Consider the following 72,089-nt stretch of genomic DNA (forward strand, 5'->3'; position numbering starts at 1 on the left):
CTGCCCTATAAGAAATGATGAACTCAATGATCTATATACTTGCATGAAATAATGAGCAAGAGAATATTGTATACAGTAATAGCAGTATTGTTTTAAGAAGAATTCTGAACAAATAGGTCATTTCAACAATTATAAATACAAATTAAGTACAAAGAACCTATGAAGGAAGATGCTATTTGCATTCAAAGAAAGAACTGAAAAATAGAACTATGTATACAATAATTATATATATATATGTTTATGTGTGTATACATACATACACATATTATGTCTGATGGTAGTCATCTCCATGATGGGGGTAGAAGAAAAATGTTATATAACTTTATTTTATATTTAAAAAGAAAGGCAAGTAGATTTGCAATTTCATGTGCAATTATCTTTTTTCTAAAAAATTCTACTATGTTATGGAAATGCTTGGTTTATTTCTTAAGTTCAGAATAAAATAAATACAATTTAAAAAAATCATGAAGCATCTTGGGGGAGCATAGTAACATTGTTAGATTTCATCTCAGCTTTGCATTGTCCCTTTAATGTTCATATCTCCTGGTCAGAGTCAGAGGTTAGGTCCTTTTTTTTTTTTTTTTTTTTTTTTTTTTTTGGTTGGTATTCTTTTTTGATACAAAATTCTTTCTCCCTCTGAGGAGCTCTAACATGGAATCTGGAACCCTTGGTTTCTCAAGCTTCCAAAGCCAACTCCAAGTCTATTCACATCCATCTCAAGGACTATGTTTAGTCACTTACACTCAAGAAAGAAAAAACACAGGTAGTTAGGATTTTGAGAACTGGACTCAAGTTCATATAGGTAGATGTCTTTTAGCTGCTAAATCCTCACAGTTTGGGGGTGGCCAAAGTGGGGCAAAAGGAGAAATCTTCCTAATCTAATTTTCTTTTTTTTTTTTTTTTCTGAGGCTGGGGTTAAGTGACTTGCCCAGGGTCACACAGCTAGGAAGTGTTAAGTGTCTGAGATCAGATTTGAAGTTGGGTCCTCCTGAATTCAGGGGTGGTGCACTGCGCCACCTAGTTGCCCCCTTAATCTAATTTTCTGAGGAAGCTTCTGAGCTACATAAAGCTGCTTGTAAGGCCAAAGGAAAAGAGTGATAGGGGTAGAATCTCTCTCTTTTTTAAAGTGCACAACTCCTGCTCAGTGACTAATAAAAGGATTTCTCTTACATTCCTCAAAGTGCCTAGAAAAGGAATCAGGCAGAGCCAATTGCAAACACTCAAACTTCAGTTAAACATATTTTTTCTCCTATCTCTTATTATTAAGTTATTTCATGTTATTATTTATAATCATATATACAATAGATTAAAATTATTATTAAATAACAATAAGGAAAAGACAGAATTTCATTCTCAAAAATGTTGAAGAGAGACCAATAGGAATTTATCAAGATTTAATGATGGATATGTGGAGAAAGAGGAGTTAAGGATGACTCCAGAGTTTTAAGCCTAAGGGACCTGGAAGACTAGGTATATGTTGACAAAAATGAAAAAAAAAAATGGGAAGGGTTGACCATTTAGTGGGGAAAAAAGATCAGCTTAAGATGAGCTGTTTATAAAATAAGTTATATGTAAATGTATGTGTTAATATATAAATATTAGTAATTATTATGTAAAGTTTCAAGTGGCAGTCAGATGTTTAAGTAGAGATATGCTGTAGGAACTTAAAATTAAAATGAACTTTGAAGATCATTCAGTTCAATTTTCATTTAATCAATTAGAGAAATGAGAAACTTTGTGATTTAATCAAGATGACCTAGCTAGTTAGAAGTAGAATCTAAACTAGAAATTGGATCTCAACTACTAGATCAATATATATTTTTCCCACACTAGCATGATGCTTTTGCATGAACCTGAGAACATGAAAATAAAAATAGAATGAAACATATGTCCTAAATAAGCATATTTGAGAATTATCAGAATATATGCAGAATAAATAGTTAATGTCAAAATCAAAAATGTCACCAAAACAGAGAAAATAGTAACAAAGATTTCACAATGAAACTACTGTAAATCATTGGAGAATACTAGATATTTGAATTGGTTCCAAATCTTGATACTTTATCTTCTATTTACAAAGTAAATGAAAATAGTTAATATTTAAGCATTTTCTGGTTTGTATCTTTCTTTTTAACAGAGAGAGGCCATTTTGATTGCTCTTGTGAGAATCCGTCATCATGATTTCTCCTGTGTTAGCCCTGTTAGTGAGCTTTCTTTGCCATTGTGTGATTGCAGGACGGAGTAAGTATTTCTTTTTTTCATTTGCAAAATAATTAATACATACAACCATTTAGTACTTGCAAAGGTTCAAGAAAATTGATAAGTCCCTTTATAATACTGGTATTAGGAGATATATCTAGTATTCATGTCATAGAATTCCATGCAACATTAGGATTTTATAATATATAGCTATAAATATAATTTGAGAATTGTTATATACAGATTTATATAATAACAAGCATGTTTTCTAGTGGAAATTCACTATGTTAATGACTTAATGAGCCCTTAAAACACTATAATTTTTAAGAAAATATTTACAGACATGCTAGAATTTAAAACTAATGATAATTTAAATCCAGTCTCAGAAAATTATTGGTTGCATGATCCTGGGCAAGTTTTTTAACTTCTCTTTGCCTCAGTTTTCTCATTTGCAAAATGAGGGTGATAACAGCATTTGCCCTTCCAAGGTTGTTGTGAGTATAAAATGAGATAATATTTGTAAAATGAAAACTTTAAAAGCACTGTACAAATGTTTTATTGTTATTATTACTCTTAGTGATTGTATTCCAAATCCGTCCTCTCTGATGAAGGCTTTCTTTTGGTAATACAAACTTAGGACCTTACTTTCCTTTACTTCATCAATAATTCCTCATTTTTAGGAAGGTGGCTTCTAGTATTAAAGAAGATATTCTTACCTCTATAAAATTCATAGGATCATAATTTTAGAGCTGGAAATGTACTTAGAGGCTATCTAGTCCAATATCCTCCTTTTACAAATAAGGAAAACTAGATAGGTTGTTATTTGTTAAAGTTAACAAAGGTAAATGTCAAGACTAAAAATTTGGACTGAGCTCTTCTGGTAAAGAATAGCTGAGTTCAAATATGACCTCAGGCAGTTACTGTGTGATCCTGGATAAGTCACTTAATCTCTTGTTTGTCTCAGCTCCTCATCTATAAAATGGGGACACACTGGAGAAAGAAATGACAAATCACTCCACTATCTTTGCCAAGAACATATCATGGACAAAGTACATAGGGTCATGCAAAGGCAGAGATTACTGAACAACAACAACCTCTGATGTCCAAATCAGCTTTCTTTCATTAGATTGTCTTCTATTGATATTATTGTAAAAGTATTAGAGAGATTGATAAAAGACCTAATGGTAAAGCTGGCCTGTTGTTGTTGTTATTTGCCTTTCATTCTTGAAAAGGACCATGATATCAGGGGAGATGATGATGCCCTGACAATCAAGTAAATTGGATTTAAGTGAGGAACTTTCAAGATCACCTGCCTCACTTTCTCCTCCAAAGTCATCTGGGTCAAGTGCCAGATAAAGATCAAAAGTCCTAGAAATGGCCTTGGATACAGTGAAAGATGTTTATTTTTTAAAGTTGCAGTCTTCAACAGATCTCAGTTTGGTCTAAGGCAAGATCTATTCAGTGATTAAGACTAGATAAGAAAGAAATGAAGCAAAGAATGGACCTTTTGTACCTAGTTTTAAAAAAAAAATCAATCTGAGAAGGAAGGACTCTCAGAGTTTCTGGCCAAAACAGAAACAATGTCTATTTACATTCACTCTAAGCCAATCAGGACCCAAAAAATGACCAAGTTGGGCTTGGCCTGGGACTGTTTGCTGGCCAATAGATAAGAACTGAATGATTTGAGTTTAAGGCATGGTCTTTAAGAAAGAAATCTAGACTATAAATCCCAAGATATCTTAGAAAGTTTCAGAAATCAAAATTTACATTCCTTTGGGCAGAGGATTTGCAGAAAGAGAAAGGAGAAAGGGGAGGAGAGGAGAGAAGAGGGAGAGAAGGGAATGGAGATAGAAGAAGGAGAGAGGGAAGAAGGGAGGGAGGAAGTTTTGTTTCTTGTCAATGATAAATTTCATACTCAAGAAGTTGTTGTTTGTCCTTTGTTCTTCAAGAGGACCACGTGATGCCATGATATGTAAATAAATTGGATATAAGTTGCCCTAGGCAATGCTATAATGATAGAGAACAGATTTTAGGTTCTTCTCTCATTTTCTGCTCTGACTTAGTTCCCTTGTTCTTTCCCTTTAGGTCCTGTGTCATTCCTGTGTCACTTAGCTTGTCCCCTCTTTTCAATAACTACTTATTGTAGATCCTTGTTTCCTTCTTTGTCTCCAGTCAACATTTATTCCATCCTTTTAAGGTTTTCCTCTCCCTCATGAATAATTAATTCAAGCTGCAGTACTTATGGTTGATAAAGGAATTGTATGGGACACTTCCAAGATATGCATATATTTTTATGAGGGATTATTTTGGGAACATGCCCTCAAACTAAAGCAATGAATTCTTCGGGAATTTCAGGCTCCTGTGATATAGTAAGATGAAGAGGATAGTTTTGGAGGTGTGTGGGATGATGGGTTTCCTGATCACTGGTGCCAATTTCACATTTCTTGTTCCTACTTCCCCCTTTAGATTTCTGAGATTTCCTAAACACCAGATAACCAATAAGAAGAGGAGCACAGAGGAGCATCCTTGGTGCCTTGCCCTCACCTCATAATAGAATACTATTCTATTATAGTATTCTCTTGCTCCCTTATAATAGAATAGTAACTTTAAAAATATTTCAAGGAAGATGTAAAATCAGTATAAGACATGCATAAGGGAAAGGTTATCAATAACAGATAGAAAAGTACCATAAGTCAGCTAACTTTTGAATATTTTGAGTTGAATTCTCACTTTTGTCCCTTACTATCTGACTCTAGGCAAATCATTTTGATGTGGCTTGGATAGCAATACCTAGTTTGAAATGAACATGTGATAAATTCACAATGACCATTCTCTCTCTTTTTTAAAAATTAATTTATTTATATTTTTAATAGTTTTTATTTACCAAATATATGCATGGGTAATTTTACAGCATTGACAATTGCCAAATCTTTTGTTCTAATTTTTCCCCTCCTTCCCCCTCCCCCCCATGGCATGTTGACCAATACATGTTAAATATGTTAAAGTATAAGTTAAATACAATATGTGTATACATGTCCAAACAGTTATTTTGCTGTACAAAAAGAATCAGACTTTGAAATAGTGTACAATTAGCCTGTGAAGGAAATAAAAAATGCAGGAGGACAAAATTAGAGGGATTGGGACTTCTATGTAGTGGTTCATAGTCATCTCCCAGAGTTCTTTCGCTGGGTGTAGCTGGTTCAGTTTATTACTGCTCTATTGGAACTGATTTGGTTCATCTCATTGTTGGAGAGGGCCTCATCATCAGAAATGATCATCATATGGTATTGTTGTTGAAGTATACAACGATCTTCTGGTTCTGCTCATTTCACTCAACATCAGTTCATGTAAGTCTCTCCAGGCCTTTCTGAAATCATCCTGCTGGTCATTTCTTACAGAACAATAATATTCCATAATATTCATATACCACAATTTATTCAGCCATTCTCCAATTAATGGGCAGCCACATAGTTTCCAGTTTCTGGCCACTACAAAGAGGGCTGCCACAAACATTCTTGCACATACAGGTCCCTTTCCCTTCTTTAAGATCTCTTTGAGATATAAGTCCAGTAGTAACAGTGCTGGGTCAAAGGGTATGCACAGTTTGATAACTTTTTGAGCATAGTTCTAAATTGCTCTCCAGAATGGCCAGATGAATTCACAATTCCACCAACAATGTGTCAGTGTCCCTGTTTTCCCACATCCCCTCCAACATTGCGCATTATCTTTTCCTGAAATTCTAGCCAATCTGACAGGTGTGTAGTGGTATTTCAGAGTTGTCTTAATTTGCATTTCTCTGATTAATAATGATTTGGAGCATCTTTTCATATGGCTAGAAAAAGTTTCAATTTCTACATCTGAGAATTATTGTCTGTTCATATCCTTTGACCATTTATCAATTAGAGAATGGCTTGATTTCTTATAAATTAGAATCAATTCTCTATATATTTTGGAAATGAGGCCTTTATCAGAACCTTTGATTGTAAAAATGTTTTCCCAGCTTATTGTTTCCCTTCTAATTTTATCTGCATTAGTTTTGTTTGTACAAAAACTTTTCAATTTGATATAATCAAAAATTTTGTGATCAATAATGTGATCAAATATTTGTGATCATTGTGATCAATAATGATCTCTAGTTCTTCTTTGGATATAAATTTATTCCTCTTCCACAGGTCTGAGAGGTAAACTATCCTATGTTCCTCTAATTTATTTATATTCTCATTCTTTATGCCTAGGCCATGAACCCATTTTCACCTGATTTTGGTGTATAGTGTTAAGTGTGGGTCAATGCCTAGTTTCTGACAATGGTAGATTTCTTGACAAAAGGTAGATTTATTTAAGGGAAGGGGTTATAAACAAAATTAAGGCATACAATAGACACCAGGAATGGTAAATAAGAAATAGAAAACATATAGTTAGACTAAAGGAAAAGACAAGTTCCTCTGAGGAAATCACAATTAACTAAGAGAAAAGAAATATTTCATGAAATGGGAGAAAGCCATTGTCTGGCAAGTTAGATTGGACAGCATTAGCTAGGGTAAGAGGACTTTTACAACCACTGACAGACAGATTGCCAGAATAATAGCACTTCAAGGTTAAGGGGTGGGGAGTGGGAATAGGCCTTGGATCACAGATTCCAAAGCCATCTTTGACAGATTGTTAGAACAGAAGCACTCTAAGGTCAGGGGAAACTCCCTAGTGCTATCTCCCCTACTAACTACACTCCTTCAAACTCACAAAGTTGATATAGGAAAAGTCCTTTGTAAATTTTAACACTCTGTAAAAATGAGTAAATATTCTTTATTTGGATTTCCTCCTGTTTAACTTTTGCCTGATTTTAACTGATGACTATGAATTCTAGCCACTGTGAATGTGGCTGGCCATGGCTGTTTTGCTTTGATCCTCTGAAATCTACTTACCACAGGATTTAGAGTTGTCAGGGTTTTTTTGTTGTTGTTGTTTTTGTTTTTTTCTTTTTTTTCTTTTTTTTTTTTTCTATTCTACCACAGTGAGCTCTGAATTATGGGGTATTCGAGGCTAGGATTTAGGCAAGACCTTTAAAGTATAACCCTGAATAACCTTCCTAACCTTATATACCTAGTGGCATTTAAATTTCATAATGGATTGGGCTGAGAGTCAGAAAGACTTGAATTCAAGTTCTTCTTCAGAAAATTGTCTGTCTTTTGTTCTCGAAGAGGACTATGACATCATGAAGGTGATGCCATTGATGAAGTCATGCCTGGTCAGAGAACCAAGTGATGTCAGTGGCAGTGCAGAGAGTAGCCACAACCCTTCTTTGGTCGGCGCAGGATCAATGTGAAAGAATTCACAAACCCAAAATATTAGACTGGCAAAAAGAAGTTTATTGGCACTGAGAAGTCAGCTTTTGCTAGGAGACTAACTTCTTCAGTGGCAAGGTCCTGCCAGAGAGATAAGCAGAGAAATCCCAGAGAGAGATAAAGAGAGGTTAACACTGAGAAGGAAATGTCTTCACAGCAGGCAGGGTCCTGACAGGCAGCTATGCCAAAGAGAGGTCCCTTGGCATGGCATGGTCCTGCTTTGGGCCTCTGCAAAGAAATGAGCCCCAAAATTGCCCTTTAAATAGGAAATCTGAGACTGAAGTTTCAACTGAATGAAATTATTTCAATGTTGTCACTGCCCCCAGGCCTAGATTTCCAGTAGAATGAGACCACTTAAGTGGGAGCTAAGTAGGTAGTCGTCCTGGGTCAATCTTAATGAAACTACTTAACTGCCACAAAGGGTGGGTCAGGGCTCACCCCAAAAGTCAAGGACAGTTTCAGAGTTCACCCCATCACCATGATATACAAATGAATTGAAGTGAGAAAGGTCTGTGTAAGGTCATCAACCTTATTTTCTTCTCTGGAGCCATCTGGGTCCAATGGCAAAATATAGAATGACAGAAGAAAGCCCTGGATGCAGTGGGAGACCTTGGACTTTTTAAACTAAGATCTTTAACAATTCTCAGTTTGACTGAGGAAATGGCCCTTCAGTGATTAAGGATAGGTAAGAAATGAGGCAGAGAATGATCCCTTTTACCTAGTCAAAAAAAATCAATTTGGGAGGGAAAAATCTTCAGAATTTCTGGCCAAAAAAAAAAAAATTGCTATTTATATTCATTTTAGGTCAATTAGGACCCAAACAATGCTCAAGTAGGGCACTGGGACCTGCTGTTGATCAATGAAAACCAGAATGATTTAGGTTTAAGACATGGTCCTAGCCCTTAAACCCTGATATCTTTCAAGGTTTCAGTGATTAATGCTTATAATCCTTTGGGCAGGGGACCCTCAGGTAAAGGTACAATACCTTATATAGACAGAGGGAAGAGAAGGGAAAGAAGAAAGAAAAGAAAAGATAAAAAGAAAGGAAGAGAAGAAAGGAAGTAAATAAGAAGGAAATTAGAAAAGGAGAAAGGAAGGAATGGAAGGAGGGAGGGAGGGAAAAAAGAAGGGAGGGAGGAGCTATATTGCCCAACTGGCCAGTGAGGCAGCTCCTACTACTTCTCAGAAAAGCTGTTTGTCTTTCATTCTGGAAGCTGACCATGATTACTTTCTTAAGATCATGCCTTAAATTCAAATTATTCTGGCTCTCATTGTTTGGCAAGCAATAGATCCTAGACCAAGCCTACTTGGTCATTGTTTGGGCCCTGATTAGCTTGGAATGAATGTAAGTAGCCATTTTTTTCTGTTTTTGTCCAGAAATTCTGAGGGTCTTCCCTGTTAGATTGTTTGTTTGTGGTTTTTTTTTAAACTACGTAAAAGGAACCATTCTCTGCCTCATTTCTTACCTAGCCTTAATCACTGAATGGATATTGCTTCAGTCAAACTGAAATCTGTTAAAGATATTAACTTAAAAAGGCCAAGATTTCCCACTTCATTGGGGCCATTTCTAGTCATCCTGATCTATCTTGCCAGTGGACCTAAGTAGCTCCAGAAGAGAAAGTGAATGTGGAGACTTTACACAGCTCTCCCTCATTTAAATTCAATTTATTCAGATAGTTACAAGTTGTGTAAAATTGTCTGCCTCAGATTCTTGAAATGTAAAAAAAGTGATAATATTGCCTACTTTTCAGGACTGCTGTGAGGATCAAAGAAAATAATATTTTAAGATACTTAGTACAATATTGGGCATATAGCAGGAGTTTAATCATTATTTCTCCCTTTCTTTCTTCATTTTCCCTTCCCTTCTCTCCTCCTGGTTATAGGCTGAGAGATTGTCTCCTACAAACTCTCAATAAGAAAGGAATCTTCATCAGTTATTCCCCCTGGGTTTCAGGTTGGGATAGGTTGATAAATATTCAACTATTGATAGTCTGGCCAGAAAAATGCAAGCAGGATACATTTTCAAATTTAATCTGCATTATTAACATTTTCTCCATCAATTTCTTAAAGTCTTTACAATCAACAAAACAAGAAATCAAATTCTAATTGTAGCATTACTAATTTACAAGGTATAAATACTCCCACTGAAAATGTAATATTCAGCTAGCCTTCATGTCTCTTTTTTCCCTTTCTAATCTGGCTGCTTACATGTTCCAAATTTTAAAAGTCCACTTCTCTCTCATCTTTCCCTATCTCCATCACTTTGGCACTGATATTCAAAAGTAAATTCTTTTAGAGTCTTGAAGCAAATTTTATTAAATTTTGCTACCTTTTTTCCAGTTTTCTGGAAAATTTACCATCAAAAGCTAAATGAATATTGTTAAGGTGCTTCCAGTTATGTAGTTATAGAACCTTGGCTCCTACCAGGTTCCACTGAACAGAAGTTCCCAAATATCTTCTATACCTATGTGGACAAAGGGAAGGTTTTTAACAGTTCTCAGATTAATAATTGCCCTTCCTGCCTTGAACTCACACTCTAATATCCCCAGATCTCTGTTAGTAGCTAAGCTTAGTTGGCAGCATCTTTATATATCTTTAAAAGTCCCTATTTTCAAGAACAATATAGATTTAATTATCAAATATCAACTTTTCAGGGGTAGGGGAGGAAAGATAGGCCTGGATCTGTGATTTCATTGATCTAGAGAATTCCCATAGAAAAGATTGCTTCCACCAATGCAGAATAGCAACTATTTTGCAATTTACAATCTTAAATAGTTGCCTTGGTCAACTGAGATGAAGACATTTGCAATTGTCTTAAATTAACAAATCCCCAAAAAGGAAATAATTTCCTTACTGATAGCCATATTACATTATTTTTATACAGTGTCGTGTGACTTAAGTATACATTATTATTTCTCAGTTGATCGAAAGATGAAGGATTCTCTAATCATTTATCTTTCTCCTGTACTAGATTATAAGCTTCTGGAGGACAGAAACTAATTTTTCTTAGTATCCCAGGGCCTAGAACAAGACTACGTACTTGGTAAATGATAAGTTAAAATAAGTATAGTGCTTTCCAAGATATTTTTCCTAGATTAAGCTTGTTTTTCTTTCCTAAACTTATTATATTGTGAGATTTGTTTTTAGTAATCATGAATTTAGACCTTACTACAATATAAAGATGTAATTAAGAATGTTCATTTAATGTTTGAAGGATACATTCTTTATTTTTTTTCCCCAAGGGAGGTATGAATGTTTCTCAGAACTTTTAAATCTTCCCTAAAAGCTTTGTACCTATGGTGAAACCATTCCATATCTCAATTATTTAGCTGCAAACAAAAACTCATATCCCCTTTTCTTTTTTCCTCTCTAGCTTTGAGCTTTGGGTAAAAGGAAAGCTAATAGAATGACTGTGAAGCTTGGTATTTATATACTATGTTTAATTTTTAAAATTATTACTGTTGTTTTAGATTAGTCATTTCTGTATGTCATTTTCTGTATTAACCCTAGCCTAATAACAAAGAAAGAAATTTTAAAAGAACAATAATCTAACATCATGACTAGACTTTTCAATGTGTGCAATATTCTATAGGCTTTTTTGTTTAATTGTTTTCCTATGTTTTGTTTTTACATTACACTTAGAGGTTACTTTTGAGTCTTGAGAGATTTCTTGTAACAAAATAAAACAATTAAGTAAAGCTAATAATACATTGATCTTATTTGAAAGTACATTCAACACTTAACAATTGTGGTATCATCTCTCTTTTATAATTTTTTTATACATAATTCTATTTTTCTCTTCCTCTAACCCCATTTGGGAAAAACAAGATGAATTTTTGTAACAAATAATCAAGCAAAATAAATCCCTTAATGGTTGTTTACAAAAACATGTATATCTTAGTCTGTATCCTAAATTCTTCATTTCTATGTAATGGACACAATATATTTCTTTTTCAGGTCATTATGTTGATCAAACTGATTTACAGCTTGTTCAATACCATAATTGTTATTGTATAAATTTTTCTAGTTCTGCTTACTTCATTCTTCACAGTTTACAAACATCCTTAATTGTGTTCATTTTTATAATGATGTTAAAAAAGTATTCTCTTGGTTCTGCTTGCTTCATTCTGTATCAGTTCTAAATCTTTCCATATCCATTTAAAAAAATAAATCATCTATTTCTATTTCCTTATTGCTTCTAGCACACATTCAATTTCCACAGTCCTCTCTATCAAAAGAATGGAGGTGTATTTTCTCATCTCTTCTCTAGAGTCAAGATTATTCATTTGAATTACTCACGTTTTACTTTCATTTTAATGTTCCTAGTTTCCTAGGAAAATAGGGACAAGTGGGTGCTAGTGTAATAGAGTGCTGAACCTGGAGTCAGGAGAAGTCATCTTTCTGTGTCCAAATCTATATGTATATATTCATTTAGATTTATTTGGTCTAGGTGAAAGAGGAGACTCTACAGCAATTGCTACCTATCCTTGACAATATCTATTCAGCCTCAGTCAAAGGGAGATCTGTTGAAAACTTTAGTTAAAAAGACCAAGGTCTTCTATTGCATCTAGGATCGTATCCAGGCATCTTTTTTTTTAAAATTAATTTTATAATTATAGCATTTTTTTGACAGTACATATGCATAGGTAATTTTTTACATTATCCCTTGTACTCCCTTCTGTTCCGAATTTTCCCCTCCTTCCCTCGACCCCCTCCCCTAAATGGCAGGCATTCCCATACATATTAAGTATGCTATAGTATGTCCTGGATACAATATATATGTGCAGAACCAAATTTTTGTTGTTGTTGTTGTTGCAAAGGAAGAATTAGATTCAGAAGGTTAAATAACCTGGGAAGAAAAACAAAAAATGCAAACAGTTTACACTCATTTCCCAGTGTTCCTTTTCTGGGTGTAGTTGATTCTGTCCATCATTGATCAATTGGAATTGGATTAGCTCTTCTCTATGTTGAAGATATCCACTTCCATCAGAATATATCCTCATACAGTATTGTTGTTGAAGTGTATAATGATCTTCTAGTTCTACTCGTTTCACTCAGCATCAATTCATGTAAGTCTTTCCAAGCCTCTCTGTATTCATCCTGCTGCTCATTTCTTATAGAACAATAATATTCCATAACCTTCATATACCATAATTTACCCAACCATTCTCCAATTGATGGGCATCCATTCATCTTCCAGTTTCTAGACACTACAAAAAGGGCTGCCACAAACACCCTGGTACATACGGGTCCCTTTCCCTTCTTTAGTATTTCCTTGGGATATAAGCCCAATAGCAGCAATGCTGGATCAAAGAATATGCACAGTTTGATAACTTTTGGGGCATAATTCCAGATTGCTCTCCAGAATGGCTGGATGTATTCACAATTCCACCAACAATGCATCAGTGTCCCAGTTTTCCCACATTCCCTCCAACATTTGTCATAATCTTTTCCTGTCATTTTAGCCAATCTGACAGGTGTGTGGTGGTATCTCAGAGTTGTCTTAATTTGCATTTCTCTGATCAATAGTGATTTGTCTCCAAGCATCTTGATCTGTATCTGGCCACTGGATCCAGATGACACTGGAGGGGAAAGTGAGGCAGGTGACCTTGCACAGTTTCCCCCTCACTTAAACTCAATTCACTTGAATGTCATGGAATCCCCTCCCTGATATGGTCATCTTTGAGAATGAAGGACAAAAAATAATAGCAACATATATTATTTTCTTGGTTCTGTTTACTTCACTATGTATCAATTTATATGTCTTTCCATACCTGTCAAAATTGTTCCTTTCACTATATATTGCTTTTAGAGAGTACACAAAAGAATCTAAGGAAAATCCTCTTTCCTTTCTTTGTTTCAGCTTGTCCCAGGCCACAGGAGATACCATTTTCCATAGTTGTTCCATTAAAAATGAGCTATGAACCAGGGGAAACCATTGTGTATTCTTGCAAACCTGGCTATGTGGCACAAACAGGAATGAGAAGATTTACTTGCCCTCTTACTGGATATTGGCCCATCAACACCTTAAAATGTAAACGTAAGTCAACTCTTTAAGTTATATTATCTTTCCCCAACTGGAATGTAGGGGAATTTATAGGAATCATAATGGCTTCTGTAGGGATGTTAGGACACAATTAATGCTACAAATGTTGAAGGAGTGATAATGAACAAGAACTAGGTGAAAAATTTAGAAGAAACAAGGGCTTATTTGGAAACAATGGGGGTATAGTTGAATTAGAGACAAGATTTTGCTCATAAAATAACAGGAGGGGAGAACACAAATAAGAACTAAAAAAAAAATAATATCTTAAATTCAACTAAATGTCAAATGAGTAAAAGACAGAAAGTTACTGAGGCAATACTGTATTTTGCTTCTGCACTGAAATGAGATATTATATACTTGAAATAAGTCTGCAACTTTTGAATTATTGTTCATCCTTTCATCCTTATTACTTCTAAGAGCTAAAAATAATTCCTTAGGTTATCTATGTAATGCAGAATTATTAGACAGTTGAGAAAGTCCAATTTTTTTAGATAATGTGCGTAGTTAGATAATTATCTAGACTCCTATCTAGGTCAATAACTAAGAATTATCTATGATCTGATTTTTTTGTTGATCAATTGAACCTACCTTGAAATAACTTTAAAAATTACTTATATATTAGCATTGTTTTATGGGAAAATTCCATGAAAATATATTAATTTTTGTCATCTTTCAAATTACAGCCAGAATATGTCCTTTTGCTGGAATTTTAGAAAATGGAGCTGTGAGCTATACAACCTTTCAATACCCTAATTCTATCAACTTTACTTGTAATAAAGGGTAAGACTTTTTATCTAGAGAGACTTTTGGAAGGGGCATTAGAGGTTATCTTATCCAATTCTCTTATTTTAAAGTTGGGGAAACTGAGGTCAAGAAAGTGCTTTGTTCATAGATACAGAAATGGCAAGTAGCAGAGATAGTATTTGAATCCTGTGGAATTAATTAGCTAAAAAGTTCATTTCTGTATCCTTCAACTAGGGAAAAAAACATATCAAGTGTTCCAAATTAAATTTCTTCTGATTCAGTTAGTTTTGGTTAATCATCCTTTGCTGTTGGACTTCTCTTTTTGCCTTTTGTTGTTGTTGTTGTTGTTGTTTTTTTTTTTTTTTAAATAGGATAATAGTGATTACAGATTCTTTGCTGAATGCAAATAAATTGTAGTTTCTCTACTGTATTATAGAATAGAGATAGGAAGATTGGCAAAAGCTAAGAATAATTGCTCAAATTTTCCTATTTCTGATTTACTTACTACTTTCTGGAAGAGATAGAGTCAAAACCTTGAAACAACATAAGGATTTAATTCTGAAGTCTCAGTAACATTTATGCTCCATAATAAGTTATTTCAATCAACAATACAATGATTTCTTCCTTTTCAGGTTTTATCTCAATGGAACTGATTCTGTTAAGTGCATGGAAGATGGAACGTGGAGCCATCCCCTACCTATCTGCTCTCGTAAGCACTTATTTTTGGGAAAGTTCTCCCGAATTCTCCCTTCATGGCTTAGAAGAGTGTAAAACTACCCCTTTGGAGCCATCAATGAAAAAATTCTGTACATATGGATTTTTACTTAGTGTGGAATAGAGAAACTCTGTTAGAATTGGTGACTACTATGGCTGATACTTTCAATATTTCTACAATCTTTTTTTTATAGTTTCTTTTTTTATACAGGAGTTGATGCTATATAATTAGGAAAATTAGAATTTGGGGAACATCTGAAGTATTTAAGTGGTAGAGTGCAGGGATTCTCAAAGTGTGGTCCAGAGAATCCTGGGGGGGGGTGTCTCTGAAACCCTTTTAGAAAGTTTACAAAATTCAAAATTAGTTTTTATTTTTAATATGATAAATATCTATAAATATAACTGATATAAAAACTGTGGACAACTGAGGCAATTGGGGTTAAGTGATTTGTCCAGAGTCACACAGCTAGGAAGTGTTAAGTGTCTAAGGTCAGATTTGAACTCATGTCTTCCTGATTCAGGGCTGGTGCTCTATACACTGTACCACCTAACTACCCCAATAATTTTTAATAGTATAACAATGCTGAGAACAAAAATTTGAGAACTACTAGTATAGTAAATAGAGTATTACATTTGGAGTCAGAAAGACCCAATTTCCCCTGGTTCCTTAAATACTTCTTGTGTGATTCCAGAAAAAAACATCCAACTTCTTTCATTCTAAAGGTCCTCATTTGTAAAAGGATGATAATAAAAGCATCTAAGTCATAGGCTACCATGGGAAAGCAAATAACACATGTAAAGTGCTTTGCAAACCTTAAGCACTCTATAAATCCACCTTCATTACTATTATTATTATTATTCTCTGTTAGATGAGGTCTATCTCAATTAAGGGAAGTAGAAAACTGCATTAATGTCAGGAGTTTTAAAAAGTCTCCAAAACCTGATATACTAAATTCCAAACATAAAATAGATCAATTAGAGTTTTACTATTCACTTTTCAAAATGATCTGCAATTGAATTTTTGAAATGACCAACTCCCCTAAGCCAAACTGGTAAACTTTGGTCAGTTGTCAACAGGCCTGAATTTTGATTCCTGGCAAAATTTTAGAATGTATTTCTAATGGGATAATTAGTGAGAATTTAGAAAGGTAAGCTATAACTCTGAAGGATCAATACATAATGTGATAAAGAGATTGTATGAAAACATCATTTCCTTTTTGGGGGAGACAGTTGCATAAATCAGGAGATTGTCTATATCTCAATTTCAAGGAAAACATTTGACAAAGTCTCTCATTCATACATTGTCAGTTACATTAAATAACCATTCTAACCATGACCCTAGCATATAGTAGGCATTAGTATGCTTGACATGTGCCAAGCACTGTGCTAAGTGATGGGGATACAGAGAAAAGACAAAAGAGTCCCTCACTCTAGGATCTTTAATGGAGGAGAGGACATTATCTATATACAAACAAACTATATACAGGATGAATTAGAAATAAGCAACAAAAAGAAGACGATAGAATTAAGGGAGAATCAGGAAAGGCTTTCTGTAAAAGATAGGATTTAAGTGAGACTTGAAATCAAGAGGAGATAAGGAAAGAAAGTTTTAGGTAGAGGAAATGCTTTTGTTTGAAGAATAACAAGGTTTGTAACACTAAATCAAAGTGTATGTGGTGTGAGTGTTAAAAGTCCAGGAGACTGGAAAGATATGGAGGGCAAATTTTAAAGGACTTTGAACGTAAGAGATATTTTCTTATTTGATCCTGAAAGTGATAAGTAGCTATGGGAGTTGATGGAGGGGAGGGCAAGGAAGGGCGAGTGTGACTTGATCAGACTTGCACTTTAGGAAAATCACTTTGGTAACAGAGTGAAGAATGGATTTGGGGCAGAGAGACTAATTAGAAGGCTTTGCAGTATTCCAGATGTGGGATGATGAGAGACTGCAGCAGAATGGTGGCAGTGGCAGAGAGATGGGGATGGATTTGAAAGATATTATAAAGGTGAAATTGACACTTGGTAACAGATTGGCCATGATGAGTAAGAGAGTGAGGAGTTGAAGATGACATCTAGGTTTTGAGCCTGGGTGACTCAGGAGGGTGGTATCCTCAAAGATAGTAAGAACATTAGGAAGAGAGGAAAGTTTCAGGGAAAAATAATGAATTCAGTTTTAGACATATTAAGTTTAAAATATCTATAGGACATCCAGGTAGACATATGTAATAAGCAGGTAGAAAGGTGAGAATGAAGATTTAACAGAGAGGTTATTTGAGAATCATCAGAAATGATAACTGATTCCATGCGAGCTTATGAGATCACCAAATGAAATAGTATAGAGGGAAATGAAAAGAGGATTCAGGATTCAGGACACCACATTTAATGGACATGATTTGGTTGAAGATACAATAAAAGAAATTAAGAAGGGGCAGTCGTATAGTTAGGTGGAGAAGTAGGAAATATCAGTGTTCCTAGCATGTAGCTAGGTGATGCAGAGGATACTCAGGAGGACCTGAGTTCAAATTTGGCCTCAGACACTTATTAGCTCTGTGACCCTGAGGAAATCACTAAACCCGATTTACCTCAGTTTCTTCATCTGTAAAATGAATAGAGAAGGAAATGACAAACCACTACAGTATTTTTTGCCAGGAAAACCCCAAATGACAATTGAAAAATGATTGAACAACAGCAAAGCATCCTCCCAAACCTAAAGAGAATATCAGAGAGAAGAAGGTGATCATCCATGTTAAAAGATGGAGAGGTCAAGAAGAATGAGAACTGAGAAAAGGCCATCTGATTTGGCAATTAAGAGATCATTAATTTTGGAGAGAAAAGTTTCATTTAAATGTTGAAATCAGCAGCCAAATCAGCAACTGAAGAATAGAGGGAGAAAAGAACTGAAAGTTTCTGTTGAACATAGCTTTTTCAAGGATTTTACTCATATTAATCTTTGTGAGTAAGATGGAGATAGATGGACTATGCAATAATGCACTTAACATGAATTGGGAATTGGTTAAATGACTAGACCCTTAAGACATAGTGAATTCATGTCTTCTTGGAGGAAATCTTATACAATGTCCTGGGATTATTCCTTGACTTTGTAGTACTCAACATTTTTATTACTGACTTTGTTGAAAGAATAGATGGTATTCTTATAAAGTTTTGTAGATGGCATGAGGTTGGAGGGATAGGTAAAATATTAGATGATAGAATTTCATCCAACTCTTAGATTTTATGATTTTGAAATAATGTGATTTGAAGAAAACATGTTTTGGAAATTGTATAAAGTGAAATATACATATTTAGATTTTTAAGGAGGAAAAAGCTTTTTCAGCTTTAACATAAATACATTAAACTAACATGCTTTTTCTCTTAAAGTATCTAAGTGATGTCCTCAATTTTTTTTTTCATTTTGTAAATGTTGCTATATTGAGTCCACTAAAACCCATGACAGACAGGTCTCATTTATTTGGTGGTTTCAATTACGTCTGATTCTTCCTAACTCCATTTGGGGTTTTCTTGGCAAAGCTGCTAAAGTAGCTTGCCATTTCTTTCTCCAGCTCACTTTACAGATGAGGAAACTAAGACAACAGGGTTGTTGTCCAGTGGACACTATTAAACCTAGTTTGTATTTTTAAAATTTCTCTTAATGAATCTTAAAACTTGTATAGTACTTTAAAAACCAATTTTAGCTTACAGTTTGAACTTTTTTTCTCTCAACATCAACATGTTACTTTTTTCACATTATTTCTAGTTTTGCTTTTTTGAAAGGATCAGGGTTTTAAGATTCAATTAGTCATTTAAAATTATTATACTTTCTTTTTTCAGCTATAACTTGTCCTCCACCATCTCTACCTAATTTTGCAACACTTAGACTGTATAAGTCATCAGTTGAAAACAGTTCCTTCTATCAAGACACAGCAGTTTTTGACTGTTTGCCCCATCATGCAATGTTTGGGAATGACACAATCAGATGCACAGAACATGGGAATTGGACTGAACTACCAGAATGCCGAGGTAAGTGCAACAATTAATTTTAACACAATTAAATTGATTAAAATATTTAAAATTGTAATATTTTAGGGCATTATATATCATATATAAAATGTACATCATACATTTTAAGAGAATTAGTTGTCAACATTCACCAACAACTACCTGAACAGTTGCAAGAGACGTATATGATGGTAGCAACTGCAAAGATTTGGCAAAGATTTGTACATTTGTACATGTATAGTGACAGAAATTGAGGAATCCAGGATAATCCAGAGTTATGAATTTGAGTTCCTAGAAGGATGATAATATCATCTAATGAGAGGGGTTTTCATTAGGAAAACAATGGAGTTTAAAACACTTTGAGTTTCAAATGTCTCCAGGCATTCTTTTGAAATGTCCAATATACAATTGATAGGACTGAAGCTGAGGAGAGAGATTGAGGCAGGATATATAGATTTGGAAGTAATTTGCATAGAGTAATTTGTAGATTTGGAAGCAATTTGCATATATATTTTTTGCTGAGGCAGTTGAGGTTAAGTGACTTGCCAGGGTCACACAGCCAGGAAGTATTAAGTGTCTGACATCACATTTGAACTCAGATCTTCCTGACTTCAGGGCTGGTGCTCCATCCACTACACCAATTAGCTGCCCCATAGAGAGGATATTTAAAGCCATGACAACTAATGAAGTGGCTGAGATAGAGTAAAGAGGAAGAAGAAAAAGGAGCTCAAGACAAAAACTTTGAGTAATGCAGTTAGAAATGAGAAAGGAAGACTGAAAAAGAATAATCAATTAGGTAAGAGGCAAACCAGAAGAATGTAGAATCAGAAAAACTCAGAGAGAAAATAATAGTGTAAAGGGAAAAATGTGTTTAACAATATGGCAGATAGGTAGTGAAAGAGGAAGGAGGAAGACTAATAATTAATAATCATTGATAACTTTGAAGAGAGCAGTTTCAATTGAGTTGATGAGTTTGGAAACCAGATGCAAGGAGTTGAAAAGTAGGAGAGAAAATGGAGGCAGGGAATATAGTTGGCTTCATTTAGGAAAGTTTGTTTTTAAACTGAAATGTTTTTGTTTTATTTTGTTCTTAATAATAAGGGATGCTTATGAAAATTTGAAAGTATTAGGGAAGTAATTAGTTGATAGGGGAATATTCAAAGCATGTGGGGATAGTTAGTAACTGAGGATACAATCTGTAGAAAAGGGAGAGGATAGAATCAAGTATAGACAGAGAGAGATTTACCTTAGAAAAGGGAAGGGCTAACTCTTAGAGAATAGAAAAAAGGAGGAAAAAATGGTAGATGATATCAAGAGCTTTGGAAGTAAGAATGGAAGATGGTGCTCATGGAAGAAAATAATTTTCTCAGTAAAGTAATAAATAAGGTTCTCATCAACTGAGAGGGTTGGGGGAAATGCCAGAAGCTTGGGGAAGGAAAAAGTTTGGAATACCTTCAATGGGAAGTGAACCATGAATCAATTTAGGAGGAATAAAGGATTATATTGCTATAGTGAGGACCAGTTGAGATTGGGTAATATGCATTTTTCCAGTCAAAACAAGGCCTGCTTCATCAGTGTTCAGCTGCTCTTGAACAGGAGTAAAGGAGACATAAAATGAGAGTAAATCCATGGTTGAAATTTAGCAAGAACAGAACAGAAAAGGACCAAAGAATTCAAAAGGAGAGCTGAAATGGCTAATTATTGGTTTTCAGTTAGAGCAAGATGGAAGTAAAGTCAAATTGGGGTAATGCCTCAGAAAATACTAAGGGGTGAAGGGATTAGATGTGTCAATTAGGGTTAAGGACAAATGGAGGAGAAGTGAAGTGGGAAAGAAGTGGAGTGAGAGGAGGTTATGATTAAGGGAATCTCAGAATTTCTAATTATGGAAGTGAAATGTTTATACAAAATGAAGAGATCTTATCTAAGTTCATTTCTATGTATGGCTGAAATGAAGTGAAGTCTTGGTGGAACTTTGAAGTACATATTTTTATGCCTAAGAAAAGTTAAACTCTTTTGTAATAATTTATTGTGGAAAAAAACCCACCTAATGATTTCAAAGCAAAAATAGCTTAGATATGAGACTTATATTTATAAGGACCAAAGCTAATAAAGACAGTAAGTGAAACCAATTGGCTAAATGCATATCAGATGTTGCTGAAGGCTAATCTTGATGGAATCAGGGCAAAAAAGGGCAATTTGTCTATGTACTTTACTGCAGGACTCTTAGAATGAGTCTAGCATCAGCCAGTTCTTGTCCTGTTATTTTTAAATTAGCTAATGAGGTTGTGGGTAGGATTGGGGGGGATATGTTTAGATCTATTTTATTTTTTATTTTCACATTCAAGAGAGGCAGGAAGTGATGATTTTCTTAAAAAAAAAAAGTGCCACAATGATTGTTAGGACCTATATATAATTTGTAAAAATTACTTGTAATTATCTCAAAGTTCAACTGGTTTGACAGATGGTTAATAATCATCACAGATTTTTAAATGTTTTTAAAATAAAATCATTAGGGGCCTTAAAGAGGAAAGAAAATAAATTATTTTTGCTTTTAAATTTGGCAGACTGAGATACTAAGAAATTAAATTACTTTTTCAGAAATGTAAAACAAAGTCAATGCTGTGTGGTCAGCACTATGCTGGAATCAGTTCATATAGGTTCATGAGAGTCAATTATAAAATTTCTAATACAAGCATTCATACTTCATAAGTCAGCAAATCAGGCTTTCATTTATTGTGTTATTGATTGGCTATTCATAAGAAAGTGATGGAAAAAATGCTAATAATGAGGATGAAATGTAAAAGTGTGACATGCTTAAATTTTTTTCTCTCACAGAGCTGATTGTTAAACATTTGCCAGAATAGTGCTGGGTATAGTAAAGAATTAAATTTAAAACTCATAATACTGATCATTCATTATAAACCACAATTGCTTTGTTATTTCTTTCTCTTTGACACATTTTTCTGGGTATATATTTTCAGAAGTAAAATGTCCATTTCCAACAAGACCAGATAATGGATTTGTAAACTATCCTGCAAGTCATGCTCTTTTTTATAAAGACAAAGCCATGTATGGCTGCCATGAAACATATGTTCTAGATGGACCGAAAGAAGTAGAATGTGGAAAATTTGGAACCTGGTCTGCATCGCCAACATGTAAAGGTATGAAAATGTATTTTGCATTTTGGAAATTCTTTGAATTTACCTGAAGGATCATCTTTACATGTCTCATTATTTCCTAATCCATACCATAGTCATGCCATAGAAGTTATTATGCTGTGCACAAGTATTCAAATTTCACATGTGTATGATAGCCTCATACTTAGGAAATTTGCTTGGAATAAGAGTTGGTAGCATAAACACAAAGTCATTAAAACAAGATTGGTAGGAACCTCAGAGCTCAACTTATTCAACATATAATTGAACAAGAAGCTTTCCCAGCAGGTGATCATCTCATTTTTGCTTAGAGAAAAAGTTTTTCCCCTTTATCAACTTGAAATTTGCCTTTTTTTCCCCAATTCATACAAATTGTTACTAAGTCTTTTCTCTCTTAAGCCAAGTAGAGCAAGACTAATCCCTATTATTTTTATATACACTTTGTTTTTATATCACAGTTATTTCCAGATGTTCCTCTCATTTACTCTCTCTTCCCTAACAGAGCCTTCCCTTAAAACAAAGAATAATAGTTACGCAAAACCAACTGCCATGGTGACTGTGTCTGATATGTTCTGTACTCATAGTCTCTACCTATTTAATGAAAAGAAGGTGGATTTTCTCATACTCTTCTTGGGACCTATATATATATATTTTTTTTTTTAAATTTTTTTTTTGCTTTTTCTATGTGTTTTTTTTAAATATCTGAACATAGTTATTTTTCCTAAAAGTCTTTCCTCCATATTAAGCATCCTCAGTACCTTTCATTGATCCATATATAGCATGAACATAAGACTCTTCTCTTTCCTGAAAGTATTGATAAGAGTTTCCTACAGTGGTCACATAACTTTTTCAATACGTTCATCTCCGTTTATATGTACTATATGGTACAGGGATAGTTAGATATCACAGTGGATAGAGTGACAAACCTGTAGTAAAACAAAAACAAAAACAAAAACAAAAACAAAAAACTAGTCTTCCTGAGTTCAAAACTAGCATCAGACACTTACTAGTTATGTGACCCTGAGAAGTCACTTAACCCTGCTTGTCTCAGTTTCCTAGTCTGTAACATGAGCTGGAAAAGGAAATGGCGGACCACTCTAATTAATATTTTTTGCCAAGAAAACCCAAAAGGATACATAATGAGTTGAAAAATGACTAAACAATAACTCTGGGTCTTGGAAGTTATGGCTTCACATAAGGGTTAAGAGGTTATTCCATGCTAAAAAAAAAAATCATCAAATATCCCTCTGACAACAAAGTCAAACTAATTATGAAGGAGAACAACACAAAGAAATTAGCTGTTTGGTAACTGATGAATTTTTGTCAGCTATCACAACCTATAAAAACAAAAATGAAAACTGGCTTTTAATTTTCTATGTCTCCACCCTTCCTCATCAGCAATAATGGTAGCAGAGTGATAGGGAAGATCCAGAAGGTATTAAGAATAAGACAGTTTTTAGATCCTCTATACATTTTAAGGGCAGATAGGTAGCAAAGTGGATAGAGCACTAGGCTTAGAATCAGCAAGATTCATTTTTGAGTCCAAATCTGGCCCCAGACACTTATTAGCTATTTGCTTCAGTTACTCTTTTGCAAAATGAATGGAAGAAGAAAAAGGCAGACCACTCTAGTATCTCTGCCAAGAAAATCCCCAAATGAGATCATGGAGAGCCAAACACTATTGAAATGACTAAAAAATAAAGTAATTTTTAATTTAAATTATTTTTACTCTAAATGTTAGATTCTTGTCAAATGGCCAGTTAATGTATATACTATTGGCAGGGATAAAATATATCAATTTTGTCATTTTTACTAAACAAAACCATAGGAAATTTATGATAGGAAATGGCCAATTAAAGTATTCTAGCCTTGTGTTCATTATGAGAAGAGAAATGAAGAAAGGGCTTGAGCATTTATTTTCACCAGAAAAAGGTGTTTATGAGTTTCAATTTAATCATTGGAGGAATCTTTCATATAGATGAATAGTTGATCCATTTAAGTATTTTATTATATATGAAACACATCCTAACTTGTGCTATCATTATTTAGTACATCTTACCTTTCTACTAAAATGTAAGTAAGCTCTTTGAATGCAGACCTTATGTCCATTTTAATTTTTGTACTTCTAGTGCTATGCCTTCCTAAAGGTTAAATTCACTGGAGGAAAATAAGAATATTACTGAAAATTCTTAATGACACTGAATTCAATACTTTCTCCAATGTACTTCATGGATTCAGTTATAATGTATGACCTCCTTAAGGGAAATTTTCACCAAATTTTCTTTAATTTGACTGAGGATTATTCACAAATATTTCTTCCAGCATCTTGTAAAATTCCTGTGAAAAAAGCTACTGTGTTATACAAAGGAGAGAAGGTGACCATCCAAGAGAAACTTAAGGATGGAATTCTGCATGGTGAAGTCATTAGTTTCTTCTGTAAAGATAAAGAAAGGAAATGCAGTTACACTGAGGATGCTCAGTGCCTAGATGGGAATATTGAAATTCCCAAGTGCTTCAAAGGTGAGTTCAAAAATTTAAGCTTTAAGGAAGAAATCACAAATTATCCAGTGTTCATTTCTTCTTTTCCCTACCCATAGTACATTAGTGATAACTTATTATTTCTTTGTTTTGGACTCTTAATGGCATTTTTTTTTTTTTTGGCAGTGAATAATTCTACCCCTCTTTCCTTAATTTTCATTGTAATCCAGTGTTTGGGATAAGGGAGTAAGTATGTAGGGGGGGGGGGGAAGGGCAATGATGCAAGTGCTTGGGGTCTAGGGCCTAAGGCAAGCTCATCTTCAGAAACATCTGTTTATCATTGCGTTTTCCACTACTAATTTCTAAACAACAGGTTGGACCAACAGGATCTCTAAAATACTTTGCACTTTTTGAACGTCTGTCTCAAAGATACCTTTAATTGAACTTACTCAAGAATCAGTAGCAAAAGCAATTGAATGTCTTATCTCCTATCATTTCTCTTTTATGAAATTCTTTAAAAGTAAAAAAAAGTAAAAAAGACTTTCAAAAAAGATGAATATTTGTATATTTGTGTGTATACATGAACACAAATTTGTTTGTTTGGCATGCAAGAAAAAAGATAGAGAAGGAAAATAGGAATGATTTTTAGAGTCCCAAGGAGATGTGGTTTTTACACTTGAAATATCCAGTTTTGTGTTTTGTCCTATGGGAATAAGAAGTTGTTTCAGTCATAGCACTTTGTTTATATCTTCCTGTAGGGATGGCAAGACCCTTGGCATGTTAATAGTTCTATATTCAAAATTCTAAGAAAGTGTACATAATGTGTCTGTTTATGGAAGCAAATGTAGTTTGGACTTTAGATAGGAGAATTGTTAGGTTCTTACTAAGTGCTAATGAGATAATGAGATAGTAGGTTCTTACTAAGTGCTAAGTCAGTACTTAATAATTCTCTAGTTCTGGCCTTTACTGAGAGTTTTACTTGTGAATTCCTGGGGAAGAGCTTGCATGCTTAGGAGGAGCAAGTTCATTGGTTGAAGTAATTTTTCCCAAAAGTCCTTGCATTATCCCACACCCATTCTCTGGGAGGATAAAAGACGGCAGCACTGGAGGAAAGAGAGAGTTTTGTCTGGACGGGGACTTGAGGCTGCTCTCTGCAGGAAGGGGAAGTCGGCTCTCCCTCCGAGAGATTTGAGTTGACACAGCAGATCTCCTCCCAGAGAGCAATCGGCAGCTTCTGAAGACAACAGCATATTACACTTTAGAATTCCAACAGAGAAGCAAAGGACCGAAATGTATAAAAATATTTATAACAACATTTTTTGTTGGAACATTTCTGTAAACCTAAGGTATATGTTACCACTACTACATCTCATATCTGTGAATAAGAGGAGGCTTAAATTTAAGTCCCTCTTTGGGCGCCAAATTGCAATGGTCCAGTCTAGCTCCTCTGAAGGGCTCAGAATAAGTCCTTGTCAGGTTAAGCAAAAGTCCTTGCCCCATGTTGGGCACCAATTTGTAATGTGCTGTTGTCTCCAGAAGCTGCCGATTGCTCTCTGGGAGGAGATCTGTTGTGTCAACTCAAATCTCTCGGAGGGAGAGCCGACTTCCCTTCCTGCAGAGAGCAGCCTCAAGTCTCATCCAGACAAAACTCTCTCTTTCCTCCAAAGCTGCCCTCTTTTATCCTCCCAGAGAATGGGCGTGGGATAATGCAAGGGCTTCTAGGAAAATTTACGTCAACCAATGAACTTGCTCCTCTTAAGCATGCAAGCTCTTCCCCAGGGAATTCACAAGTAAAACTCTCAGTAAAGTCCGGAACTAGAGAATTGTTAAGTACTGACTTAGCACTTAGTAAGAACCTAATATCTCATTATCTCATTAGCACTTAGTAAGAACCTAACCAGAGAATGAATTGCTGGAACCAAAGAGAATTTTAAATTTTTAATGTGAACATTCACATTTCAGAAATAGGCATATTTATTGTTTTGTTTTGTTGATTGATTTAGGCTTAAGAAAATAGTGAAGAAAATGTTAATAATCCATATTAAGCTTAAAAGTCTGTCAAAATTACATTTTTATAATTTTTTTTAAAAAAAACTTGGTTGTTAAATGTTTGCTATATGCCACTGGACTTGTAAAAAGGCAATGAGTAAGGGAGATTAGGTGATGAGAAGCAGCTGGACAGGGAAAAAGAAATGAGTGCTTCTTTCCTCTTACTTTTGCTGCTCTTGTTTACCTTGGGAAGTACAAAACAAACTTCACTTAGAACTGTCTCTGCTGTTAACCCATGCTTGTTGTTTCAAAAATGGAAAATCATAGGATCTCAAAGTTGAAAAGGATTCGAAAAGTCATCTAGTCCAAATCATACCTGAAAAAAGATTCTAAAATACCTAACAAGTGATCAGTTCCTTTTGAAGACTCCCAGTGAGGGGTAATCCATCTCCTTCCAGAGCAGCTTATTTTATTTTTAGATGGCTCTGTTACAAAGTTTTTCCTCTTGTCAAGCTTACATTTGTCTTTTTTGTAACTTTTTTTAAAGAAAAATTTTTTGTAACTTCTACTCAAAACTCCCAGTTCTTCTAAGAACAAAGATAAATTTAATCTATCCAGGACAGATTTCCATGCATGTATATCTCCTAAGTCTTCTCTTCTTTAGGTTCAATGTCCCCCTTTCCTTCGATTAAACACTACATACCCCTTTGGCAACCTTGTCTTCCTCTGGAATCTAACTTTTAAATAAATATATTTCCTAAGTTGTGACCTCTAAAACTGAATGCCATAGATCAGATGTGACCTGAATAGAGCAGAGAATAAGGAGACTATCATTTCTTAGTTCTAGACATGACTCTGTTAATGTGATTTAACCTCATACTGTGAGACTCACTTGGTGAAATGGTTGGGAAAGCTGGGCTTGGAATCAGAAGTGTCTTCATTATTTGCCTCTAAGACTCATCAGCTATAGGAATGCTCTTCACATCTTCCCTCCCCTACAAGTCATTTACCTTTTCTATTTGATGACAATACCCTTCACAAATGTAACCACAAATCTGGGGGAAAATTTGTCCCTCACATTTGCATTTTACTACCATATCATCCTATTAATTAATATTGAGTTTTCAGTGCAGTAAAATTCTCAAAGTTTTTTTTTTTCTGATTTGCTGTATCATCAGATCACCTCCATGTTCTAATAAAGAAGCCATTTTTTAAAAAGCAAGACTATACATTTATCTGTATTACATTTCACTTTATAAGTTCCAAGTTTGCTCAAAGTTACAGCCAGTCAGGATCTTTGAGATTTTGTTATTCAGGATCTCTCCCAGCTTTATGTCTTCTGGAAATTTGACAAACATACCTTTTAAAAATCATTTTTTGGGTTTTTAAAGGATTCTGTCAATTTCTTATTGTTGGAGTTCTGTACAAGAATCTGCTTTCTAGGGGTTGACATAGGGGAAGAGCTAAGAGGAAAAAGTTTTACGTAAGGACATTTTCTTGATTTTTTTTCTTGAAAGATTGACATGAGGTTGGAAGATATCTTGAACATGCTGGGAAATGTAAAAAAAAAAACAAAACAAAAAAAAAAAACACTTATCTGGGGAAAATATAAGCATGATACACTTTTAATTTTAATCTGCATTATTAGCATTTTCTCCCTTTCTTAAGTCTGGACAATCAACAATCAACTCCCTTGAAGAACTAGCTCCAGCATCATATTAACAAATAATCTATCTAGGGCCTATTTTGGAATGAACTGATACTATTCACTATATAATATGGCTTTAAGGTGGGGGTGGAATGGAGAGGGATAGTCTTTGTTATATCTAAGAATGACAAATCTAAGGCATTTAAGAGCCCAAAGAGGAAGAAGAAGAAGAAAATAAGAAATGAACAAAAATTTTAAATAATCCATAGTGCTGACATAGATGCAATTTTTCAGGCTTCTAACATAGCCTTCAGACAGATCATTATAATGATGATCATGTATCTGGATGAAAGACAACATGTTGTAGTAGATAATAGATTGCCCTTGAATCAGGAAGAAATGGGTTCAAGTCTTTCCTCTTTTATTACTACACCTGGTGTGATCACAGACACTCCTCAGAGCCCTAAGGCAACTCTGTAAGACAGTAAATTACAGAAAAATACTGAATCTACATTAGTGGATGAAGTTTATGTCCTTTGACTTCTTTATACTGATGAAATTGTAGATCTAAATTGTGGATATATAGATATATTTGTACACAAATGTTTATGTACACACAAAGTGTCCCAAAAGTCTTATGGCAAGCTACAACTTTAAACTGAACTAAGAATTTTGGGACACTATGTACATGTGTATGTGTGTACACCTGTGTATATGTGTATATTTAAGTCCTAGTTCTCAAAGTTATCTAGATCTGCTTATTTTGTATCCTGAAACTATAGACCCAGCTTCATTCAGGTATCAAAATCATTTTATATAAATCAAATATATGTAGCTATGTATTTAATAAATTTATATATGTATATTATGTATTTGTGTGATTTTGTTAGTAAGCTCTCTTAAGAACTGCACATGTCACTTAGGGTGACCACATTTTCTTCTTTTCTTTCAACAGAACACAGTTCTTGGGCTTTTTGGAAATCAGATGCAGCAAGCAAACAACCATGCTGAAGTTGTTTATAAATTCAAAATGAAATATTTGTGTCTCTTAAAATTAAAGATGAAAGAAAACTAAGTCTCCATGGCATTCTTTCAGCTTTCTCAATTTTTTCCTTCGCATAACTTAATGTCCTCCTCATGGTTAAGTGACACATACATCTGGAACACCATCATTTTCATAGTGGTAAAATATGGAGCCATTTGTCAGTTCAGTTCTTCAGCACCATTCCATCACTACACAAAGACATAGATAAATAAAGCATAAATGTCTTAGAACTTGAATTGTCTATACAATTACCTTAGTTCTCATTTTTTGGTGTGATTCTCTATGAATCTAATAAATCATAAATAGGATGGGATAGGCCTTGATTAAATCCAAATTGAATGAATTATTCTTTTCTTTTATAGAGTTTATATTTCAATTACTTAATTCTCATTAAGATATATTAACTTATAAGCAACAGACCAAGTTAGTTTGGCTTTGTTGTTACTATTTGTCTTTTGTTCTTGAAAAGGACAATGACAGTGTTTGAGTTACTTTTAATAGAATTAAATTGTATTCTTTGTTCTATTTCTCTACTCTGTCATCTTCACAGAAGACCTACTCTTTAATGAGATTGAACAAGTTTGGGGATCATTTTGTATGTAACCAGGTTGGAGATGGCTAAGTACAGAGTGGTTACTTGACAAAGAACACCATGCTGTCATTGCTAATGGTTTGTTTATAGGTTAAGTTTTCCTCCAGGTTCAAGAGCAGTCAGACATATGGCTAGGCTCAGAGATGAGTAAAATTGAAGAAATTTTCTATTTGACTCATCATCATTTCTGCCTGATCTGAGGAAAATCTCTTCTTTTTTGGGTTAGTTTTACCATTTCCAATCTCAGAGCACATATTGCCTTGGACTAAAATTATTGTTAATGCCCATGTTCTTTAAGAGTTGCTGTAACAACACAAATACAAATAAGCACTTAAAAAACAGGTTTTCACTTGCTGCTTGTGATGACTTCAGGGAGTGGGTTTGAAACTTTTTCTCTCTTCTTTGATGGGAAAAAAGTGCTTCAATAGGTAAACAGAGCTTCCAGGATATTTCCAGGAGGAGGCAAAGGTGGGGGGGGGTAGTTGGGTTTGTAAGATGCTGAAGTAAGTCCTGCACCTCTTATTAACCACCATAGTTGTGATTTGTGGTCAGCTCTTTATTTCAGCTATGGTCAACATCTGCTTCAGCCTTTCCTGATGGCTGGTTGGATCACTGTTCTCCCTCAACTTCATGCCTTGGTTACTTTGATACATGTTCCATTTTGCTAGAAGATCTGCTTTTCTTCCTTTCTCTAATTCCTGCCATGGAGGCAAGACTCAGTTTCATATTTCATGCAGATTAAAGGGAGACCAAGGCAGTGTGCAAGTCCCCTTTTTTTTTTTCTTTCAATTATCCAGCAGATTTCTCCCCAAAAAGTTCTTTCCAAGGTCAGAAAAACTTCAATACCTTGGAAGAAATCTGGATAATTTCTGCTCACCAGTATTCATTCTACAAAAATTCCATAATAACAGGGGATAATTACATTTATTTAATAAAACTATAAAATAAATGCCACCTTACTTAATGGAATTTTTTTTAAACAAATCAACATCAAAGTTAAAAAAGATAAAAAATGTAACTCCATAGAAACTCAGCTATATTCTTTGGCTGCATCCTTTTAAAATTTCAAGAAGCAAGGAAATCAAAGGGTCTCCTGACTCTTCGATCTAGTACTCCTTGTCTGAGCTGCTCCCTGATGTGCAGAATGCCAACTTCCTAGATACAGATGAAGTGGAAAGAGCAATAGGCTTGGAGTCAGAAGATCTGAATTCAAATGTGGTCTCAGATGTTGCCTCATGTAACCCCTGCACAAGTTACTTAACCTCTGTATTTTTCAGTTTTTTCAGCTGTAAAATGGGAATAATAATGGCACCTACTTTGAAGGGTGCATTGTTTAGTAGATGCTTAATAAATGCTTGTGCCATTTCCCCCTCTCTCCCTTTCCTTTCTCTCCCCTTTCCTTCCTTCCTTCCTTCCTTCCTTCCTTCCTTCCTTCCTTCCTTCCTTCCTTCCTTCCTTCCTTCCTTCCTTCCTTCCTTCCTTCCTTCCTTCCTTCTTTCCTTCCTTCCTTCCTTCCTTCCTTCCTTCCTTCCTTCCTTCCTTCCTTCCTTCCTTCCTTCCTTCCTTCCTTCCTTCCTTCCTTCCTTCCTTCCTTCCTTCCTTCCTTCTTTCCTTCCTTCCTTCCTTCCTTCCTTCCTTCCTTCCCTCCTTCTTTCCTTCCTTTCCTTTTTCCTTCCTTCCCTCCCTCCCTCCCTCCTTCCTTCTTTCCTTCCTTTCCTTTTTCCTTCCTTTCCTTTTTCCTTCCTTCCTCCCTCCCTCCCTCCCTCCCTTCCTTCCTTCCTTCCTTCCTTCCTTGCTTCCTTCCTTCCTTCCTTGCTTCCTTCCTTCCTTCCTTCCTTCCTCCCTCCCTCCCTCCCTCCCTTCCTTCCTTCCTTCCTTCCTCCCTTCCTTCCTTCCTCCCTTCCTTCCTTCCTCCCTTCCTTCCTCCCTCCCTCCCTTCCTTCCTCCCTTCCTTCCTCCCTTCCTTCCTTCCTCCCTTCCTTCCTTCCTCCCTTCCTTCCTCCCTTCCTCCCTTCCTTCCTTCCTTCCTTCCTCCCTTCCTTCCTTCCTTCCTCCCTTCCTTCCTTCCTTCCTTCCTCCCTTCCTTCCTTCCTTCCTCCCTTCCTTCCTTCCTTCCTTCCTCCCTTCCTTCCTTCCTTCCTTCCTTCCTTCCTTCCTTCCTTCCTTCCTTCCTTCCTCCCTTCCTTCCTTCCTTCCTTCCTTCCTTCCTTCCTTCCTTCCTTCCTCCCTTCCTCCCTTCCTTCCTTCCTTCCTTCCTTCCTTCCTTCCTTCCTCCCTTCCTCCCTTCCTCCCTTCCTCCCTTCCTTCCTTCCTTCCTTCCTTCCTTCCTTCCTTCCTTCCTTCCTTCCTTCCTTCCTCCCTTCCTCCCTTCCTCCCTTCCTCCCTCCCTCCCTCCCTCCCTCCCTTCCTTCCTTCCTCCCTTCCTTCCTTCCTTCCTTCCTTCCTTCCTTCCTTCCTTCCTTCCTTCCTTCCTTCCTTCCTTCCTCCCTTCCTCCCTTCCTTCCTTCCTTCCTTCCTTCCCTCCCTCCCTCCCTCCTTCCTTCTTTCCTTCCTTTCCTTTTTCCTTCCTTTCCTTTTTCCTTCCTCCCTCCCTCCCTCCCTCCCTCCCTTCCTTCCTTCCTTCCTTCCTTCCTTGCTTCCTTCCTTCCTTCCTTGCTTCCTTCCTTCCTTCCTTCCTTCCTTCCTTCCTTCCTCCCTTCCTCCCTTCCTTCCTTCCTTCCTTCCTTCCTTCCTTCCTTCCTTCCTTCCTTCCTTCCTTCCTTCCTTCCTTCCTTCCTCCCTCCCTCCCTCCCTCCCTCCCTTCCTTCCTTCCTTCCTTCCTTCCTTCCTTCCTTCCTTCCTTCCTTCCTTCCTTCCTTCCTTCCTTCCTTCCTTCCTTTCTTCCTTCCTTCTTTCCTTTTTCTTTCCTTCCCTCTTTCCTTCCTTTCCTCTTTCCCTCCTTCCCTCTCTCCTTTCCTTCCCCCTTCCCTCCTTCCCTCACTCTCTCTATCCTTTTCTTCCTTCCTTCCTTCCCTGCTTCCCTCCTTCTTTCCTTCCAAGGAGGGAAAGGGATGAAAGGGAAAAGAAAGAAGAAAAGGCTTGGCAATGGTTATAGCAACAGAGGGAATGGTATATACACTTAGGAACAAGCAGACTTCTTCTGCCCAGCATTTGCCCCTGCATCCCACTTCATGCCCACACAAAATTAGCACAATTTCTATCACAAATCACCCCTTGGTGTTAAGGTTTCTACAATTTTCTAGTGAATTACTCACTACTAAAATAATGGTAAAAACAACAGTAGAAAATGGAGGCAGCACTAAATGCAAACATAAAGAATCTTCTGCAAAATAGTGCTGAATGATAGAAAAGGGAGTTCATAAAAGTCTTCTGAAATATAAACAACAATGCTAGCCAGTAGCAGTATGAGGAACATCAGGTTCACCTCATAACAATAACCATTAAGTGTTAGTCTACTAGCCAAGACATCCCTCTCCTTAGAAACTCTATTAGGAAAGTGTTCCAAAAGTTTTGCTCTTTTAGAGACTTCTAGAAAAGTTACCCTCTTCTTTTTTGTAATTAGATGAATATTCCTGAGATGAATAAAAAACCTTACAGAGTTTCTGGGAAATTGATAGTCAATTTCTTAATCTGGCTAGTTGATAACCAATAAATTAATAGTTAGGGATTTTTCTCAGTAACCAAAGACAAAACCATGAGATAGCTAAATACTTAAATACCTTTGAAAAAGGGGGTGCCCCTGTGAAAATCAAACCTGATTGGTGAGCAATTAATGAGGGGGGTGGACTTTTAAATAAAGAGTTGGACTAAAAGAAGTAAGCTCTTTTTTTTTTTTCCTTTTGCTGAGGCAATTGGAGATTAAGTGACTTGTCCAGGGTCACACAGCTAGGAAGTGTTAAGTGTCTGAAGTCAAATTTGAACTCAGGTCCTCCTGACTTCTGGGCTGGTGCTCTCTCCACTGCATCACCTAGCTGCCTCACAGTAAGCTCTTCTTGCTAAGAACAAAGGTTGATCACGAAATTCAACTTCCACCAGCAATTTGGACAAAAGAATACATCTCTACCAAGATTACTCTGCTTTGTTTTCTCTTTCATTAATTGGGTCTTCCTAAATACCAGTAGAAGGCTATAAGTTCATGGATTTAATGTTTTGGGGCTGGAATTCACCTAAATAAAATTCTTGGGCAATATCATTTATCAATTATGTCCTTCAGAGGCGAACTGACTCATAGGGGCTGGTCCCTGAATTAGGAAACAGAGAGAGAAATTAAATTGATTAAAATTAATTAATTAAGTTAATTAAAAATGGGTTATTATATTAATAATAATTCCTCTCTCTTCCCCTCACCTTCATCCAAGGGCTCAAAATTATTTCCAAGTAAGTTAATTTGCCATAACTATTAAGAAATTTCTTTTACCTCTCTCATTATTAAAAAGCAAAATTCCTCCCAGTGGTTCTACCCATTGGTCTCTCAAATCCCTTCCAGAAAAAAAAAGTTGTCCAAACCATTCAAGAAAAGAAAAAGCATGTCGACAAAGGGGAATTATTTCTCAGGTAAGTAGGAAATCAGAAACCTTGAGGCCTGGGTAATTCCCCACAGGATGGAATCATAAAAAGGATTAGAGATGATCAGTCATTAATTTGATTAGAAAAAGGAAAGAAAAAAAAAAAGCAAATCACTTGAAAATTAAAAGGCTCTAAACATATAGGCAGGGAAATGGACAAGTGGGGCAGAAACTTTCAGGAAAGTCCTATATTTTTTAAGACAGAACTTATCACCAATGAAAAAGAAATTAAAACAGTAATTAGGAGTTTTTTGTCCAACTGTGTGGCAACAAATCTGATAATCTAACCAAAATGGATACAAAAATATAAATTGCCCAGATGAACAGAGAAGGAAATAAATTACTTAAATAGTTCCATTTTAGAAAAAGAAATTCTTTGCTACCTGTCCAAGATTACTTTAAGTCTGGTTCCTATGAATAGAGACTTCTCAAAATATAAGCCCCACAAGATCATAAGGATCCAAAGAAAGAAATGGTTAGCCAGCTCCCCTTAAAAACTTCCAAGGCTGTATAGCTTGCTTTAGTCCCTAACACTTGAAAGTGTCAGATTTGTGAGTCTGGTAAATGAGGGCCAACTAAACATCCACATTGGCAATATAAATTCTTCAAAATTTGATGAGTCAAAAAGCTTATTACAGATTACATCTGAAATCATCTGGGCTTTTCCCATCTCATGTAATCCCCAAAATTTAATTAAATGGGTTGGATACTATATTTTCTCAGAATTTATCTCTTACCCTTTGTCTCTCATATTACCTTTCGCTTAATCTGGGGCCTCTACCATCATCATCAGCTCAATAAGCATTAAACTATCAATATAACGATGAGCACTAATCCCCCAGAAAAATGGGATCTCCTTTGGGTCTCTGCCACCAAACAATGATAATATTAAAGGAAATTCAAATGACATTGAATAATGTATAGTATCTATGCCTATAATATACTCATCTTTTATCAGCCACCATAACTGAGACAAAAAAAAAAAAAAAAAAAAAAAGGAGCTTTCCTATCCACTTTTTATCTGAGCAACAGTATCCCTTTCCCAGGTGGTCTTCCTTCTCTCCCCTCCCCCAATTCTCAATAGAAATTATCCCACCCCCCCAAAAAAAATCAATGAGCCATGGAATACTAAAATGTTCACTTTCCTTATCAAGTATTCAGCCTGCCAATTTCATTGGTCAACAGTACTTTCTCTTTATTCCCATAAACCCTAAAAACAATTTTAGCCAATGGAAATTAAGGAATTGTCTTTGGTCATTATAGAAGTGTACCTCCTTCTTCTCCCCTATTCAATTTAAACACTCCCTATTTCATAAAGATTTCTTTTTCTTTTTCTTTTTTTATTTATAACATATATGCATGGGCATTTTTTTAGCATTGACATTTGCAAAACCTTTTGTTCCAATTTTTCCCCTCCTTCCCCCCACCCTCTCCCCCAGATGGCAGGTAGACCAATTCATGTTAAATATGTTAAAGTATATGTTAAATACAATAATGTATACATGTCCATACAGTTGTTTTGCTGAACAAGAAGAATCAGACTTTGAAATAATGTACAATTAACCTGTAAAGGAAATAAAAAATGCAGGTGGACAAAATAGAGGGATTGGGAATTCTATATAGTGGTTCACATTCATTTCCCAGAGTTCTTTTGCTGGGTATACTTGGTTCAGTTTATTACTGCTCTATTGGAACTGATTTAGTTCATCTCATTGTTGAAAATGGCTACATCCATCAAAAGTGATCATCACATAGTATTGTTGTTGAAGTATATAATAATTTCCTGATTCTGCTCATTTCACTCAGCATCAGTTCATTGTAAGTCTTTCCAGGACTTTCTGAAATCATCCTGCCGGCCATTTCTTATAGAACAATAATACTCTATAACATTCATATGCCACAATTTATTCAGCCATTCTCCAATTGATGGGCATCCACTCAGTTTCCAGTTTCTGGCCACTACAAAGAGGGCTGCCACAAACATTCTTGCACATACAAGTCCCTTTCCCTTTTTAAAGATTTCTTTGAGATATAAGCCTAGTAGTAACGCTGCTGGATCAAAGGATAGGCACAATTTGATAACTTTTTGAGCATAGTTCCAAATTGCTCTTCAGAATGGCTGGATGTATTCACAATTCCACCAACAATGTATCTGTGTCCCTGTTATCCTATATTCTCTCCAACATTGCGCATTATCTTTCCCTGTCATTCTAGCCAATCTGACAAGTGTGTAGTGGTGTCTCAGAGTTGTCTTAATTTGCATTTCTCTAATTAACTTGGAGCATCTTTTCATATGGCTAGAAATAGTTTCAATTTCTTCATCTGAGAATTGTCCTTTGACCACTTATCAATTGGAGAATGGCTTGATTTCTTATAAATTAGAGCCAATTCTGTATATATTTTGGAAATGAGGCCTTTATCAGAACCTTTGACTGTAAACATGTTTTCCCAGTTTATTGCTTCCCTTCTAATCTTGTCTGCATTAGTTTTGTTTGTACAAATATTTCATAAAGATTAAGCAATACTCCTCCAATCTGAAACCCTTTCCAAATTCTGAATAAAGAAAACCTTAACAGTACTTAATCATACTTTAGAAAAATTTTGCCCATATTAATTTTTTTCCCCTTATTGGAGTCTTAATTAGATTGTAAATGAAGAAGCATAGCCAATCCAGGAAGGACTATTTACTGAAGTAGAGTAAATATCAGACTAAGAGGAAAGAAAAGGTCTTTGATTAATTCAGCTAATAGAAATGTTTATTGGGTTTGCCTTTGGTCATATTGAAAGCAATACTTTTAAAAAAGGAGTCTTTTTAAAATATATATATATATATATTATTTTTTTAAAATTAATTTTATACTTATAAATTTTTTGACAGTATATATGCATGAGTAATTTTTTTTAATAACATTATCCCTTGTATTCATTTTTCCAAATTTTTCCCTCCCTCCCTCTACATCCTCCCCTAGATGACAGGCAATCATTTTACATGTGTTACAGTAAAACCTAGATACAATATATGTGTGTAAATCCAATTTTCTTGTTGCACGTTAAGTATTGGATTCCGAAGGTATAAGTAACCTGGGTAGATAGACAGTAGTGCTAATATTTTACATTCAATTCCCAGTGTTCCTTCTCTGGGTGTAGTTGTTAAAAAAAAAAAAGGAGTCTTAACCTTTCTTTCTGTATTACAGATCCCTTTGGCCATCTGTTCCCCTATGAGCTTCTTTTCAGTATAATGTTTTCAAGTTAGTAAACTAAAACACACAAGAATACAGAGGAAATAAATTATATTGAAATAGAGATTGCAAAATGTTAGAAACAAAAACAAATTCATGGACTACGGGTTAAGAATCTTTGCCTTAGAAGAAATACAGGTTATGGAGAAGATTCTCCAGGATATATTGATATGTTAAAGAGACTTTTGTTCTGTCTGATGAATAAAGATGCTAAATGAATCTTCTTGCTGTGTTTTATCTTGTTTTAGAATGTTTTGGGACTGCTATAAATTGCAACATGAAAATGATTTGATAAAAGAGAGATTTTCAAATAACAGTAATAAAATCTAGATCTAGATCAGTTCACCTGACTAGACTGGCTTCCTTTATGAGAATTCACACTAATTCAACTGAATTAAAAAGCATTTATTGAACAGTTACTTTGTGACAAATAGTATGCTAGATTTGGTGATACAGAGACAAAAATAAAATAGTCCTTGCCTTTAAGGAACTTTATTCTATCCTTAGAATCACCTTACAAAGACGTATAAGTTGTATAAGCGTGTGTTTTTATTTTTTTGGTCCCACATCTGACAGTCATCTCATATGTTAACTGTGCTGCTTTCTTCAGTATTCTTATCAGTCACTTCATCATTTTGTAGAACAATAACAGGAAGACTTGGAGTTTGGGAATTTCTTCTAGGGAATATGTATACATTTTAAATTTGGCTTTCTGGAAACAATACTTGAAACAAAAAAGCTTTGTCATCTAAATCAAAAGGATCTGACACTAATGGTGGAAATTTTAGGCCAGCTAGGAAGGAAAGCCAATAATGGTCTGGTGAGGGATATGCATTTTGAGTAGACAAAATCATATTAATATTGTTTAAATTGCAATAAGTATACAGCTACTAACTGTGCTGAAAGTAAGACACCCTGAGCAAAGGCCTATCTAAAGGGATTGAGCTAGTACACTTTTTTAGAGTGGTAGAATGATTTCTTTCCCTGTTATAGGTATTATTTACTTAGAGCTTGTAAACTTGGCTTACGTTGTTTTTTTTTTTTTAATATCTTGTTAATTGTACTTAGATATAATTTTTAAAATAATATTACGCAGGGGCAGCTAGGTGGCACAGTAGATAGACCACGAGCCCTGAAGGTAGGAAGAGCTAAGTTCAAATTTGGCCTCAGACACTTAACACTTCCTAGCTGTGTGATCCTGGGCAAGTCACTTAACTTGCCTCAGCAAAATAACTTTAAATAACTTAAATAACTTAACTTGCCTCAGCAAAAATAAAATAATATTATGTATTATACTTTATTCTGAAAATAAGTCTATAGACTTCACCAGCTCACCAAAGGAGTCCACAGTGACCTAAAAAAAAAAAAAAAAAAAAAAAAAAAAAGTTAGCCTTCTTGTACAGAAAAATACAAGAAAAATCTTATAGCTTCTTTGATTGGCTGAAATTTTCATAGTAGGTACTATTCAGAGAGGATATCTAGAGGAAGAGCTGGGATAAAAATGATGAAAGCAGGATCAGTGACCAGATGTAATCATTTCTTTAAGTAGGGCAAGGAAATTGCTTGCTTTTTTACAATAGGAAAAAATCCAGAATAGGACTGTATCCTTCTCTCTGTAATCAAAATGACAATTTGTTTATAAGGCTGAGGAAATAAAAATGTCTCCACTTTATTTCTATTTTCTCTTTATGCCATCTACTTGTGGTTGACATTTTCATTTCCTGAATACATGATAATTCATAATTTAAAGTCTTGTGGCTTATAGATTGCAAATTCTGAATAGCTTCCTATTCCACTCAAAGAATTTTAGTGGCAAAAGGATTATTCTGCTTTTTATCTCTAATGTGATTACATAACAATAATTCTTGTTATTTATAAATCACCTGAGCCCAAAGAGCTCAGAGCCATTCATCTATTTTGTTTTAATGTTACCAAGTATATTAATAATGCAAATTGGTGAACCAATAAATGAAATTTGATTATCTAGCATATCAGATTATGCATAAGTACTGAATCTAAAGCCATCACTGGCTTAGAAATAATAAATCAAAAGAAAATATTAAGACATATTACATTTGAAGAGCATTTAAGAGAGAAAATGCTCTGTTAAGATTATTTTTCAAATCTGGAAAGAAACCATTTTCCATCATAATAAGCTCTTGGATTTCTTTTTTAAACAGCAGCACTGAATCTATGTTCCTTTTACATGTGCCTTTGGAGTCTATCTTGTGCTTCTGTTTCAAAATGGTATGTCTGATATCTGTATTACTTCAAAACAAACAATAGACTTCATTACGGCAGCCCACAAAATGTTCTTGAAGAGAAAAAAATAGTTTTTTAAATAACTTTTTATTGACAGTACATATGCATGGGTAATTTTTTACAACGTTATGTCTTGCACTCACTTCTGTTCCAACTTTTCCCTTCCCTCCTTCCACCCCTCCCCTAGATGGCAGGCAGTCTTATATATGTTAAATATGTTATAGCATATCCTAGATATAATATATATGTGCAGAACCAAACAGTTCTTTTGTTGCACAGGAAGAATTGGATTCAGAAGATAAAAATAACCTGAGAAGAAAAACAAAAATGCAAACAGTTCACACACATTTCCCTTTAACAAGATATAGTTTCCTTCCTTATCTCTTTTAATTAGATCAATTTTTACTTTTGCTTGATCTGAGATGAGGATGGCTATCCCTGCTTTTTTGACTTCACCTGAAGCATAGTAGATTCTGCTCCAACCTTTTACTTTTCCTCTGTATGTATCACCCAGCTTCAAGTGTGTTTCCTGTAAACAACATATTGTCCTAGTCTGGCTTTTAATCCAGTCTGCTAATCACTTCTTCTTTATAGGGGAGTTTACCCCATTCACATTTATGGTTAAAATTAGCAATTCTGTGTTACTTGCCATCTTCTTAACCCCTGCATATGCTTTTCTCCTTTCCTTCCCCCTTATCCCTCTCCCCAGTATTAAACTTGTGAGCACCACTTGTTTCTCACAGCCCTCCCTTTTTAGTATCCCTCCCCGCTCCTTAGAGTTCCTCCTCCTATCTTACCCCCTTTCCTCACAATTTCTGTATTCTCTTCTGTTTAGTGTACTCCTTCCCTTTTCACTTTTCCCCTCCCACTTTTCAATGATGTGGGAGAAATTTCATCATAAATAGAATATATCTAATATTTTTCTCTTTAAGCTAATTCTGATGGCAGTAAGATACACAGTATGTTTATCCCCCTCCATTTTTTCTTTCAGATATAATAGGTTTCCTTTGCCTCTTCGTGAGATGTAGTACCTCCACTTACTCTTTTCCTGGTATAATTTCCTTTCCACCTCTAGTTTCTAGAACAAAATATACATGTGTTCTTTATATATCTTTATAGCAGAAATATAGTTCCCAAGATTTTTTTTACCTTTTTAGTTTTCTCTTGAGTTCTATATTTGTAGATCAAACTTTTTCTTTAGTTCTGGTTTTTTCATCAAAAATAGATAAAATTCACTTATTTGGTTGAATGTCCAAATTCTTCCCTGGGAAAAAGATACCCGTTTTGGCTAAGTTAGTTTTGGCTGCATTCCAAGTTCTTTTGCCTTTCAGAATATCTTATTCCAGGCCCTTCAATCCTTTAATGTGGACCCTGCTAGATCCTGAGTAATCCTTATTGTGGCTCCTCTATATTTTAATTGATTTTTTCTAGCAGCTTGCAGTACTTTTTCCTTCATCTGATAGTTCTGGAACTTGGCCACTATATTTCTTGGAATTTTGATTTTAGGGTCCCTTTCAGTAGGTGATTGATGAATTTTTTCAATGTCTATTTTACCCTCTGTTTCTATAACATCTGGGCTGTTCTCTTTGATAATTTTCTGGAAAATAGTGTCCAGACTCTGTTTTTCATCATATTTTTCAGGAAGTCCAATAATTCTCAGATTATCTCTCCTATATCTATTTTTTTGGTATGTTGTTTTCCCAAGAAGGTATTTGACATTTTTTCCCAATATTCCTCTTTTTTGGTTTTGTTTGACTGATTCTTGGTGTCTCCTTGAGTCATTCATTTCCATTTTTTCTATTCTGAGTTTTAATGAGTTATTTTCTTCACTCCCTTTTTTTTAATATCTTTTTCTAATTGTCCAATTGAGTTTTTAAGTGAGTTGTTTTGTTCTATGGATTTTTTTTTCCATTTCACCAATTTTATTTTTTAAAGAGCTATTTTCTTTTTCCAACTCACTAATTCTGTTTTTCAAGGATTTGATTTCTTTATCTATCTTTAAATGAGTGGGATGACTTATCCAGACTCTCTTGCCAAGCTTCCCTTTCCTTTTCCCAGTTTTCTTCTAGTTCTCTTGTGAGAGCCTTTTTAATTTCTTCTATGAGTCTTTTGTGTTGAGGATCGGATCCTATCCCCCTTTGGGAATTCATCTGGAAACAGTCTGTTTTTAGTCTCCTCATGGTTCAAAGTCTCCTCTCTATACACATAGAAGCTATCAATAGTTAGAGTCCATTTTAATTTTTTGCTTATTTTGTCAAAGAAGAATTAAAGAAAACAAACTAACAAGAAAAACAAATGCAGTTTGCTTTTTTTTGAGGGGGGAGGGGTTGGATGGTGTTACAGAGCTTTCTCTACAGACTGCAGGGGGCAGCAGTGAGGCACTAGTAGGACAGCAATGGCTGCAGTGCTTCTAAGCTCTGAGACTTTGAGAGCTTGCTGAAACACTGTAGTGGGTGTGGCAAGGTCCCAAAGAGACCCTAGCTTTTCAGGGTTATAGTCTTTACCCCCTGTGTTTTTAAGCTTCCCTTCTGGTCTCCTGGCTTGCTACCAGGGCAAAGTAGCCAACACTGTAGTAAAGCTCTCCCCACAGAAACGGCTGAAATCATACCCCTCCCCACTCTGGTCTGCTCAGCTGTGAGCTGCCTGCCTTACTCCCACTGTCTGCTGTGCTACCGTTGCCTGCCTTCAGTTTATGCCCAATCTAAACATCCCCACCCATGAGCAAAAACAGAACTTTTCTGGCGAATTTCGAGGATATCTTTTCTTGGTAATTATTTGTGGTTTTTTTCAGTCAAGCACTAATTCCGATGTTTGTCATGAAATAAATTATTCTGAGAGGAAAGACAAAGCTTAAGCAGATGTGTGTGTTCTCACCACCATCTTGGCCAGAAGTACGAAAAAAAATAGTTTTTAAGGAGAGTTGGTAATTTGTTAGTTATTAAGATGCTCACAAAAGTTAGAGGCAAATATGCTAATTGACATTGCCAAATCTCATTTTCCACTCCCTATCTTTCCCAAGTAATATTAAGTCAGGAACTTTAATATAACCATGATGACTTGAAATAAGGAGATTGAAATCATTGTTATGCCAAAATTTTGACCACCAATTTGAAGATCTTGAGTGCACTTCTCTCTACCATGTTAATTTCAGCTTTGTTAATAGCTGTTCTAATGTCTTCTTTTTACTCTGCAAATAAATAATTCATTGGCTCTTGAGTGGGGACAATTCTTGTTCAGAGATCCATTAAAATACTCATATTCAATGAAATGAATATAAATCTGTTTCATCACTGTTCTCCTATTAGCTTCATATAAAAATGTAGTTAGAATAATGTCATGCAGTGGAATTTTTCATCAAACTTTCTTTAACTTGATTTTTGCCTTTGTTTCATTGTTTTATGTGGAGATATTGTTTGTTATCTTCTGTTTGGTAGTGTTTTACAAATTAGTTTATGTTTTAACCTAGTTTATATCTCATCCTACTTGGTGAGGGGATCAAGTTATTTGCTAATTGATATGATTTCTGGATTCATGTAGTTTTTTTTTTTTTATTTTGATAACATTTAGTGAACTTTTTCAAAATAATAATAATAAAGTCGAATATCATTGCCTTTTTCTACTTTCTTTTTCTTAATAATTCTGATTTAATTTAATAGGTCAGGTTAAAGCCATGACAATTTAAGCAGTATTTTCTCATTTTCTTTCCTAATTTGATGTTAATTTTTTAAATCTTTTGTCAGTTGATGCTCTGATTATATATTGGCAGCTAATTCTGATAAGATTCCTAGATACTAAACATTTTCTATTTATTAAAATAGTCAGTTGCATTTTTATAAAATTGTCCAGTTTTCATTTAAGATCTTTCAATTCTCTCCCAAAGTGTAAAGAGATGAAACTATATTAAAATATTGGATACTAGGTATCCCAAAGAGAGGGTCATATAACTCATAAAATACTGCTTAATTTCTATGATAATATCTGTATTATCAATTCATTATAATGATCTATTTAAAATGAATGAAATCGCTTCACTGAAACTCTAGTTTCATTACATATTTAAAAATTGTCTAACATGCTATGGAACTAATTGGATCAATATTCATAGCCAGCAACAGCAATTAAAAACCACTGTTGTGTGAAGATAATTAAAATTGGGCTTGATCAGCCTAAAATTATGATTTGATCTTAGAAAAGAAGCAGGGCCATTAAATGATCATTTTAGAGAAGATTATAAATTTACTGAAATAGACATCGATTAAATGCAGATTGGACTGTGCTTTGCTTTTCAGAAATTCTAATGAGTCATTTAGAATTGTATGGACTAACCATTTAGATTAACTGCTAGAGGTCAAGATAGTGTCCAATTTAAAAATGAAATTTTCTGTATAGAGCTGAATGTCTAAATAAGAGGAAAGGAAGACAACAAGCATTTATCATGTACCTATTATATGCCAGGCATTGTGCCAATTCATTTATGAATATTATTTCATTTGATCCTTACAATAACTCTAAGAGATGTGTGCTATTATCATCCCCTTTTTATAGTTGAAGAAATTAAAAGTTTAAGTGACTTGCTCACAGTCACATAGCTTCTGAGATCAAATATGGCTTCTGGCTTTCCTGAGACCGTGCCCTGACTTTATGCATTGAATGCTTTAGCTGCCTCAACTGTTTACTAATGTTAGGAAAATAGAAGTATATATGGGTGACCCACATTTAGCAAGATTTTTATGTATTAATGCAACAGTTATTGGCAAATTTTATGAGATAGTAACACTAATTATATCATTAGAGTGCCACAAACAAAATTAAGCAATCATATTAACCTATATATTTATTATTACTGATGAGGTTTAAGTTTTGGGGTTTCCTTTTTCAGGAAACCAAATGATGAGGTCTAGATTTAGGGAACCAAAATGAGATTAGAGTTTCTGGTGGTCAGGGAGTTATAATGTCTAGTGGCAGGTTCGGGGTTCAGGGAACCAAATGGAAAGGTTTGGCTCCCCTACACCCTCTTGGGATTTGGCACAAGGGTAGTCCCTTTCAGTGGTGCAGAGATTCTCTGTAAAGGAACTTACAAACCCGAAAAGGCTGGACTGATAAAAGAAATGTATTATTGGCATTGGGAAGTCAGCCTTTACTGTGCAAGAATAGAAAGGCTGAATTCCTTAGAGGCAAAGTCTGACAGAGAAGTAAAGTCTCTAGTAGAGAGATCCTGACAGAGGGGCATAAAGTCTCGTTAAGGAAATAGGTGAGGATAAAGAAAAGTTAATACTGGAAGAGAGTATTATTCCAGTGGGCAGAGGTTTCTTTGTCATAGCATGGCATAGCCTAGCATGGCATAGCATAGCATGGCCTGGACCTTTCTGCAGCAAGTTGTTTCAAGTTGACTCTTTTTATCTACAAGCTGGGTTTCAGCTATAGCTGGAATTTGAATAGAATTGAATGAGCCTCTTATTCAATAGGGTTGGAATTCTTTTAGCTCAAGACTGAACCAACACCATTTAGATTACAGAATGGAGCTGTTTATCTTGTTTCCTCGGTGGGGCAGTGTCCCACAGACACAGGGGTCAAGGAGAATCTCTCAAGGAGTTTTAGAGAGTTTCAGGGTCCCTTCTTCATTACTAGGTATTAAATATTGTCACTATGATGATGTTATAGGAGATAAAGCAGAAAATATGTGTTTGTTCTTAAACATTTGTCATTTAATCAGAAGATCATAAGATCATAGATTTATAACTGGAAGGGACCTCAGGAGGAATCCAATTCAATTTCTTCATATAGATGAAGGAAACTAATGTCTAGACAGTGACTTGCCCAAGTTCACACAGGAAGGAAGCATCAGAGTTGGTGTTTCAATGCTATCTCCTAACTTCAGGGCAATCTTATGAATGAACACTTTCATGCTCTTTGGATAAGACTAATGACACTTTAAACAAAATGGTGCAAAATGAATAAACTAAAAAGAGTAGAGTGGGAAAAAGTGAATAAATGAAGCATGAAAGTTGTGTAATACAAACTATAAATGCTATAGTTTTGTTTTTTTTCAAAGTGGGAGAAAGGATGTCAGAAGTTTAGGATTTTGTGGGGCCACACACATATCGCATTTTGTGATGATGTGAGAAAATCAAGAAAAAAACACAAAAAATGTTGGAGTGGAAATCCAGGGAGAGAACCTCAAAGAATGGAGTAACCTCAGAACAAGTCTATATAAAGTCTTGAAGAATAAATTTAAATTAAATGAGCTTTTTTTTTTTTTTTTTTTTAAAGAATAGTTAAGGAAGAAAGAATGATAAGGAAACCTGACACTTCAGAACAGACGGTAAAAAAATCTCATATAAGAATTGTATGCTTTGAAAATCAGAATTAGCCAAACAGAAAACAATGACTTAGTAAAACAATATGATATAATATTTAGACAAAATCACAAACATTTAAAAGAGAAAAAATGGGGGCAGCTAGGTGGTGCAGTGGATAGAGCACCAGCCCTGAATTCAGGAGGACCCAAGTTCAAATCTGGTCTCAGACATTTAACACTTCCTAGCTGTGTGACCCTGGGTAAGTCACTTAACCTCAGCCTCATGGGGAAAAAAAGAGAAAAAATTTAAGAAATATAATATCCAAAATAGCTGACCTGGAAAACAGATCAAGGAGAGATAGTTAAGAATTATCAGACTATCTGAATATCATCAACACAACAAAAAACTGAATACCATAATTTTAAAAAATTATAAACAATTGGCTAGAATTCTTAGAATTGGAGACAAAATGAAAATAGAAAAAAAAAGTTCAATGGCCACTTCTTAAAAGAAACCCCCAAATGAAAACTTCCAGGAACATCAAAATCAAAATTCAGAAGTTCTAGACAAAATTAATTTAAAAAGGGAAAAAGAAGGGATTGGGTGAGGCAAGGAGAAGAAAATAGCTATAGCAGGTTAGAAACTGTATTTATGCATCATAAGTATCAGGGAAATTCCTACCTTTTTACCACTCTTTGATTTGTGTGGGAGGTGAGGGTGGTAATAATGAGCAGAAATAAAATGTACGTGTAGGGACAGAATAGACGAATATTCACAATTCACAATCATAACTATGATATAGTTATGAACAAACTCACAGAATAGTACAAACTCACTCATAAAACAGAAGAGGATAGGAGAATGGATTAGAAAACTAAATTCAACAACATGTATCTCACAAGAAACACACTTGAGATACAAAGATTCACCTGAAGTTAAAGTAAGGAGCTGGGAAAAAAATTAATTATATGTAAACTGAACTAAAAAAGTAGCTGTTTTAATCATGATTTCAAATAAAGATATAATAAATAGAAATGCTAAAAAGAGATAAGCAAGGAAATTACATTGTGATGAATTGCTATCAATGCTTATATATATGTGTGTGTCTGCATATATATATATATATGATAGTATAGCATCTAAACCAGGGGTTTTCAAACTATGGCCGCTAAGGACATTTATGCCACCAACCGGGTTATGGCAAATGGGCTGAGGGGCAGAGACAGAGTGTGAGCTTTTGTTTTTACTATCGTCCGGCCCTCCCACAGTCTCAGGGACAGTGAACTGGCCCCCTATTTAAAAAGTTTGAGGACCACTGAGGGTGGAGAAAGATAAGCCAGGTGACTCCTGGCTGAGAGAGGAAGAAGAGAGGTGTGGAGATTCCTATGTCCATTCCTCTGACTTCGACAAAGAATAAAGACCAAGGGCTTTTGCTTATCCTGAGTCCAGATGATTCTAAAGTATCTAGGGTGCTAACTTGGTCTTCACATACACACACACACACACACACACACACACACAGACACAGACATACACACACATGAATATTTATAATGGTTCTTTTCAGTGGTTGTAAAAAAAAAAAAAAAGAAAGAAAAATAGGAAATTTTGAAGTTATCCTATTGGAAACTAGCTAAACCAAACTGCAGTATAGAAATACTTTAAAATAGGACAAAATAGTCACTTTCAAGGAAAACTGTGATTTGATATTAAGAGAAATTAGTAGAACTTGAGCAACTTATGCAATGATAATAGCATTTTAGAAATAAACAACTTTGGAAAAACTTTTTGGTCCTGATCAACACATGGATTAACCATGAGTTCAAAAGAATGAAGGTGTAATGTGCCATTCATCTCCTGATATAGACATGACATATATTTTGGGACATGTACAATGTATGAGTTTGTTTTGCCGTATTATATAGCTATGTATTGAAAGCTTTTTATTTTGTTTTATTTGCTCAATGAAGAGAGGAAGTGGGAAGGAAAGAATAATAAAAAGAAAAAAAAAACAATGGATATTTATACTATGATATACCACATTATTTCAATAAAATTTATTGGGTTGTGATGCTGTTCTGACTTTAAACTCAGGCACTGAACCATACTGTCGAAGAGGAAAAATAAAAATATGCTGTCTACTAAAAAAATTTTACTTCAATGAATTGTCTTGATCAGATAGGCCTGCTATTGATAATAACATTCTTGGTAATTGTTAGGATTACAAGGTGAGAACTCAGGTTGGGCAATTCTCTAGCTCAGAATTCACACCTTTAGTTCCGGCCTTTAGGGGGAGTTTACACCTTTGAACTTCTGAGGAGGAGTTTACATATTTAAAGGAGTTTACACCTTTAAAAGGAGTTCTGAAAAGGAGTTTACACAGCCTTTAAAAGAAGCAAGTTCATTGGTTGAAGTAATTTTCTCACAAGCCCCATTGAGTTTTCACTACAATCTCTGCTAGGATAAAAGAGGAGGGCAGGAGGGCAAGGAGTTGGTCGAGTCTGGGACAGAGTTGGGACAGCAGGCTTGAAGGAGAGAGTCTGGTTGGGAGATTGAGTTGAGACAGCAGTCCCCAAGGATAACTTAGAGAAGTCCGGACCTTTACAGGTAAAAAATTGGGAATATTTATTCTTTTTTTTTTTTTTTTTCTTTTTCTGAGGCTGGGGTTAAGTGACTTGCCCAGGGTCACACAGCTAGGAAGTGTTAAGTGTCTGAGACCAGATTTGAACTCGGGTCCTCCTGAATTCAGGGCTGGTGCTCTATCTACTGTGCCACCTAGCTGCCCCAATTGGGAATATTTATTGAAAAAAATGTGTTAAGTGCAGAGGATTTAAAATGATTACTTTTTATATTTTTAAGTCATTGTATCATAGTCATATGCTATGTAATAAAATCTTTAAAATAATTAGTCTTCATGAAATATATGCTTCTAGGTTTCTGTCATTTTTTAAAAAATTACTTTAGAACTCTGAATGATACAATCATAAAACACAAGTCCAGAAGACTGCAGATGAATTAAACCATCTGCCTATCAAAGAGATGACAGTCCTAAAATCTAGAACAAGACGTGCATTTTAAAAATATGACCAATGCTTTGCTGAACTACCTTGTGAGGAGCTTGTTTTTTTGTCACTGTTTTTATTGTTCAATTTTTGAGGAGAGAGTAATAATAAATATTGTAAAAGCAATGGATAAAATCAGTTTGTGAAGGATGCAAGTTATTGTCCATTTTGTACATGAACAATCTGGTTGCTGAAAGGGGCAGAAAAAGAAATCTGGCACACATAAAAAAATTGACAAAACTAATATGTGAAGAAACAGTTTCATGGTTAATATGCGAAGAAAAGACATAAACTTTTAATTAGATTGGGTAAAGAACCATCCCTGAGATGAATGGAATGAAATAATCTTCTGAGGGAAAATAAATGATTGCATCTTCAGAGTATTATGATCCCTCATCTCATTTGGAAAAAGGGGCTAAGTGTTGATTTCATAACTGACAGTTGTATTTCATGAATTTTGTTTCGTAAGGGAAAGATGAATCTTTGACTAAGAAGCTATGGAGTTATGTTACAAAGCCAGCAGAAGAATTGGTTAACCTCAGGGCTTCACTTACTATGCTAAAAGCTTGCTGATTGGCCTAGAGAAAGGCTGTAATCTCATTAAAGAGAGCTGCCATCGGGCTCAACTGCCATTTTCAATCAGAGAGATGGAACCTCTCAAAAGTGCCTAGATTGCCTATTGCTCTCCCTGGTTTGAGATAGACAATTAAAAGTGAAGTGATAATTTTTCAATTGCTTTGCTACAAACCAAGATCTAATTAGACCATGCAAAATATTAATAAGGAATTGGTTGGACTTTTCTTCATTTCCCAGAATTCCAACTTGAAATTTGTTGTGAATTTTACTTTGCTGTTTAAACTGCTGAGAAGTTTTATTTTTGTTTTTGTTTTGTTTTTTTAATTGGACAATTCAGAGAATCCTGGTGAATGAAAAACTAGCTACTTGGATCTGAATAGACCAAGGAACCAAGATGAATATCTTTGTGGGTTTTTGTTTTTGTTTTTGTTTTTTTGTTTTGTTTTTTGGCTTATGGGGGCTACTTATCACTGTAATAGCTTAACATTTATTCTTTAGAGATATTTCTGAGCTAGATGCAGTTGTCATTGCTTCATCAGTTTAAGAACAGAAAATAAAGGAATTTGCCCAGCAAGAGTGGTAAGGATAAGAAAAGGAATATAATAATATTGTATATATTTAATACATTGTAATAATTTGTAATATGTAATAATAATTATGTAATTTGAATATAAATAATTATTGATTGATGGATATTCAAATCAAAACATAGGATTTAGAATGGAAATGAGTCTTAAAGTCTATTACCCCAATTTGCAAATGAGGATACTGGGGTCCAAAAAATTTAAGTGATTAGTTCAAGGTTACAGTGGTAACAGAGATGGGATTTGAATGTAGTTCTTCTGAGTGAGGGGAGATAACTGGCTTGGAATTTTGGTATTAAGACAGCTCTAGAGATATAAATTTGACAAACTTCAACATGGATATAATAACTAAAACCAAAAGAATAAAATAACAAAAAAATCATTTACTTCTATAATTTAAATATAATTAAAAGATTAATGAATACAAAGAATTCTTAAATTTCTGTAAAATGTGATGAATAATAACATTCACAAATTATTATGAAAAATAAAATTTATGGAGGCAGTGCTTTTTCCTTCCTTCCTTCCTTCCTTCCTTCCTTCCTTCCTTCCTTCCTTCCTTCCTTCCTTCCTTCCTTCCTTCCTTCCTTCCTTCCTTCCTTCCTTCCTTCCTTCCTTCTTTCCTTCCTTCCTTCTTCCTTCCTACATCACTCTCAGGCCACCAAGACCTTACCTAGAATATACCTAGTCTAATACTTGATTGCTGTACATGTAGGACTGAAGGGGACATTTGGTGCTACTAGGTTCATAAAATACTATATGGGTGGGTCAAAATCGAAGAGATCTTTATGGTAGTCCTCAGAAAAACTCTGACCACTAACTAGCTGTTTTTCTGTTTGTTGAATTCTGTTCTGAGATTTCCCAACAGGGCTGGAGTTGGGACAGGGGAATAATGTTGTACTTTTTTGGGAAAAAAAAAACCTTCTTCATCCCCTCTCCTCCACCATTGAGTCCCAGAATATTTCTAGTATGGTGGATATATCTGAAGGGATATTCTGCAGAGCCAGGATTGAAAGACATTCAGCAAAATTATCAGTTATGTATGATTTACACACAATTCTTTTATGTTAGGTTTTGCATCTCACTGAGATGTCTGCAGAGATGCTTAGAAGAGAATCCAGTTGTGAAATTAAATGAAAAGTAAATTTAAGTAAATGTTCTTACATTAATTTTTTTCACTGAATTCACTGTAATGCTATTATTATTGTTATTATTTTGTTTTGTTTAAGAGTCACAAAGTATGAGGGAAGGTGCCCTTTTTCACGAAGGAACTCTAGATCTGGGGTCATGTGGAATAGATTCAGTCCTGGAGGAGCCTGGCCTCTAAAGAGAGAGATCTGCCTTAGCTGTGACTCATTATGTTAATATACTGAAAACTTGGAGAAATTTCTTAAAACTCAGATTTGGCTTGTGTCTAGGATTTCACCAAAAGCAATGAGCAATTCCTTCTAGAAAGACAGTCAATGAATAAATTAGATTAAGTATAAGAAATGCATAAAACTATTAAGTATGCATTGACAAATAATTAAAATAGGTTGAAGCTTGGATATTTTGCATAAATTTATCCTCACTGGAAGAAAGAATGATTATTGGTATTTGATTTCTTCATAAGAAAGGAATTGACAAAATCCTACAAGAGGAGAAATGCTGCTTCTGGCTTTGGGAAAAAAAAAAAAAAAAAACACATACAGTTCCATGTGCTCTTTTAGAGAGTTGCCTAGCATAGAGAATAAAAACTTGGTCTGGAACCAGAAAAACCTGAGTTTATTTCCTGTCTTATACACTTACTAATGTGTGACACTGAACAAATTATTTAACTCAAAATTTCTAAAATTGGATTGTGACCCCATATGGGATTATATAACTGAATGTGGATGTCATGAAATAATGATTTATTATCAGTAAATGTTTGATCTGTATACCTATTTATTTCATATACCTGTATAAGAGGATCATGTAAAAATTTCTCAGGTAAAAAAAGGTCGCAATTAGAAAAAGTTGAAAAAGCTTTGATCTGCCTCAGTTTCTTCATCTGCTGTGAGTGGCACTAATAAAAGCATCTACCTCACATTATTATTGTTAGGATCAAATGAAATAACATGCATAAAGTATTTTGTAAATCACTTCTAGAGGGAAAGACATCAGGAAGAAACTAGCAAGTAGAGGAGATAGTACCTGGAACATATCTCTTTGTCCAGTTTGCTGCCCTGCAAACCTCTTCGGTGATATACAGAATTGTCTTTCTTTCTCAGTTGAGCTGAAATATCTCAAGTCTTAGTGGGAGATCTCATTTACTTTCCTGTATTTTTTTTTTAAATTGGGCAGCTAAGTGGTGCAGTTGATAGAATACTGGACTTACACTCATTTTCCTGAATTCAAATCTGTCCTCAATCACTCACTAACTGTGTGACCTTGAAGAAGTCGACTTTACCCTGTTTGTTTCCATTTCTTTATCTATAAAATGAACTGGAGAAAGAAATGGAAAATGACTCAAGCATCCTTACCAAGAACACTTCAAAGAATTAGAGACAACTGAAATGACTAATGTATTCTGATGTATTCTTACCTGTATCATTTCTCTGATTTCTTCTTGCTATTATCTTCAATTAATACATTTATTTATTTATTATTCAACATCTATGATAGTATTTGTGTAACTAGTATTTGGTGGGAAGAGAATTAAGCTTTCAGATATAGTTTATATTATGCCTCTATTAAAATATAGTGATCAGGAAGAGGACCACAAACCCCTAAAAATAATTTTGTTTAAAAATATTCAGATGTAGTTGCTGGGTTATAACTACATTTAAATATACTATGTATATATAGTATATTTAAATATAATAAATATATATTTCTTTCTTAAGAGCCATGCTTTAAACCAAAACTACTTTGATTCTCATTGATTGACACCAATAAGTCCCAGAGTGAATGTTTTTCCCAAAAGGTCTTAGGATTTTTTTTGGGGGGGGGGGCAGGGGGACTAGGCTATTTGCCATAATTGCTATCTAGCCTTAATCACTTAATCACTGAAATCACAGCCTCAGTCTAACTAAGACCTGTAGAAGACATTACCTTAAAAAGGCCAAGGTATGCCATTGCATCCAGGACGATCTCTAGTCATCCTGATCTATAGCTGCATCCAGATGGCTCTGCAAGGGAAGTGAGAGAGGTGACCTTGCACTGCCATGCCTCCTTCACTTAAATCCAATTAACTTGCATGTCACAGCATTGCTGCCTGATGTCATGGTCTTCTCTGAGAAGGAAGGACAAATGACAACAGAAATCAAAATATCCTTTGAAGACAGATTGAGGAAAATCCAGATATTTCTAGTCACCTGTCATTGAGGGCTGAATTTAGACAAATTTGTAGTAGGAGAGGAATGGGAAGGAAAAAAAAATCTCTTTATTTCTCTTTTCTCCCTTCACCAAAGACTTAAACCACAGATTTAAAAATGAGGATATGAGAACAAGAATGGAAATTGTCTCCATTTAAAGCTGAGTGGGAAACTCTTGCTTCTCAGTGGGCATCAGTTCCTTGTCACATGGGGAGCAACCAGAAGCCTTTATTTATTTGCCTCATCATGGTAGAAGTGGCTTAGGTTTAGCACTCTACTAAGGAAGTACTTCAGCCAAAACATGTCTCACTGGAAATATTCATACTATAGGCATATCTCCATGTATATTCCACGGGATGGCTACTGTTATGTTTATATAGTCTACAACTTTTTTTTTCTTTTTTAATGCATAACTTAAAAAAATATTACAGAAGAGTGAAACATATTTCAACAGAACAACTACAATAGGAAGGCCATCCAGAAGTAAGTGAAATTGGTTGAGAGCTACTCTCTCTTTTAATCAATAATATTTTTCCCCCTCTACCCAGCTGCTTTCCTTTGGACTCCCCCCATTTGTATCCTCAATGCCTAGCATATAATATGTACTTAATGCATATTTTTGACTTACTAATTTTATAAGGTAAGGGAAATAGAATGCAAATTAATTTTTTCCCCTCTAAAGTACCTCAAGGAATCCTAGAGCATTATTTTTTTTTTCTTTTGTAATGGCAGTGTACTATACATACAAAACCCATCAGCTTGCTAATTTGGCATCTCCACTTGGAGGTATTATGTAAGTCCAGGAGAATTATAATGTTATATAAGAGAATGACTCAAAGAAACTGGAATACTATAGATCTTCTGTAATTGGTTCTGGTAAGCTAACTATATGTTAAAGAAAGGGCTTTTTTTCTCGATTTTGAAGGCACTCAAAAAGTCTTGTTAATTCAACACTTTATATCATATTCCATAATACATTCTAAATGGATAATTGACTTTAATATTTAAGATTTATATTTTAGATCTTATAATATTATAATATTATAAATATATTTAGATAAAAAACAGATCATGTGCTTCTCATAGGTATGGCTAGGATATGTATTACTAATCCACTATGTAACAGAGTCAATTACATAAGATAAAACAAACAACTTTGATTATAAGAAACCAAAAATCTTTTTATTGACAAAATTAATGTATGTAGGATAAAAAGGGAAGATGCTTAATGGAAAATAATCTTCATCTTAAATTTCTTTAATAAAGATTAATAATCTAGGATATGTGAGTAATTAACATACATATGATATTTTATACTATATATATAAATCTATAATTTGAATAAGCCATAATCATTTTCCAATACATAAGTAAGTAAAGGATATGAACAGTTTTCAAAAGAATTAGAAAATATAATAATTACAAGAAAGAATGTTCCAAATCACTAATCAGAGACAAATACAAATAAAAACAACCCTGGAGTTTTACATCACATGATAAAAGAATAGTCAGTGTTGGAGGGATTGTAGGAAAATTGGCACACATACATTATTCATGGTGAATCAGTATAACCATATGAGAAAGCAATTTGGAATTTTGCAAATAAAGTCACTAAAATGTGTAATATTCTTCTTTAAAATGTAATGTTCTCTGAGAGCAGGTTTCTTGGGGGGCTTCTGGAGGCAATCTTAGTTTCAGTTCAGTGTAATCACAAGTACAGCCAGGGATTAAAGTCCAAATCTTTTATTGTCTCTTTCCAAGTCTTGTCTCCTTCCTGGGTTCTGGTTAGCTTTCTTAGGGGCCTATCTCTCTCCTTGGTTCCAAGAGCTCCTGCTGCTAGTCCTTTGCCTCTGCCAGGTTCTGCCTCTAGTTCCCTTCGAATGAACTTCTAGTCAGCTTATTCTCTAATGGGCTTTTCCTCTTTGGCCCTGAGAGCTCCTCCTTATACATGCTCTCTGAAAGGTGTGAATCTTGTGGAATTATAGTAAGTACTAAGCACATGTCAATTAGAGAATCATTATCTCATCAATTCCACTTAGTATCTTGTTTCAAGTTCTGGCCCATAATATCTCCTTGAAGGATCAGATCAATCATACTGAACCATGCTAAATTAGATAATTATTTTCTTTATCAATTCCAGGGACTTAACATCTTGTAAGAATCCTAATATCTCCTGATTTCTTTTGATTTAGAACATAGGTGGTTATGACCTTGGAGATGAGAACCCCCAAAAAGGAGGTGATCACACCTTCCTTGACCGCTCAAAAAAGGAGTGAAAACACCATAAAAAGGAGGTGATTACGCCCTCCCTGACATCTCAGGAAGGGAGATGAAAACACCAAAAGAAATGGGAAATCAAATCAGATTAGCAGGTTTTTGAAGGGTGTCACTCTTAAAACAGGTATACATAAATCCATCAATATTGGAGGTATTATACATAATTACATAAGTTACATAAATTATATAAGCATATAGTAACACAGGCTAGTAGTGCTGTAACAAATGATATGAATCAACATGAGGAATTATACATGTCCATAAGTCCTAGAAATAGTCCAAAAGGAATCTATTGTCCATTAGTTCATGTGCCAGGAATCCAATAATTACTGCAAGTTTTGAAGTCCTGGAATAGGCTCATCAACAATTTTTCATCTCAAGAAATCCAATGATTCCTACTGGTTTTCAAGTCTTGCAACAGTCTCATGATTCCAATGATTCCTCCAGATTTTGCTCGTAGGTCTTCTCCTTTTTTTCGAGGTTTTTCCTCTTTTTCTGTCTCTCTCCAGGTGTTTGCTGGCACTGATCTGATTCCTTCTCCATCTGTAGAGATACAAGCAAACCCTTTCTCCCAAGTAGTTAACCTATCTAGTTCCTTCTATTTATCACTTTTGGGATTTCTCCTCATTATCTGGCAATTACATTGGAGTTGTTTGCACTGGACATTGCCCTGTTGGTTTAAAAAGCCTGTATTCTCTCCAATTGTAATCCCTTTCTGCTATGTGATTGCTTTTGGGCTGATTGATCACATTAGAGTCCTGAACTTCTCATGGCTGCCGTCATGCCCCACCTGTCTTTTGATTGATATCTTGGAGCTGGGCCCTGCCTCTCATTTCCGTCGGTCAATCTACATTCTGAGGCCCAGTGGAAGCCCTTGTGGCATTAGGGATTTAGGTCTTCTCTCAGCCTGTCTTCTCACTCTATCTCCATATCTATAGTGGTCTCTCAGATGTCCTATTTTTCCACACTGAAAACATCGACGATTTTTTCTAAAAGTCTCTTGCCAAGAGGGACCCTGTCTTCCCATATTCATCATATCCTAGGTATAATAAACATTTGTGCCCACTGTAGTACAGTGTCTTATGATCTCCTCTAAAGGAGCATCTTTGTATAGTCCCTATATAATTTTTCTGCAAACCTCTTGGCATTTTCCTTAGCCAGTTGTCTTATTATTTTTGTAGCTGCATCTTCTCCAATGCTTCTTGTGACAGCTGTCTGCAGATGTCCCACAAAATCTGCAAAGGGTTCACTGGGACCTTGCTCTATTTTTGTGAAGACTTTACCTTCATCTTTCCCTGGGAAGGAACCCCAAGCTTTTATAGCAGCAGCAGCAATTTGTTCATATGCTCCTATGGGGTAATTAATCTGTTCTGAATACTGACCTTCACCTGTTGGTCAAAAGTGATTTGTATGTTAACTCCAGTTTGCTTATTGCTTTGGCTTGAATCCTACATAATTCCAAAAACCACAAGAAGTTTTGTCCAGGTTCTTAACATGTCCTTGCTATGGATTTCCAATCACTCGGGGTTAAGATTTCATAAGCCAAATTATCTTAACATAAGATGATGTAGCCCCATAAAGAGTGCAACCCTTTTTCAAATCCTTAATTTTTTCCAAATTGAAAAGAGTGTATCTTCTCCTTTTTTGACTTGAAGAGTCAAGTTTTTCAATCACAGAGTATACATTTATTAAATCAGAGACATCCTGTCCTTCATTTTTTGCCTTAACCAGTGCCTTTTGTAATCTTGTCTTGCTTCACTGGAGCAATGTGTTACTGCCTCTCCCCCTCCTCCTTCTCCCTCCACCCATGAAGGGTTAATTGAGGGAAATTGGTCAGGGGATGGGGAATGACTTAATTTCTCCTGCTGTGAAGCTCCCCACTTAAAATTGTACTTAATTCCATTCTTATCTGATTCTTCATCCTTTTCACCTAGTTTAGTTGGCATCCCCCCCCTCCTGCTCTTTCTTCTTATAACTTATATAATTTCCTAAAGCCAGTTGAATTAAGTTGTATGTATAAATTATATCTTTGGAAATTGAGTCAGGTCCATCATTGTAGAATTGACATAGTTGCCCTCCTACTATTTTCCATTTTTCTAGATTAATTTTTTTCCCCATAGAGAACCAAGGATATGTGTACTGTACAGTTTCTAAAAGTTCAGTGATATGCTCCCAAATTATAATCAAACCTTGACTTTTCATAACTCTGACAATGCTTTCTACACATTTTCCTTGAATTGGAAAAGAAGGCTGTTTTCTAAACATCTGTCCCATTTTAGCTGAAGTACTAGTTTAGCTCTTTAACAAAGTTTCCTTGTACTCACCCTAATTTCTGGGTCTTAGATGAAAGTTCTTGGTCCCACATTCAGGTGCCAAAATGTAATATTCTTCTCTAAAATATAATTTTCTCTGAAAGCAGGTTTCTTTTTTTTTTTTTAATTTTTTTATTATATATATATATTTTTATATTATCCCTTGTATTCATTTTTCCAAATTACCCCCCCTCCCTCTATTCCCTCCCCCCGATGACAGGCAATCCCATACATTTTACATGTGTTACAATATAGTCTAGGTACAATACATGTGTGTGAATATCATTTTCTTGTTGCACAATAAACATTAGAATCCGAAGGTACATGCAACCTGGGCAGACAGATATTAGTGCTAACAATTTATATTCACTTCCCAGTATTTCTTCTCTGGGTGTAGCTACCTCTGTCCATTATTGATCAACTGGAAGTGAGTTGGATCTTCTTTATGTTGAAGATTTCCACTTCCATCAGAATACATCCTCATACAGCATTGAAGTGTACAGCGATCTTCTGGTTCTGCTCATTTCACTCAGCATCAGTTGATTTAAGTCTCTCCAGGCCTCTCTGTATTCCTCCTGCTGGTCATTTCTTACAGAGCAATAATATTCCATAACCTTCATATACCACAATTTACCCAACCATTCTCCAACTGATGGACATCCATTCATCTTCCAGTTTCTAGCTACAACAAAAAGAGCTGCCACAAACATTTTGGCACATATATGTCTCTTTCCGCTCTTTAGTATTTATTTCTTTGGGATATAATCCCAGTAGTAGCGCTGCTGGGTCAAAGGGTATGCACAGTTTGATAACTTTTTGGGCATAATTCCAGATTGCTCTCCAGAATGGCTGGATTCTTTCGCAACTCCACCAGCAATGTATTAGTGTCCCAATTTCCCCACATCCCCTCCAACATTTATCATTATTTGTTCCTGTCATCTTAGCCAATCTGACAGGTATGTAGTGGTATCTCAGAGTGGTCTTAATTTGCATTTCTCTGATCAGTAGTGATTTGGAACACTCTTTCATGTGAGTGGATATAGTTTCAATTTCTTCCTCTGAGAATTGTCTGTTCATATCCTTTGACCATTTATCAATTGGAGAATGGTTCGGTTTCTTATAAATTATGGTCAGTTCTCTATATATTTTGGAAATGAGACCTTTGTCAGAACCTTTGTTTTTAAAAATATTTTCCCAATTTGTTACTTCCCTTCTAATCTTGTTTGCATTAGTATTATTTGTACAGAAACTTTTTAGTTTGATGTAATCAAAATCTTCTATTTTGTGATCAATAATGATCTCTAGTTCTCCTCTGGTCATAAATTCCTTCCTCCTCCACAAGTCTGAGAGGTAGATTATCCTCTGTTCCTCTAATCTATTTATTATCTCCCTCTTTATGCCTAAATCACGGACCCATTTTGATCTTATCTTGGTATATGGTGTTAAGTGTGGATCCATATCTAATTTCTGCCATACTAATTTCCAGTTTTCCCAACAGTTTTTTCCAAATAATGAATTTTTATCCCTAATGTTGGTATCTTTGGGTTTGTCAAAGATTAGATTGCGATAGATGTACCCTTTTTTGTCCTTTGTATCTAATCTGTTCCACTGATCTACCAGTCTATTTCTTAGCCAATACCAAATGGTTTTGGTGACTGCTGCTATATAATATAGCTTTAGATCAGGTACACTTAGACCACCTTCCTCTGAGTTTTTTTTCATTAGTTCCCTTGCAATTCTCGACCTTTTATTCTTCCATATGAATTTTGTTGTTATTTTTTCTAGGTCATTGAAATAGTTTCTTGGGAGTCTGATTGGTATAGCACTAAATAAATAGATTAGTTTGGGGAGTATTTTCATCTTTATTATATTCGCTCGGCCTATCCAAGAGCACTGAATGTCTTTCCAATTATTTAAATCTGATTTTATTTTTGTGGCAAGTGTTTTGTAATTTTTCTCATATAATTCCTGACTTTTCTGAAAGCAGGTTTCTTGAGGGGCTTCGGGAGGCAGCCTTCGTTTCAGTTCAGTGTAATCACAAGTGCATCCAGGGATTAAAATCCAAATCCTTTAATGTTTCCTTCAAAGTCTTGTTTCTTTTCCTGAGGCCCTGTTTGCTTTCTTAGAAGCCCATCTCTCCTTGGTTCCCAAGAGCTCCTGCTGCCAGATTCTGCCACCAGCTTCCTCCAAATGAACTCCTAGTGGACTTGTGTGTTTGGCCCTGAAAGCTTCTTCCTTATATACTGTACACTGAGTATACACCAATCATTATATCACTAAGAAACCATTATTTGTTGTAGGAATAAATCAATGCTAAACTAGATTTAACTATTGTCTCCTCGATTCCACTTATTTAGCACCTTGAAGAATCCTAACAAAAATGTTTATATCTTTTAAGGTAACGATTCTATTTCTAGGTTTATATAACAAGGAAGACATTAATAAGAAAGTCCCCATAGAGACCAAGACATTTATAGCAACACTTTTTGTGATAGCAAATAAATGGAAACAGACTAGATGTCCATTGATTTAGAGAATAGCTAAGCAAAATATATTACATGAATATTAAGGAATATTACTGTTCTGAAGAAGATGAATGTGAATTCAGAGAAACATGAAATGATTTACATCTTTGCTTGATTCAAAGTAATATATGTGAATTGATGAAGAGTGATGTAATGTGCACAGCCAAGAAAGCAATACCACAGTGACTCCAAAAAAATAAACGGAAAGGACAACTATATACACACAAATTAAAAATGAATGTTGCAAAATTATAAAGAAACAAGCATGGCTGGAAAGAAGATATATGGGAAGATTCCTCTAACTTAGTTCTCTGTGGAAGTGAGAAATCTAGAAGTATCTCACTTGGTATTCCCCCCCTCCAATATATTATTCAAGCAAAATATTGTTTGTTTGTGCTTATAGTCTCCTTTTTCTTTGGGGAGTAGGAAGCAACCTTTGGGGATGAACTTTGGTATACAGCTCAATGGAAGGATTCCTTAGGTGGTCATGCTGTATTTGGATATGAATGTGGAAGTACCATTGCTATACGTGAACCAAATTAAGTTTTGAGCTAGTCTTCCTTACCCCAACTAGGTAGTGTGGGCAGATTAAGCCTCCAACAGCTGAGGAAAATGCTTGTATGTTTGTTCTTGCTAAATCTATGAAGCAGTTGTCTCTGTAAAAGAAGACCTATGTTAAATGATTAAATAGAACTTAAATAGAACCTAAAATGAAAGGACATAGCCTGTGGGAGCTTAAGCTGATGTCAGATATTTATAACATTCTTCAAGATACCTAAGAATCCCGAGGGACAGATGACATATCCTGAGAAAATGGGGAACAGAGAATCCATTTCATACTTTAAAAAAATAAATTTTAATATTTTTGTTATTCTGAACTTGACAAATATCAACTAAAATGAACATTTCCATATATCCAGTATAGCAGAAAAAGAGGATTAAACATGGAACTTATTATATACAACTTGCATTATATAAATATTCAACATATTTGTTTCAAATATTCCTTGCCTGTTACTCCTTTTGAACTATTCTGTGTTCTCTTTATTAAGATTTATTAAAACATTAAAAAAAATCCTATGACTCCCTTTTCTTTATTTTCTTCTTTTTGACACAGCTATTTAAAATCCTTTTCTTCCCAAATTTCCATTCTTATTAAAAACAACAAAAACAAGGATAATCAAGCAAAACAAAATGAGATATTGATCATGTCTGAAGGATGTCTTAAAGGTTTTAGTGCAGTTTAAAGTATTTATCTATCTGCCTGCCTGTCTGAGTATTTAGCAAGCTATATCAACCTGCATTTTGAGTGTCCTGATTAATAACCAATCCTCTGGAGGTGTGATTGGTTATTGCCTTGGTTAACAGTCTCAATTTTTTAGAACCACTTTCCCTTGGAATAATGTAGTGATTGAAGAAATTCTTTTCCTGTTTTTACTCATTCTATTCTGTTTTAATTCATATGTCCAAGATTGTTCTGATTCTCTCCCTTTCAATACTTAAGCCACAATATTTCATTATATTAAAATAGTATAATTTGTTCAACCATCCTCCAATCTATGGAAAAATACCATTTCTTTGCTATAAAAAAGTGAAATATAAATATTTTCATATATATGGTTCTTTTTCTTCTTCTATCATATTTTTTTTTTGGTACAAAATTAAAAGTGATGTTGTTGGATCAGAAAATATGCACAGTTTTGTGACATTTTGGAATAGTTCCAAATTGCTTTCCAGCATGGTCAGATACATTCACAGCTCCCATTAGTGTGTATTAATGTGCCTGAAGCCCTTCCAACAACTTTCATTTTTCAATTTTATGTTATCTTTGCTAATGATCTATGTTTTTGGGACACCACTCTCTCCTGCTTCTTCTTCTACCTATCTGACAATTCCTTCTCTATCTCTTTTCCTGGATCTTTATCCAGATCATGCCCTCTAACCTTAGGTGTCTCACAGGATTCTATTCTCCCTTTATATTACGTCACTTGGAAATCTCCTCAGCTCCTCTAGATTTAATTAGTATCTCTATGCACCAATCTTGCCCTATTCTCATACCTCTCCCCCAACATCTCCAAGTGCCTTTTAGACATCTCAAACTAGACATCTTAAATTCAGCAGGTCCCAAACTGAAGTCATTATCTTTTACCTGCTGCTACTACTGGTTCTTTTCTTTTTTTTTTTCACTTTTTAATCCTTTCTTCACAACATACCATCTTGCCCTCTGTGGTATTATTATTCCTAGACTACCCTCGCCCCCCCCCCCCCTTTCCTGTTTTCACTTGTTTCTTGTTAAGGCTAATTTAGTTCTATGACAAACTTTAGGTGATATGTGTGTGTGTGTGTGTGTGTGTGTGTGTGTGTGTGTGGGTGTGTGTGTGTGTGTATTCAACTCTGTCTTGACTACTTCTGATTGAGAGTAGCTTTATGTTGTGCTTGCTCCCAGTACTGGTTCTTTCATGTTTATATAGCTTTAATGTACCTGATTATGAGGCATTGCAAATTTCACTCCCCTCATTCTTTTCTTTTCTAGTGTATTCCTCGAGGTCCTCCTACGTCTTTTATTTCTTCTCTTATGATTAGTAAAACAAATGGGATCTTATTTAACTCCATCTATGAGTCCTGAAGCCATTGTAATTATGAAGGAATGGTGATTCTTCTCTCCCTTAGTATATCATACAGCTCCTTCCATGTGTTCAATTCCAAAATTTTCTTGATTTCTATATTGCCTTTCAAAATTTATATTCAGCTTTGCTCTTTTCCTTAGGAATGCTTGAAAGTCCTTTATTCCATTAAAGATTAATTTCCTTTCCTCAATTGTAGTCAATCTCCCAGGGCAAGTTATTCTTGATTATACCATAATGTCCCAAGGGTCCCACTTTGTCTTAATTCCTCTATATATACCTAGAGGTCCAAAATCGCAAACTCTCACTTTGGCTGCAGGACTCAGACATCCTCTTTCTCCAATCTTAATTCCTTTACTGGCACCCAGAGGTTTCTATGCACCTCTACAACTCTATTAAAATACCTAAGGTGTCTTGCCTATTAGATTCTACTTCTGCTTTCCTTACCCTTACTTCTGTCTTCTTTGGCTCAGTTCCTTCATATCCCCTCAGCTCTCTTTCCAGTACCCAGGATTTCTTTTTCAGATTCCACCTTGCCTTGACCCTTCTTCCTAATCCTGGGATATCTTAGTTACTTTCCCTGCCCTAGATCCATTATTTTGAATCCCACTTTCCCTCAGTGACTCTAAATTTTAGGAGTGATTCTTCTATCTGTAAGCTTTTCCCTTATCATTCATAGACCTCCTCATCCTAGACCTGTATTCCCAATCTTCTTTAACTTTCCTCCCTCCTAGATCTAGCAGTCAAATGTCTAGCTACTCATCCTATAGAGGATACTGGTTTGGATGAAGAAGGGATAATAGAGTCAATGGGAATGGCCCCTGAGATCTGGAAAACTCCACTGAAATAATCTATGATATTCTAGAATTTACGAATGGACATTACCAGGAGTTATGGTACCTCCTAGATTCTTCTCAAAAAAAGCTGTGCCATGATGTATTTCTATTCTCTAGGACTTCCTGTCCTCAATGAGGATTTTATCTCTCAATTGGACCAAGAGGAAGCATTATGAATTCTAGAGTGACAAGATCCAAGAGAATGCTGTGTAAATGGGGAAAATAAGTCAATGCTAAGCATTTCTAATGACTTCAATTTAAGAGAAATTCGGATATCAAGTCAGAGACGAAGTAAAGAAAATGGAAAAGTCATTACAGATAATTAAAAATTATTTCCAGGAAAATTTCAAATAAAGAGAGAGATGATGAATGTAATATATTTCACTAAAGTTTAGCCAGGGGTTAAATCCATTCTGACTGATGGAATTCCTGTAGGAAAACCACAAACACGATGAAAGTTAAAGGAGCATCAGATAATATTCTGACCTAATTCAATGGAAGAAAATGACCTTAATGGATGTTTCAAATATAGTGAATATGGAAATTATTTCATTGAGCCATTAGAGCCTACATGATAGCATAGGGGTCATATTGGAATGAAAACCTATAAACAATCAGTCTAGGAAAGCCTTCAACTTAAGCCTAGACCTTCTAGACATCAAAATACCCCTATTGGAGAAATGCTTTATCGATATAAAGTCTTGTAACCACAACTCAAAACTTATTTAACATCAGAGAATTCATATGGGAGAGAATTCTAATAAATGATATGCATGTGATACTTCCTTCATCCATCACTCATCACTCACCATTAGAGAGCTCAATAGAAATAAATTATGTCTGTAACCCATATGGGAAGCCTTTTATCCAGAAGTAAAATGTAATCATTAGACTCACAGTTAGAAAAAGCCTTATTAAAGTAATGAAGGACCAAAGGCTTTTAGCCAGTGTAGGGGCATTTGTAGAAATCAGAATATTTAAATGGAGAGAAGCCCTATGAATGTAATAAATTCATTCTGAATAGCATTCTTATTAAATGTCAAGTGATTCACACTGGAGAGCAAATTTATGAATGTAATCAATGTAGAAAGGTTTTCAGATAATACTTTGAATTTGCTGTATATCAAAAATAGGGGAAGCTTTTGATCAGAACTCTTTCCTTATTATACAGCATAGACTTTATACTGGAGAGAAGCTCTATAAATGTAGAAATGGGGGAAGACCATCATACTCAGGAGTAACTTAGGCATCAGAATACTCCACTGCAGAACAGCCCTATAAATGTAATAAACATGACAAGGGTTTTTCATGGAGCGTCCTACTAGAGAGAAATCTTATGAATATAATCAATATGGGAAGGCTTTCCCTCCTTTGCTGCACTTTAGCTGTAGATTCATACTTGAGAGAAGCCTTATAAATGTAATGAATGAGGGAAGTATACTGGAGTAAGCTCTCCCCAAAACATATAACAACACATCCCTTGGAGCAGTGGTCCTCTAACTTTTTAAATAGGGGGCCAGTTCACTGTCCCTCAGACTGTGGGAGGGCCCGACTGTAGTAAAAACAAAAAGCTCACACTCTGTCTCTGCCCCTCAGCCTTTTTGCCATAACCCAGTGGGCCCCATAAAGGTCCTCAGCGGGCCACATATGGCCCGGGCCCTAGTTTGAGAACCCCTGCGCTTGGAGATTATGCTCATATTCAAAAAGTACAATAGCAGTAAGGCCCATTTACAGACAAACATCACTATATTCAACTCTCAACTCCTGGTACTAAAAGTTCTTTCAGGGGCAGCTAGGTGGCGTAGTGGATAGAGCACCAGCCTTGAATTCAGGAGGACCTGAGTTCAAATTTGATCTCAGACACTTAACACTTCCTAGCTGTGTGACCCTGGGCAAGTCACTTAACCAGCCTCAGGGATTAAAAAAAAAAAGAGAGAGAGAGAAAGTTCTTTCTCAAATCTATTTTTTTCAGGTATAAGGTACATATTCCTTAAAGTTGCCTCCTGCGCTAGTTATGTCTGTCTCTGGCTGGCTGTTTGCTGCTCCATGCATTCATTATCAAACTACTGACTATGACCCGGTCAGTAAGGAGGAAAGAAAGAGAAGAAATCCCCAAACCTCTTTATCTTCTAAGAGTGAATCCCTGGAAGTGGCTTGAGTTAATAAATTCAAAACTAGAGCTTTTTCTTCATGACTGACTTTCAGTTATAATACATGGGTCCCAGGGTATATCTAATTCTTCCAGCCAATTACAAGATTTTTCCATGCCTTTTGAACCTTCCTTCATCCAATGGATAAAGTCCTAGAATCTCCTAGAATTACTTAAGAATTATTCATTTGTTATGGTTTTATGGGAATAATCTTTAATCTTTACCATTTTCTAAATCAGCAAAATAGACTTGACCAGGGAAAAAAGAAATAATGAACTCAGTGTTCAATAAACCTGGAAATATACACTACTCGGGTCAAACTTGCTCATTTCATAAGAATTTCTGGGAAAAGTTAAAAGCAGTCTGGCAGAAATTAGGCTTAGAACAAGTTCAAAACAAATAGACATATGACCTGCAGTAGCTATCTGGCACAGTGGGTAGAGCGCCAGCCCCCAAGTCAGGAGGACCCGAGTTCAAAACCTAGGCAAGTCACTTACTCCCACTTGCCTCAGTGTATGTGGAAATAAATACATAAATAGAAAGAATATGTTCATATATTCTTTAAACGCTCTCTTTCCCCGAGTCCCAAGTTCAGGGCTCTCCTCAGGCGCTGGGCGCACAGCGGTATCAGTTCAGGGCAGTGATTTTCTACTCCGTCCGGAGCACGGACCAGCATATGACCAGAGAGACCTTCAAACACCTGACCTAATTCCCGCCTGGAGCCCAGAGGGGTTACTTAAAGCGGTCTCCTCAGACTCTCAGACTAGTTCTCCTTGTCAGGTTCTTTCCAGCTAGCGGAAGTTTAGGGTTTCAAGAGGTCTGAGAGGGAGGGGCCCTGGGCCTCCCGTGAAGCCCGAGCTGCGCAAACTCGCGAACTTGGTGGCGGGCGGCGTTGGTGGGGGGAGGGGAGAAGACACTCTGGGTGGGTAGCTATAGCAACGGCTCCATCCATTGGCTGCCCAGGCCTGGGGGGCGGGCCTTCGGGGACGGAAATCCTCCCCTCTATCCCATCCCACTACCTCACCCGCTGGGCGGCCCCGGCAGCTGCAGCGGCAGAGGAGGAGGTGTAAGCTTTGGTTTGAAATCGTTTGGCGGCGGAGGCGGCGGCAGCCGCGGGAAGCCGACAGGACGGATGAGCATAGGGGTGCCAGGTTATTGCCTTTTAGGATTTTCATTCCTCCCCCGTGCAAATCAGGGTCCCGAGTGGGAGATGGGGAGGCAGGGGCGTACTACTGTGGGGGTCGCCTTCCTTAGAGGGACGTGAGGGAGGAGGAGCACTTTCCCCCTCCACCCACTTACTGCCTCTTGTCTGGGATGGGGCGCGCAATCTGACTCACGATCTTTGCCGGGGCCCAGGCAAAGCGTGGAATTCGTGGGAGCCTCTAGGTTCCAGAACGTTCCTCTTGAAGGGAAACACGAGGCTAAAGTCTCTGTCTCTCCTTTTAGCTAGCTGTCTCTGTCTCTTTTCCCCTCCCCCCTCTCCCTCCACACCATTGGCTCTCAGTTAAACTGACAGTCGATCTGAACTCAGTCAACAAATATACATTAACGTCGTTCTCTACTGGGTGCTGGGACTTAGAAAGACAAACATATCACCTGCCCTCAAAAAGCTTTTATTCAGTCAAAGGAAGGAAAATTGGCTGGAAGCATCCAGATGGTGCGAGCAGATTCCACGGTCTCACAGTAAACCGAGAGAATTGGTTGATCCGAACTCATTTAACAGGGAATCAATCGACATTTATTAATTATCTGCAGAGTGCCAGGCGCTGGAGATACACAAAGAGGCTCACTGATGGAGACAACACATATATAAATATCAATAAAATAAAAGAGGGAAAGCACTAGAACTAAAAGCGGTTGGGAAAGATTTACAATGAGATTTTAATTGGGACTTGAAGCGGGAATGTGGTGATAAAGGAGAGCATTCCACGCATGGGAGGAAAAATCCCCCAAGTAAAGAGAGTTCTTTGTCAGTGTCACTATTACAGAGTTATGCTATGATCCTGGGGGCAATAGGGAGTCAAAGAAGTTTATTGAGTAATGGAGTAACATGATTGTACTTGTGCTTTAGGAAAGTGACTGGTAACTGATGGATTAACTATGTGAGGATTGCCGTTATGCACCACATAGGGGGCAATGTCAGAGGAAATTAGGGGACTTCTTCAAGAGATATTTATTGCAAAGATGAAATTGGTGGCTTTTTGCAACAGATTGGCGTGTGTGTATGTATATGTATGTGTGTGTGTGAGAGAGAGAGAGAGATCAGTGATATAAATAAGAGAATTAGTAGAGAAAACTCAGAAAAGAAGAAGGAGAAATATTAAAAGAATGAGGACTGAAAAGATGTCATTGGGTTTGGTAGTTAAGAGATTAAAGTTAAGAGATGGAAAAAGTAGTTTCAGATGAGTTTTAAGGTGTGAAACCGACCTATAGAACATTTAGAAGAGACTGAGAGGAGAGGAAATGAGTATAGGCAGCTTTTTCTAAATGTTTGGCTGAAAAAAGAAGGGAGAGATGGAGACTTTATAACTTGAGGTTGAGGCCTGCCCAGCTTTGTTAAGAATGGGAGAGGTGAGCATGTTTGTCAGCGCAATGAAAGGATTTTAGATAGAGTGAGGTTAGGGATTAAAGAGGAAAGAGATGATTGTGGGGGCTGTCAGCTAGAGAAGATGGGAAGAAATGGAATCAAGGACACATGAGGGATTGGCCTTATTATTACCTCTTTATCAGAGACTGGAAGGGTTACATGGAGAATAAGGGATACTATCAAAAGATTTTGAGATGTAGGGAAATAGAGAAGAGAGAGCTCAATGTAAAAGTATGTGTGATCCTCAACTGAGGGAGTAGGAAGTAGGAGGGGGGGAGTTTAGATTTAGAACCACTTCTGTGGGAAGTGGGACATAGAATCAAATAGGGAGGTATAAAAAAGATTTCTTTGTTTCAATGATGAGCTAGTTGAGGATAAATAACAGATATGTAATGAACTCAGGTAATTCCTTTGGTCAACTTCTTCCAATTTAGTTCTAAAACCATGTGACTAGGCACAGAAGAGACAGGTGGTGGGAGTAATCCATGGCTAGGATTTGTCACAGATTATGTGTTTTAAAAACAGAGCATACCATAGGCTTTAAATTGGTTAACTATAGGGGAAGTCTTTAGGCCATATACCTAAGTAACATATAATATATATAAGTGGGAGTGATAAATGGATTTAAGGGATTAGATTTGATAGGGATTAGAGAGAGTACCTGAGGAACTATGAACAGAGGTTCAGAATGTTGTATAGGAAGCAGCAACAAAAACATTCTAAATAAAAAGAAATGCAAGAAAGCAAAATGGTTGTCTAATAAAGCTTATAACCAAAAAAAAGAAGGAAAGTGAAAGGCAAAGGAGAAAGGGAAAGATATATGGAACCGAATGCAGAATTCCACAGGAAAGCAAGGAGAGGTAAGTTTTTCTTAAAGGTAAACAATGTAAAGAAATAGAAGAAAACAATAGAATGGGAAAGACAAGAAATCTCTTCAAGAAAATTAGAGATATTAAGCAAATGTTTCATGCAGAAATGAGCATGGCAGCTAGGTGGTATAGTGGATAAAGTGCCAGCCCTGGAGTCAGGAGGACCTGAATTCAAATCTGGCCTCATATATTTAATATTTCCTAGCTGTGTGATCCTGGGCAAGTCACTTAACCTCAATTGCCGTAGCAAAAAAAAAAAAAAAAAAAAAAAGCATGGTACACGACAAAAATGGTAAGCACTTAATGGAAGCAGAAGAGATTAAGAAGAGGTGGCAAGAATATACACCTTATCATATGATTTTATATTATAAGATTATTATAAGATAAGAAATATCTTAACATCACTGATAACCAATAACCATGATGTTATGGTTACTGATTTAGAGCCAGACATCCTGAAGAATGAGTTCAAATGGGCCTTATGAAATACTGTTAACCATAAGGCAAATAGTGATAGAATTCCAGTAGAGCTGTTAAAATATTGTATTCAATATGCCAACAATTTTGGAAAATTCAACAGTAGCCATTCTATTGGAAAAGATCAGTTTACATTCTAATCCTAAAGAAGGACAATGCAAAGGAATGTTTAATATACCAAATAATTGCATTTATTTCACATGCCACCATACCTTGACATTAAGATTCTGAAAGCTAGGCTTCAGCAATATGTGAATCAAAAATCACCGGCAGAGAAAGCTGCTTTTTGAAGAGACTGAGGAACTAACGACCAAATTGCCAATATTTGCTGGATTATGGGGAAAGCAAGGGAGTTCCAGAAAAAAAAAAAAAAAAGTTTGCTTCTGCTTTATTGACTGCATTAAAACCTTTGACTATGTAAATCACAACAAAATGTGGCAAGTACTTGTCTCCTAAGGTGCTGGCCAAGAAGTGAGCATAGAACAATTGACTGGTTCAAGGGCAGAAAAGAAATATAACAAGGCTGTATATTATTGTTTTATTTATTTAACCTATATGCAGAATATATCATGAAATGCTGGGCTGAATGAATCAAAAGGCAGAAATGAGGTTGCTAGAAGAAATATCAACAATTTCAGATATGCAGATGATATCACTATGGTGGCAGAAAATGATGAAGAATTAAGAAGCTTCTTAATGAGGGTAAAAAGAAGAGTATAAAAGCTGGCTTGAAGCTTAAAAAAAAAAAAAAAACCCAAAACAAAAAACTAAGATTTTGGCAACTGGTTCCAACACTTGCTGGCAAATAGAGGGAGAAAAAATGAAGCAATATCAGATTTTCTATTCTTAGACTCAAAGGTGAATGTAGATGGTGACTACAGCCATGAAATTAAAAGATGCTTGTTCCTTGATGGGAAAGCCATGGTAAATCTGGACAACATAGTTAAAGAAAAAAAAAATCCATGTAGTCAAAAAAAAATCCCCCCCCCTCCCCATGGTAATATATGACTGTGTTAAGTGGACTATAAACTAAACTAAACTGAATTAATGCTTTTAAAATTGTGGCTGAAGAAGACTTTTGAGAATCCATTAGACAGAAAGGTCATTAAATTAGTCAATATTTAAAGAAACTAATTCAGGCTATTCATTGGAAGATCAGCTACTAAAGATGACACTTAAATACTTTGGCCACATAATTAGAAGATAAGACTCATTAGAAGACACCCCAATGTTGGGAAAGATTAAAGGCAAAAGGAGAAGAGGAGAGTGGAGGATGGTGTAGTTTATGCAAGCAACAAAAATGAACTTGGACATACTTTTGAGAGACAGAGGAAGATAGAATGGCCTAGTATGCTTTGGTTCATGAGATCATGAAGAGGTGGTTATAACTGAATGACTGAGCAACAACAATAAAAAGTTTGGAATAGGGAAGGCAGGAAAATATCACTTTAATCAATTTTTAGGTTTTCCTATCTGTCTGACCATTCTTCTATCTCTTTTTCCCCCGTTTTCATTTAGATCATACCAATTTTTTTCAACTAGATCATGTATCTAGGTTATTTACT

General features: G+C 35.5%; 2 protein-coding genes across 10 annotated transcripts in view; both read left to right on the forward strand.

Moving 5' to 3' along the window:
• Positions 1–2,122: 2,122 nt before the first annotated feature.
• On the forward strand, positions 2,123–29,376 carry APOH (apolipoprotein H). Of its 2 annotated transcripts, none has more exons than XM_074260572.1 (8): positions 2,123–2,241; positions 13,402–13,578; positions 14,268–14,364; positions 14,961–15,059; positions 18,836–19,056; positions 22,017–22,196; positions 24,513–24,710; positions 29,261–29,376. In XM_074260572.1, the coding sequence occupies exons 1-8, from the start codon at positions 2,178–2,180 to the stop codon at positions 29,314–29,316; spliced, it is 1,092 nt and encodes a 363-aa protein (XP_074116673.1). In that variant the 5' UTR covers positions 2,123–2,177; the 3' UTR covers positions 29,317–29,376. The 2 variants fall into 2 exon arrangements, with proteins under 2 accessions (XP_074116673.1, XP_074116674.1); XM_074260573.1 differs by having other exon boundaries at positions 14,961–15,037; positions 18,868–19,056.
• Positions 29,377–67,628: 38,252 nt separating this feature from the next.
• CEP112 (centrosomal protein 112) overlaps positions 67,629–72,089 on the forward strand; it is a 728,584-nt gene continuing 724,123 nt past the window's right edge. For all 8 annotated transcript variants that reach the window (XR_012481126.1, XR_012481125.1, XM_074260574.1 and 5 more), the window contains exon 1: positions 67,629–67,742. The gene's annotated coding sequence lies outside the window, so the exon portion shown is untranslated. The remainder of the gene's footprint in view (positions 67,743–72,089) is intronic.

This window comes from Sminthopsis crassicaudata, chromosome 4 (assembly GCF_048593235.1).
Source record: "Sminthopsis crassicaudata isolate SCR6 chromosome 4, ASM4859323v1, whole genome shotgun sequence".
Lineage (NCBI taxonomy): Eukaryota > Metazoa > Chordata > Mammalia > Dasyuromorphia > Dasyuridae > Sminthopsis > Sminthopsis crassicaudata.

What these genes read in the sequence shown, in the direction of transcription:
- APOH (XM_074260572.1), top strand. Translation starts at nt 2,178, where the DNA reads ATGATTTCTCCTGTGTTAGCCCTGTTAGTGAGCTTTCTTTGCCATTGT. An exon ending in TGAACTACCAGAATGCCGAG is followed by an intron (nt 19,057 to 22,016) that starts GTAAGTGCAACA and finishes ATATATTTTCAG; the next exon opens with AAGTAAAATGTCCATTTCCA. An exon ending in TGCATCGCCAACATGTAAAG is followed by an intron (nt 22,197 to 24,512) that starts GTATGAAAATGT and finishes TATTTCTTCCAG; the next exon opens with CATCTTGTAAAATTCCTGTG.